This window comes from Triticum urartu, chromosome 7A, assembly GCF_056163025.1.
Source record: "Triticum urartu cultivar PI428250 chromosome 7A, HENAU_Tu73, whole genome shotgun sequence".
NCBI lineage: Eukaryota > Viridiplantae > Streptophyta > Magnoliopsida > Poales > Poaceae > Triticum > Triticum urartu.
The window spans coordinates 517,748,989-517,821,077 of record NC_141879.1 but is presented as its reverse complement, the minus strand read 5'-3'; positions in this window follow the sequence as shown (position 1 = coordinate 517,821,077).

Sequence of the window (72,089 nt, the reverse complement as noted above, 5' to 3'; positions counted from 1 at the left end):
AACAGGAAGCAAGGGACATGAAGCTTTACCCAGGTTCGGGCCCTCTCGATGGAGGTAAAACCCTACGTCCTGCTTGATTAATATTGATGATATGGGTAGTACAAGAGTAGATCTACCACGAGATAGAGGAGGCTAAACCCTAGAAGCTAGCCCACGGTATGATTGTTGATGTGTATGTTGTATCGACTAGCCTGGCCCTGGTTTATATAATGCACCAGAGGCCTAGGTTAACAAGAGTCCTAGCCGAATACGCTGGTGGGGAGAAGTCCTTGTCTTGATCGCCAAGTCTTTGTGGAATCTTCCTTGTATGCGGTAGCTGTCCGAACTGACCCATGAGTATACGGTCATGGGGGGCCTCGGCCCAATCTAATAGATCGGGAGACGACGTGGTGAGTACCCCCTAGTCCAGGACACCGTCATCGGGCCTTACCCAGCTGGGAGGGTTATACATAGAGTAACTGAGGGAGTCCTGGATTAGGGGGTCTCCGGATAGCCGGACTATATCTTTTGTCCGGACTGTTGGACTATGAAGATACAAGATTGAAGACTTCGTCCCGTGTCCGGATGGGACTCTCCTTGGCGTGGAAGGCAAGGTTGGCAATACGGATATGTAGATCTCCTTCCTTGTAACCGACTCTGTGTAACCCTAGCTCCCTCCGGTGTCTATATAAACTGGAGCATTTTAGTCCATAGGACAACAATCATACCATAGGCTAGCTTCTAGTGTTTAGCCTCTACGATCTCGTGGTAGATCAACTCTTGTAATACTCATATCATCAAGATCAATCAAGAAGGAAGTAGGGTATTACCTCCATCGAGAGGGCCCGAACCTGGGTAAACATCGTGTCCCCCGCCTCCTGTTACCATCCGCCTTAGACGCATAGTTCGGGACCCCCTACCCGAGATCCGCCGGTTTTGACACCGACATTGGTGCTTTCATTGAGAGTTCCACTATGCCGTCATCGTAAGGCTTGATGGATCCTTTGATCATCGGTAACGATGCGGTCCAGGGTGAGGTTTTCCTCCCCGGACGGATCTTCATATTCGGTGACTTCGCACTGCGGGCCAACTCGCTTGGCCATCTGGAGCAGATCAAGAGCTACGCCCCTGGCAATCAGGTCAGGTTCAAAAACTTAAACTACACCGCCGACATCCGCGGAGACTTGATCTTCGACGGATTCGAGCCCATGTCAGGTGCGCCTCACGATCACGACGAGCATGATTTAGCTCTGCCGTCGGAGAGTGTTCGGGAGATCACACCTGCAACTACTCCGGCCTTCAATCCGGAGCAAATTGCACCATCCAAGGACGGGTGGATAGACCCCGCCATGGAGGCCGCACTCTCAGTGGCGATAGAGCCGGATACTGACTTCACCCCTTACGAGAGCCGTGTTGCCGAACCACTGGATTCGTCTCCGGCCACAGACTCCGAGCCGCCTACGTCCATGCCTATCGAATCCGATTGGGCGCCGATTGATACGTCTCCAACGTATCTATAATTTTTGATTGCTGCATGCTATATTATCTACTGTTTTGAATGTTTATGGTCTTTATTATACACTTTTATACCATTTTTGGGACTAACCTATTAACCTAGAGCCCAGTGCCAGTTTCTATTTTTACCCTGTTTTAGGGTTTCGAAGAAAAGGAAAATCAAACGGAGTCTAATTGACCTGAAACTTCACGGAACTCATTTATGGAAGGAAAGAAGCCCAGAAGACTTGGAGTGCACGCCAGGGGACTTACGATGAGGTCACGAGGCAGGGGGCCCACCCCCTGGGCGCGCCCTCCACCCTCGTGGGCCCCTCGTGGCCCCCTAACGTACTTCTTCCGCATATATATCTCCATATACCCTAAAAACATTCGGGAGCACAATAGATCGGGAGTTCCGCTGCCAGAAGCCTCCGTAGCCACCGAAAGCCAATCTAGACCCGTTCCGGCACCCTGCCAGAGGGGGCAATCCTTCTTCGGTGGCCATCTTCATCATCCCGGTGTTCTCCATGACGAGGAGGGAGTAGTTCTCCCTCGGGGCTGAGGGTATGTACCAGTAGCTATGTGTTTGATCTCTCTCTCTCTCGTGTTCTTGAGATGATACGATCTTGATGTATCGCGAGCTTTGCTATTATATTTGGATCCTATGATGTTTCTTCCCCCCTCTACTCTCTTGTAATGAATTGAGTTTCCCCTTTGGAGTTATCTTATCGGATTGAGTCTTTAAAGATTTGAGAACACTTGATGTATGTCTTGCGTGGGATACCTGTGGTGACAATGGGGTATCCTATGATCCACTTGATGTATGTTTTGGTGATCAACTTGCGGGTTCCGTGACCTTGGGAACCTATGCATAGGGGTTGTCACACGTTTTCGTCGTGATTCTCCGGTAGAAACTTTGGGGCACTCTTTGAGGTCCTTTGTGTTGGTTGAATAGATGAATCTGAGATTGTGTGATGCATATCGTATAATCATACCCACGGATACTTGAGGTGACATTGGAGTATCTAGGTGACATTAGGGTTTTGGTTGATTTGTGTCTTAAGGTGTTATTCTAGTACGGACTCTAGGGCTGTTTGTGACACTTATAGGAATAGCCCAACAGATTGATTGGAAAGAATAACTTTGAGGTGGTTTCGTACCCTACCATAATCTCTTCGTTCGTTCTCCGCTATTAGTGACTTTGGAGTGACTCTTTGTTGCATGTTGAGGGATAGTTATGTGATCCAATTATGTTAGTGTTGTTGAGAGGACTTACACTAGTGAAAGTATGAACCCTAGGCCTTATTTCCTATCATTGCAATACTGTTTACGCTCACTTTTATCATTATTTACCTTGCTGTTTTTATATTTTCAGATTACAAAAACTATTATCTACTATCCATATTGCACTTGTATCACCATCTCTTCGCCGAACTAGTGCACCTATACCATTTACCATTGTATTGGGTGTGTTGGGGACACAAGAGACTCTTTGTTATTTGGTTGCAGGGTTGCTTGAGAGAGACCATCTTCATCCTACGCCTCCTACGGATTGATAAACCTTAGGTCATCTACTTGAGGGAAATTTCCTACTGTCCTACAAACCTCTGCACTTGGAGGCCCAACAACGTCTACAAGAAGAAGGTTGTGTAGTAGACATCAAGCTCATTTCTAGCGCCGTTGCCGGGGAGTCTGCGCAAAAGTCAACATACCAAGTACCCATCACAATCCCTATCTCCCGCATTACATTATTTTCCATTTGCCTCTCGTTTTCCTCTCCCCCACTTCACCCTTGCCGTTTTATTCGCCCTCTCTCTTCCTCCCTCTCTCTCTCTATTTGCCTCTTTTGCCGTTTGCTTTTTGTTTGCTCGTGTGTTGGATTGCTTGTTTGTCGCGATGGCTCAAGATAATACTAAATTGTGTGACTTCACCAATACCAATAATAATGATTTCCTTAGCACTCCGATTGCTCCTCTTACTGATGCTGAATCTTGTGAAATTAATACTGCTTTGTTGAATCTTGTCATGAAAGATCCATTCTCCGGCCTTCCTAGTGAAGATGCCGCTACCTATCTTAATAGCTTCGTTGATTTGTGTGACATGCAAAAGAAGAAAGATGTCGATAATGATATTGTTAAATTGAAGCTATTTCCTTTTTCGCTTAGAGATCGTGCTAAAGCTTGGTTTTCGTCTTTGCCTAAAAATAGTATTGATTCATGGAACAAGTGCAAAGATGCTTTTATCTCTAAATATTTTCCTCCCGCTAAGATCATCTCTCTTAGAAACGAAATTATGAATTTTAAACAACTTGATCATGAACATGTTGCACAAGCTTGGGAGAATGAAATTAATGATACATAATTGCCCTACTCATGGTTTAAATTTGTGGATGATTGTTCAGAATTTTTATGCCGGATTGAATTTTGCTTCTAGAAATCTTTTAGATTCGGCCACGGGAGGCACTTTTATGGAAATCACTTTAGGAGAAGCTACTAAACTCCTAGATAATATTATGGTTAATTATTCTCAATGGCATACTGAAAGATCTACTAAAAAGGTGCATGCGATAGAAGAAATTAATGTTTTGAGTGGAAAGATGGATGAACTTATGAAATTATTTGCTAATAAGAGTGTTTCTTCTGATCCTAATGATGTGCCCTTGTCTATTTGATTGAGATTAATAGTGAATCTATGGATGTGAATTTTGTTGGTAGGAACAATTTTGGTAACAACGCTTATAGAGGAAATTTCAATCCTAGGCCTTATCCTAGTAATCCCTATAATAATTATGGTAATTCCTACAACAATTCTTATGGAAATTATAATAAGATGCCCTCTGATTTTGAATCTAATATTAAAGAATTTATTTCTTCGCAAAAGAATTTTAATGCTATGATTGAAGAAAATTTTCTTAAGATTGATGATTTGGCTAGGAACGTTGATAGAATTGCTCTTGATGTTGATTCCTTGAAACTTAGATCTATTCCACCTAAGCATGATATCAATGAGTCTCTCAAATCCATGAGAATTTCCCTTGACGAGTGCAAAGAAAGAACCGCTAGGATGCGTGCTAAGAAAGATGCCTTTATAAAAGCGTGTTCTTCTAGTTCCTATGAAAATAATGATGAAGATCTAAAAGTTATTGATGTGTCCCCTATTAAATATTTGTTTTGCAATATGAATATTGATAATGATGGGACTGAATATGATCCACCTTTACCTAGAAGGCATTCTAAGAATTCGGAATTTTTTGATCTTGATGCTAAATTTGATAAATGTGGGATTGAAGAAATTAAAACCCTAGATGTTGCTAAACCCACTATTATGGATTTCAAGGAATTTAATTATGAAAATTGCTCTTTAATTGATTGTATTTCCTTGTTGCAATCCGTGCTAAAATCTTCTCACGCTTATAGTCAAAATAAAGCGTTTACTAAACATATCGTTGATGCCTTGATGCAATCTTATGAAGAAAAACTTGAATTGGAAGTTTCTATACCTAGAAAACTTTATGATGAGTGGGAACCAACTATTAACATTAAAATTAAAAATTATGAGTTTTATGCTTTGTGTGATTTGGGTGCTAGTGTCTCTACTATTCCCAAAACTTTGTGTGATTTACTAGATTTTCGTGATTTTGATGATTGCTCTCTAAACTTGCATCTTGCGGATTCCACTATTAAGAAACCTATGGGAAGAATTAATGATGTTCTTATTGTTGCAAATAGGAATTATGTGCCCGTAGATTTTATCGTTCTTGATATAGATTGCAATCCTTCTTGCCCTATTATTCTTGGTAGACCTTTCCTTAGAACAGTTGGTGCAATTATTGATATGAAGGAAGGGAATATTAGATTTCAATTTACATTAAAAAAGGGCATGGAACACTTCCCTAGAAAGAAAATAAAATTACCATATGAATCTATCATGAGAGGCACTTATGGATTGCCTACCAAAGATGGCAATACCTAGATCTATTCTTGCTTGTTATGCCTAGCTAGGGGCGTTAAACGATAGCGCTTGTTGGGAGGCAACCCAATTTTATTTTTATTCCTTACTTTTTTCTCCTGTTTAGTAATAAATAAATTATTTAGCCTCTGTTTTGGTTGTGTTTTTTGTGTTTAATTAGTGTTTGTTCCAAGTAGAACCGTTGGGAAGACTTGGGGAAAGTCTTGTTGAACTTGCTGTAAAAAACAGAAACTTTAGCGCTCACGAGAACTGATGTCATTTTTATTTGGAAAGTTCTATTTAGTTAATTCGTTTTGAATATGATTAATATATAAATTCCTCAGGCCCAGCAATTTATTTGAGAATTTTATGAGTTCCAGAAGTATACGTTTGATCCAGATTACTACAGACTGTTCTGTTTTTGACAGATTCTGTTTTTCGTGTGTTGTTTGCTTATTTTGATGAATCTATGGCTAGTAAAATAGTTTATAAACCATAGAGAAGTTGGAATACAGTAGGTTTAACATCAATATAAATAAAGAATGAGTTCATTACAGTACCTTGAGTGGTGATTTATTTTCTTATACTAACGGAGGTCACGAGTTTTCTACTTTAAGTTTTGTGTTGTGAAGTTTTCAAGTTTTGGGTAAAGATTTGATGGATTATGGAATAAGGAGTGGAAAGAGCCTAAGCTTGGGGATGCCCAAGGCACCCCAAGGTAATATTCAAGGACAACCAAGAGCCTAAGCTTGGGGATGCCCCGGAAGGCATCCCCTCTTTCGTCTTCGTTCATCGGTAACTTTACTTGGAGCTATATTTTTATTCACCACATGATATGTGTTTTGCTTGGAGCATCAATTTATTTTGTTAGTATTTTCTTTCTGTTATTTATAACAATGTTTTCCATCTTTTATTCCAATAAAAGTGGCATTGATAGTCTTTACTATGCCTATGTTACAAGTCTTCATGTTGCTGTTTGAAAACAGAAAGTTTACCGCTGTTGCAATAATTCCATAGAAAAGTCAGAATGTGATAAAATGTTGAAACCTTTTGCATATTAAGATATGATAAATTTACTACAGTGGGAATTTTCTTTCATAATTTTTGGAGCTAGGTAAATATGGATGTTGCAGCATTCTTTACAGACTATCCTGTTTAGGCAGATTGCTGTTATGTTTGCATTGTTTGCATATGTTTGCTTATTTAATGATTCTATTTGAGGATAGGACTATTAAATATGCATAGGAATTTAGTATGCAATGTTGAATAATAATTTTAGTGATTTGCTACAGTAGAGTATGATAAGGTTTTTGCAATGGTTTATACTAACTTATCTCATGAGTCCTTGTTGAGTTTTGTGTGGATGAAGCTTTTGAGATTTAGGGAGACCGTGATATGAGAGGAATTAAGGAGACACAAAATCTCAAGCTTGGGGATGCCCAAGGCATCCCAAGATAATATTTCAAGAAGTCTCAAGCATCTAATCTTGGGGATGCCCCGGTTGGCATCCCACCTTTCTTCTTCAACAATTATCGGTTAGTTTCGGTTGATCCTAAGTTTTTGCTTCTTCACATGATGTTTGCGATTCTTAGATGTGATTTTATTTTTCTTTGCTTTCTGTTTGAATAGAATACCAAGATCTGAAATTATTAAATGTTAGAGAGTCTTCACATAGTTGCATAATTATTCGACTACTCATTAATCTTCACTTATATCTTTCAGAGTAGTTTGTTGTTTGCTCTAGTGCTTCACTTATATCTTTTTAGAGCATGGTGGTAGTTTTATTTTGAAGAAATAGATGAACTCTCATGCTTCACTTAGATTATTTTGAGAGTCTTAATAGCATGGTAATTTTCTTATAATCATAACATGCTAGGCATCCAAGAATAGTAAAAACTTTCATATAGAATATTGAATACTAAGAGGAGTTTGATGCTTGATGATTGTTTTGAGATATGTAGGTAATAATATCAAAGTCGTGCTAGTTGAGTAGTTGTGAAATTGAGAAATGCTTGTGGAAGTTTGCAAGTCCCGTATCATGCACGTATGGTAAACGTTGTGTAACAAATTTGAAACATGAGGAGTTATTTGATTGTCCTCTTTATGAGTGGCGGCCGGGGACGAGCGATGGTCTTTTCCTACCAATCTATCCCCCTAGGAGCATGCGCGTAGTGCCGAGGTTTTTGATGACTTGTAGATTTTTGCAATAAGTATGTGAGTTCTTTATGACTAATGTTGAGTCCATGGATTATACACACTCTCACCCTTCCATCCTTGCTAGCCTCTTCGGTACCGTGCATTGCCCTTTCTCACATTGAGAGTTGGTGCAGACTTCGCCGGTGCATCCAAACCTCGTGATATGATACACTCTTTCACACATAAACCTCCTTATATCTTCCTCAAAACAGCCACCATACCTACCTATTATGGCATTTCCATAGCCATTCCGAGATATATTGCCATGACACATTCATCATTGTCATATTGATTAGCATGATCATGTAGTTGACACAGTATTTGTGGCAAAGCCACATCTCATAATTCTTTCATATATGTCACTCATGCATCATCGCAATCCCGGTACACCGCCGGAGGCATTCATATAGAGTCATACTTTGTTCTAGTATCGAGTTGTAATCATTGAGTTGTAAATAAATAGAAGTGTGATGATCATCATTTTTTAGAGCATTGTCCCAAGTGAGGAATAAAAAAAAGAGAAAGGCCATAAAAAAAGAGAAGGTCCCCCCAAAAAGAGAAAGGCCATAAAAAAGGGAAGTCCCAAAAAAATGAGAGAAAAAGAGAGAAGGGACAATGCTACTATCCTTTTACCACACTTGTGCTTCAAAGTAGCACCATGATCTTCATAGTAGAGAGTCTCTTGTTGTGTCACTTTCATATACTAGTTGGAATTTTCATTATAGAACTTGGCTTGCATATTCCAACAATGGGCCTCCTCAAGTGCCCTAGGTCTTCGTGAGCAAGCAAGTTGGATGCACACCCACTAGTTTCTTTTGTTGAGCTTTCATACATTTATAGCTCTAGTGCATCCGTTGCATGGCAATCCCTACTCCTTGCATTAACATCAATCGGTGGGCATCTCCATAGCCCATTGATTAGCCTCGTTGATGTGAGAGTTTCTCCTTTTTTGTCTTCTCCACATAACCCCTTCATTATTCTATTCCACCCATAGTGCTATATCCATGGCTCGCGCTCATGTATTGCGTGAAAGTTTGTAGGTTTGAGATTAGTAAAGTATGAAACAATTGCTTGGCATGTCACCGGGGTTGTGCATGATGAGAGCATTCTTGTGTGACGAAAATGAAACATGACTAAACTATATGATTTTGTACGGATGAACTTTCTTTGGCCATGTTATTTTGAGAAGACATAATTGCTTAGTTAGTATGCTTGAAGTATTATTATTTTTATGTCAATATGAACTTTTGTCTTGAATCTTATGGATCTGAATATTCATGCCACAATTAAGAAGAATTACATTGAAATTATGCCAAGTAGCACTCCGCATCAAAAATTCCATTTTTATCATTTACCTACTCGAGGACGAGCATGAATTAAGCTTGGGGATGCTTGATACGTCTCCAACGTATCTATAATTTTTGATTGCTCCATGCTATATTATCTACTGTTTTGAATGTTTATGGGCTTTATTATACACTTTTATATCATTTTTGGGACTAACCTATTAACCCAGAGCCCAGTGCCAGTTTCTGTTTTTACCCTGTTTTAGGGTTTCGAAGAAAAGGAAAATCAAACGGAGTCCAATTGACCTGAAACTTCATGGAACTCATTTTTGGAAGGAAAGAAGCCCAGAAGACTTGGAGTGCACGCCAGGGGACTTACGAGGAGGTCACGAGGCAGGGGGTGCGCCCACCCCCCTGGGCGCGCCCTCCACCCTCGTGGGCCCCTCGTGGCCCCCTGACATACTTCTTCCGCCTATATATCTCCATATACCCTAAAAACATCCGGGAGCACAATATATCGGGAGTTCCGCCGCCAGAAACCTCGTAGCCACCGAAAGCCAATCTAGACCCGTTCCGGCACCCTGCCGGAGGGGGCAATCCTTCTCCGGTGGCCATCTTCATCATCCCAATGCTCTCCATGACGAGGAGGGAGTAGTTCTCCCTCGGGGCTGAGGGTATGTACCAGTAGCTATGTGTTTGATCTCTCTCTCTCTCTATCATGTTCTTGAGATGATACGATCTTGATGTATCGCGAGCTTTGCTATTATATTTGGACTTGTATCACCATCTCTTCGCCAAACTAGTGCACCTATACAATTTACCATTGTATTGGGTGTGTTGGGGACACACGAGACTCTTTGTTATTTGGTTGCAGGGTTGCTTGAGAGAGACCATCTTCATCCTATGCCTCCTACGGATTGATAAACCTTAGGTCATCCACTTGAGGGAGATTTGCTACTATCCTACAAACCTCTGCACTTGGAGGCCCAACAACGTCTACAAGAAGAAGGTTGTGTAGTAGACATCACGATCATGGAGTTCACCTCCGCGGATATCTTTCAGCACTCACCTTTTGGCGACGTGCTAAATTCATTAAGGTCTCTCTCCTTGTCAGGAGAACCTTGGCCGAACTATGTTCGGCTAGAATGGGATGCGGACGACGAAGAAATTCGCTCCCCACCCACCACCCACTTAGTAGCCACTGTCGATGATTTAACCGACATGCTCGACTTCGACTCCGAAGACATCGATGGTATGGACGGCGATGCAGGAGACGAACAGGAACCACCGCCCACAGGGTGCTGGACCGCCACCTCATCATATGATATATACATGGTGGACACCCCCAAAGAAGGTAATGGCGACGAGACAGCGGAGGATGACCCCTCCAAGAAGCAACCCAAGCGCCGACGTCAGCGGCGCTGCTCTAAGTCCCGCCATAGCAAAAGTAGTGATACTGGCACAAGAGACAATAACACTCCGGATAGTGCCAAAGACGACAACAATCCCCTGCATCACGATTTAGAGCGGGAGGGTGAACAAGCTAGCCCTCCAGAGCGGGCAACAGATGGAGAATCAGAGGAGGACAATTACATGCCTCTCTCCGAAGATGAGGTGAGCCTCGGCGACGAAGAATTTATCATGCATGAGGATCAAGTCGAGCAGGAGCGCTTCAAGCGCCGGCTTATGGCCACAACAAATATCTTGAAGAAAAAGCAACAACAACTTCAAGATGATCAAGATTTGCTAGCAGACAGATGGACCTAAGTGCTTGCGGCCGAGGAATACGAACTCGAGCGTCCCTCCAAGAGTTACCCAAAGCGCATGTTGCTACCTCACCTCAAGGAGGAAGCATTGAAACCTACATCACTAGCGTATGATGCGGCTGACGGGCCACCTCGTGGCCGAGACAGAGAGGCATTTCAGCCCGAAGTCCAGCCCGCACCCCACCGCCAATCAAACAAAAATGTCAAGGCCCGGAGCAACACCCGGGACCTGCGAGACGTATTGGAAAACAAGGCAAAACATGCAAGATCGATCTACGGATCACGGGGGCGTGCACCAACACGCGACGATGACCGTCACGCCGGATACACTAAGAGCAAATCCGCCCGAGCCGAACACGGCAGACAAGACTCATATGAACCGCGTAGTGATATAGCCTGGCATAGAGGCGCCGCACACCCCTTATGCTTCACTGATGAAGTAATGGATCACGAATTCCTAGAAGGGTTTAAACCCGTAAACATTGAACCATACGATGGTACTACAGACCCCGCGATATGGATAGGAGACTTCTTCCTCCACATTCACATGGCCCGCGGGGATGACCTACATGCCATCAAGTATCTCCCGCTAAAACTCAAAGGGCCGGCTCGACATTGTCTCAATAGCTTGCCAGCAAACTCCATTGGAAGTTGGGAGAACCTGGCAGAGGCATTCCTGGATAATTTCCAGGGCACTTATGTGCGACCGCCGGACGTTGACGATTTAAGTCATATAACTCAGCAGCCAGGGGAATCGGCCAGGAAATTCTGGACCCGGTTCCTAACCAAGAAGAACCAAATTGTTGACTATCCGGATGCAAAGGCCTTAGCGGAATTTAAGCATAATATCCGTGACGAATGGCTCGCCCGGCACCTCGGCCAAGAGAAGCCAAAATCCATGGCAGACCTCACGACACTTATGACCCACTTTTGTGCGGGCGAAGATAGTTGGTTGGCTCGTTGTACCAATACAACAAGCAAACCTGGCATATCAGAAGCCAGGGATAGCAACGGCAAACCACGACGCAACAAACACAAGCGCCGCAAATATGGTGAAAACGCCGAAAATACGAGAGTTAATGCCGGGTTCAGGGGCTCAAAGCCCGGTCAGCGGAAAGGGCCACCCAAAAATAAAAATCCAGGTCCATCCAGTCTGGACCGCATACTCGATCGCCAATGCCAAATTCATGGCACCCCAGAAACGCCAGCCACCCATACCAACAGAGAATGTTGGGTCTTCAAACAAGCCGGCAAGGCAGGCGCCAAAGACGAAGAGGGGTCTCAAAGCGACGATAGCGACGAAGATCCCAGATCACCGAACACGGGAGGGCAAAAGAAATCCCCCCATATTAAATCGGTGAATGTGGTAAATACCACCCAAATTGCCAACTCGGACCAGATATGCACCCTTAGTGATGGCGACTCAACGGAACTAGCCGTCCCACAATATAAACTAGGGCCGGTCACCTTCAACCGCACTGATCGTCCGGTTAACGCCAATCAGGCCAATCCAGCCACACTAATCCTCGACCCAATAGTAGACGGGTTCCACCTCACTCGAGTCCTTATGGACGGAGGTAGCATTTTAAATCTGCTTTACCTGGACACAGTGCGCAAGACAAGCATCGATCATTCGGCGACCAAACCCACTAAAGCCACTTTTAGAGGCATCATACCAGATATGGAGGTTAGCTGTACAGGCTCCATTGCCCTTGAGGTAATCTTCGGATCACCAGAAAATTACCGTATAGAAGAGTTAATCTTCGAAATCGCCCCTTTCCGCAGTGATTATCAAGCACTGGTCTAACGAACCACGTTCGCTCGATTCAACGCGGTGCCACATTATGCCTATCGTAAGCTCAAGATTCCCGGTCCACGCGGCGTCATCACGGTTCATGGCAAGGCCGAACCTTCCTTCGGCACCAACAAATACACCACTGCCTTAGCAGCAGAAACAACGAGCAGCACCTTGCAGCCAAACCTTGAGTCAACTCCAGACTCCTGGACACCGTCAAGGGGCTCTGAACTACTTCACGGAAGGATACCCCGGCTCGTCCAGAGCTCAAATAAACACTCCGGCAAAGGCCATGACAGGCCAAACTCAGCAGTTCAACCGCCCTCCGGCACATAAACATTTCTTATATTTTCTTCGCAGGTTCACCTTTGCACCGACCAGGACGAACTACACGGAGGCAGCTTGAACGCGTTAGGCAATCCTTAGACATTCCCCGCAGTGACCGTCCGGTTATATTACGGATCCGCACTCAGCCTCTTCCCCCTGGTCACAACAGGTTCGGCTATCACAACCCCTTTTTATCACATTACTTGTACCCATACGCATAGACGTATTATTCAAATACAACATGTGGATTTATATGACGTTTACCTGCTGATTATTTCATATCAAAATCATTTTGTCAAGTGGCATCCATACACAGCGATATGCCTTAAATATGCCAGGGGCTTCGTTTTTCCCGTAACACGGCAATAAAAGTCCGAACACCTTCATGGAAGTTCGGCATCCCGAACCTATAGCATTATATGCATCAGCTCCAAATCATGTCTTGGGTCAATAGTTTGGTTTGCCCGGCTCCCATGTTTTGGTACCTTACGTTCCGCTATATCGGCTAAGGTAGCACTGGGAGAACTACTGCGATTGTGTCCCGGTTCTTCCGGATGAGCACCTCAGTAGAGAAACCCGAAAACTGACTGTCATGATACGGCGAGAGCTGGTCAGCTGTTCGAGCGGTTACAAAATCTTTAAGGATTTCTCCCGCATAATGCCATAACCAATGCAGCGTGCGATGGATCGGTTTTTTCTCCGATCAGGTGCTTATAGAGCCCCTAGTACAGTCTTTCGAACACAAGGGGCTGCGCCGACCATACTAAAGCTCCTATGGCTAAGTGAGAGTGATAAAGCCCTATAGTCCGATTGCCTGGTTTGTTGTTGCTGAGCACCTCCTTCGAAGGACCCAAAACTAGGATAAAGAGTGCTCAGGTTTACCCCGAACACCCCCGTACTTATTACGGGGGCAGAAGCCGACGACTGGCCAACTCTCAGGTTTAATATAAAAACGGCCACACAGGAGGGTAAACTTTTATATAACAAGCGACAAATAAATGACCTTGTTCAAACATTACAAAGAACAACATGATTGGCATTCATGGAAATATAATGTCCTTGGTGCATAGCTCCGTTGCAAGGTAGGATCCTTTCAGGACACTCTCATAATATAATTCAGGCTTGCAGTGCTCCTTCCCCTTTGGCGGTCCTCCGGTCATCAGCTTTTCGGCATCCATCTTCCCCCAGTGCACCTTTGCGCGGGCGAAGGCCATTCACGCTCCTTCTATACAGACCGACCGCTTGATGACGTCAAGTCGAGGGCAAGCGCTTACAAGCCGCCTCACGAGCCCGAAGTAGCTTCTTGGAATCGACTCGGCAGGCCATAGCCGGATAACCATATCTTTCATGGCTAGTTCCGCCGCCTTATGCAGTTCGATCAGCTATTTCAGTTGATCAGCAAAAGGCACCGGATAATTCGGCGCCAAATACTGTGACCAGAAGAGCTTATCTGCGATGTTCCTTTCTTCGGCTCGGTAGAATTGGGAGGCATTTGATATGCTGCAAGGTAGCTCAGCAAATACACCCGAGAAATCCAGATTCAAAATCAGAAACATAGTTTTCCCTTCAAATACTTGCTTTACATGGGAAAAGCCTTACCCGCCGCGATCTTTCTCGCCTCTCGGGTCCCCTGCAGGGCACTTTGGGTTTCCCCCCAGGCATCGCTCGTGGCTTGACGCGCCTTGGTGAGTTCGGACTCTTTCTCTGTTAAACTCTTCTCCAAGGTCTCACATTTACTTACGGTCTCTTGCAGCTCCTGCTCAGCTTTAATAACTCTGGCCTCGTGTTGCTCACGAAGAGTCCGCTCTGTGGCTGCCTTTTTCTCGGCCTCGGCAACATCCCTTTTGAGGGCCTCGACTTCGGTCATAACCCCTAGCACAAATTATGCGGTTTATTTCAGACTGGACATTTATTTCACAATAAATGCATGCAACGCTTGTGCATACCTTGTTTATCCCTCAACTGCATTTTCAATTGGCCAAGTTCTTCTATGGCCCGCTCCAGACTTTGATTCAGTCCGGAGATCTCTGCAGTACGAGAGGCAGCAGCCGCTACAGGTACCTGCTTGAAACAGAAGAGAAATCAATGTCATTCAATGAGTCTTCTTGCGATCATCAATTCGATCCCCTGTTCGGTTCTTTCTTTCACCGAACAGTGTATCATGGGCTACTATCTATACTATGACACTCTTCGACAACTCATAAAACATACCTCAAAGCCTCTTATAAGGCTAATGCAGGCTTCGTTCAGTCCACTCTCAGTTGACTGAATCTTCTCAATCACCGCACCCATAAGGGCACGGTGTTCATCAACGATGGAGGCGTCTTACAACGCCACCAACAAAGCATCTGACACTTCTGGATGGACAGAGGTCGCCGGTGGAATAGGCACGCCCCCTCCAGCCGAAGGAGGCTGCCTTCTTGATTCTGGAGCCGTATAGGTCTCTGGAATCACATCCGATGGGGAGCCGAACTCAAGATCACCCCCGCTGTCAGACCCCATGGGAATCTTTTCACCCACGTGTCTGTCCCCTGCGGTTTGACCTCCAGGCGCCGCCTTCACGGTTTCTTCCTTTCATCCTTGGCCGGAGTCCTTCTGGGACGAAGCCTCGGTGTTATGCACCTGTTTGGAGGAAGGGGCCTTTGGGCGCGTCCCGCTCTCCATAGCATTTGAGCTCAACAGGTCCTCTGATGAGGATTGTTTGGTACGGGACCTCGCCGGACTACAAAAAAATATATGCTCAGGTTAAAATACCAAGCCACGATGAGTCCGGACGCTTAAACGTACTCGGATTTTATATACTTACGAGTTCACCAAGGGCTGGGACGTGGGATCCCATGCCGGGCCGCTGTCGGCGGCGGCAGTGGACTCCTCCAGAAGAGGAGCCTTTCCCCTTTTGGGCAGTTCGGCCTCCAAGGGTGCGGAGGCCGTCCTCTTCCTTCTTCCCCCCGCAGGGGATTCATCTTCCTCCTCCTCTTCGTCCTCTTCGGAGGCAGAATGGGCACCAGAACCTTCGGATATTGTGTCCGAAGTGCCGCGGCGACGAAGGCCGCCCCGGGTCTTTTCGGCCTCCTTCTCGGCTGTCTTTTTCGGCACCTTGTAAGGCGCCGTGACCAGCATCTTCGTCAGAAGTGGGATGGCCGGGTCTTCGGGCAGCGGGGCCGAACAATGGATCCGCTCCGCCTTCTTCATCTAGCCCTGGGAGAGTTGAATAACACGCGTTAAGTGCTTCTTTTGGGTCATGCGGATAGAAAAGTTGGATAAACTCACCGAACTTGCAGGGCGGGACAGTTGGTACCCGCGGTCCTCGGTGGAGTCCGGCCATGATTTGCTGGACTTGAAAAGCACCTTCCAAATGTCCTTGTGCGAGGAGACGAAGAACCCCCACAAGGTTTGGTGCCTGGCCGGATCGAATTCCCATAGATTGCAAGTCCGGTGTTGACAAGGCAGTACCCGACAGACTAACATCACCTGGACTACGTTGACAAATTCAATGTTCTTATCTCCCATATCTTTAACGCGCGTCCGGAGCACCGACAGTTCATCGGATGAGGACTAGCCCAGGCCTTTCTTAACCCATGATGTAAGCCGTAGAGGGGCACTAGATCAAAACTCGGGAGAGGCGGCCCATTCCTTGCCGCACGGCTCAGTGATGTAAAACCACTGCTGTTGCCACTCCTTGACAGAAGCATTAAAGATTCCCATTGGCCATATGACGTTGGGCATCTTGCTCACCATAGCGCCCCCACACTCGGCGTGCTCTCCGCCCACCACCTTGGGCTTCACATTAAAAACCTTCAGCCATAAACCGAGGTGCGGCGAAATGCGGAGAAAAGCCCCGCACACGACAATGAATGTCGAGATGTTGAGGAAGGAATTAGGGGACAGATCGTGAAGATCGATCCCACAATAATACATGATGCCACAAACGAACGGGTGGAGGGGAAACCCTAGCCCGCGGACAAAGTGAGGGAGGAATACAACCCTCTCGTGGGGTTCCGGAGTGGGGACGATCTGTCCCGCCGTCGGGAGACGGTGGCTGATTTTCTTGGCCAGATACCCGGCCTCCCGAAGCTTTTTGATATCCTTCTCTCGGATGGTAGAGGCCATCCTTTTGCCTCTTGCTCTGGATCCGGACATCTTTGGAAGACCTTTTGTGGGCAGAGAAGGTGAACGCTTGGGCGCTAGAGCCTGAGCAGAAGGGAATGAATCGGGAAGAAGGCGTGGGTGAAAAGAGTGAATCCTTGTCCCTTTATAAGGGCGGAAGAGGCGATGTGCCTCCCCACTCACCCGGTAAAACCTCTCATTCCCCAAGCACCATAATTGATGGCGCGGTTGGTTTACCCACATCCGTATTGATGAGAATCCCATGATAAGGGGACACGATCTCTGCTTCGACAAGACGTGCCAAGGAAACCACCTCGTGATATGTGCAGTAGCTGGTTGAGAAAAACGGTTCGAATAATGACCGGGCCGTGGTATGATGTCATGCTGTCAAACGTGTTAGCAGATTAGATTTGTGGAAATATTATTCTCTCTACGGTGGTATGTGGAACTTGTTTTGCAGAGCCGGACACTATCCTTGTGTTCAAAATCTGCTATGGAGTATTCGGAGGAAGAACCCGCCTTGCAATGCCAAAGACAAAACTGCGCGCTGGACTCATCATCATTGAAGCCTGGTTCAGGGGCTACTTAGGGAGTCTTGGATTAGGGGGTCTCCGGACAGCCGGACTATATCCTTTGGCCGGACTATTCGACTATGAAGATACAAGATTGAAGACTTCGTCCCGTGTCCGGATGGGACTCTCCTTGGCGTGGAAGGCAAGGTTGGCAATATGGATATGTAGATCTCCTTCCTTGTAACCGACTCTGTGTAACCCTAGCCCCCTCTGGTGTCTATATAAACTGGAGGGTTTTAGTCCGTAGGACAACAATCATACCATAGGCTAGCTTCTAGGGTTTAGCCTCTACGATCTCGTGGTAGATCAACTCTTGTAATACTCATATCATCAAGATCAATCAAGCAGGAAGTAGGGTATTACCTCCATCGAGAGGGCCCGAACCTGGGTAAACATCGTGTCCCCCGCCTCCTGTTACCATCCGCCTTAGACGCACAGTTCGGGACCCCCTACCCGAGATCCGCCGGTTTTGACACCGACAGTACCCGTCTCTAAATTTGATGCGGATAAATTCCTTTTCCTCCCCTATAGTTTGGCTAATATCTTAGCCAAAGCGGCAGGGGTATTCGGACCTTTCCCGCCGCAACAAGAGGCGTCGTCCTCCCCATGGTAGTGCCACATTGGAAGCCCTCTGTATTGGAGCGACTGATCCCCTCACACTATGGAAATCGCCATAACCTCGATTACTGTGAGTCTGGACTGGGTGAGCTCTTTTATCCTGCTCATCAGCTGACGAACCTCTGCGCCATCTTCCTCTTTAAGACTCCGGGGACGCCAACTATGGCGTTTCTTCAGCGGGATGCGTGCAAATTCAGGAAGACCCTTTCGAATCGGGTCGGGAAGCGCAACGTCCTCTATATAAAACCATTCGAAGGGCCATTCATCGGGTGCCTTCCTTGGTATGCCGGATGGATATCCGGTATCGGCGAGGCGCCATACTTTGGCTCCGCCTACTTCAAATATTGACCCTTCGTGATTGCATGGGACGAGGCAGAACAACTTCCTCCACAACTCGAAATGAGCCTCGATGCCCAAGAAAAGTTTGCATAAAGCGACGTAACCCGCAATGTGCAGAATAGAGGCCGGAGTGAAGTTGTGCACCTGGAGGCCGTAGTATTCCAGAAGCCCTCAGAGGAACGAATGGATTGGAAATCCAACGCCTCTTAGCAGGTAGGGGACAAAACACACTCGCTCTCCCCCGGACGGATTAGGGAAGTCCTCTGCTTGAGTCCCCTTATTGAAGAAAGCTAGCCCCGTTCGAACAGGGACTAGATCTGCATGGGGAGGGAATCCTTGCGTTTGCAACTTCGTCAATCAGCTATGAGACATGGAACACGTCTCCTACTCGCCTTTCTCTGGGCTGGGACAAGCGGAGGAGCTGGGAACACTAGCCATGCTGGAATAGTTTCTCCTAAGCAGTCTCTGGGGATTTCTTCTGCGTAGCGCTGCATGGATCTGGGATCCAATCTCTTTAAATAGGTGCTCTTCCTCGCATGGATGGGGTGTTATTCGCAAAAATACCCTGACTTTCCACATTCACTCGACACGTGGAGGACAAAGATTATTCAACGCGCAGAAGCAAAGGAGGCGACATTGGATCAATGGCCGAATACATTACTTGGAGATCATTGAAGGGGGAACCCACCTTGCAATGCCAAAGACAATATGTGTGCCGAGCACCTCGCTATTGAAGACTGGTTCGGGGGCTACTAAGGGAGTCCTAGACTAAGGGGTCCTCGGGCGTCCGGCCTGTTATCCATGGGCCGGACTGATGGGCTATGAAGACATGAAGGCCGAAAGACTGCACCATGTCCGGATTGGACTCTACTTGGCGTGGAAGGCAAGCTTGGTGACCGAAGATTCCTTCTTATGTAACCGACTCCATGTAAACCCTAGATCCCCTCGGTGTCTATATAAACCAAAGGGGATAGTTCAGAAAGGACAACACATATACTCATTACCATACCCATATAGGCTAGACTTCTAGGGTTTAGCCATTACGATTTCGTGGTAGATCAACTCTTGTAATACTCATATTCATCAAGATCAATCAAGCAGGAAGTAGGGTATTAACTCCATAGAGAGGGCCCGAACCTGGTTAAACATTGTGTCCCCCGTCTCCTGTTACCATCGATCCTAGATGCACAGTTCGGGACCCCCTACCCGAGATCCGCCGGTTTTGACACCGACACCTGCCTCCGTCGCCGAGCACCTCCCCGCCACCGTCTCTCCCCTCTCTGTAAGTCCCCCACCCCTTCCCCACTCCTCTCTCTCTGCATTTTAGAGCAAAAGTTAGTTTATAGCAAAAAAATTGTTTAGAACAAAAGATGTTAAGTAGTAGATGTTAGAGCAAAAATTATTTTAGAGCAAAAAATTTGGTTTACAGCAAAAGTTATTTAGGGCAGTGGGGTTTAATTAGGGTAGATGCTGCTTGTAGTATATAGTGATACTAGTAGATGTTAATTAGGTTAGGGCAGTAGTGGTACTAGTAGATGTTAATTAGATGTTTTTTAGTTAGGTCAGTAGAGTTTTGCTAGGTTAATTAGGTTAGTAGTGCTGCTAGTAGTAGTGGTACAGTAGGTTAATTAGGTGAAGTTAAATGAATAACCTAAATGAATAAAATTAGTAGTTAACTGATTTTTTTCCTTTCATCATTATAGAGCACTAAAGTTAACTGAATTTTGTTCTATTAGTAGTTAAATGAATTTTCTTCTACACTTTGTTTTTGAATTACCTTGTGAAATTTGGACATGTATATTTGGACATGTGGTTGCTCGTGTATATTTGGACATGTGTTGCGTGTCGAAGATGGATATTTGAACACTGTTTCCAGGGAATGAAGTTGAGTGGCCTATGTTTTGCCGGAATGCTGATTCATTTCCGTTCCAGCAAATTTCAGGTTCTCGATTTGTTCACTTTTTAGCAAAGGTCATGCCGAAATTTTCCATGAATTTCGGCATGACTTGTGCTACAAACTAGGACGTATCAAGTGCCCGGGATTTGCCGCACCGGTAAGGAGTCAACGTTCCTGCAAAACATATGCCTTTTTATGTCATTATTCATTTTATTAGGTCTAGAATTAATTGACTATATTTAATCGTAGGAAACATGGCTAGCAACAATGAAGGACAAGGTTCTGGTGATTGTGATGACGTCTACCTGGCGGCAGACGAATTTTTGAGCCTTGCCGACGATCAACCGATGTTGTTGCTGGGCCCACCGGTCGCGTCGGGGGACTGAGACTGACACGCAGACCGGTGCTGAGACTGAGGCGGGTGTTGAGACTGAGATCGGTGTTGAGATTCAGACCGGCATCGAGACCTGTGCTGAGACTGAGGCCGGCGCTGCCTCGGGGAGCGGAGCTGGTGTAGAATCGAAAGCAAAGAGGCAACTGTTGGGTTTCGTAGTAATTTCAAAAAATTTCCTACGCACACGCAAGATCATGGTGATGCATAGAAACGAGAGGGGAGAGTGTTGTCTACGTACCCACGCAGACCGACTGCGGAAGCGATGACACAACATAGAGGAAGTAGTCGTACGTCTTCACGATCCAACCGATCAAGCACCGAAACTACGGCGCCTCCGAGTTCGAGCACACGTTCAGCTCGATGACGATCCCCGGACTCCGATCCAGCAAAGTGTCGGGGAAGAGTTCCGTCAGCACGACGGCGTGGTGACGATCTTGATGCACTACAGCAGCAGGGCTTCGCCTAAACTCCGCTACAGTATTATCGAGGAATACGGTGGCTGGGGGCACCGCACACGGCTAAGGAATAGATCACGTGGATCAACTTGTGTGTTTCTGGGGTGCCTCTGCCTCAGTATATAAAGGACTAGAGGGGGGGAGGCTGGCCGGCCATAGGAGGCGCGCCAGGAGAGTCCTACTCCCTCTGGGAGTAGGATTCCCCCCCCCCCCCCAATCCTAGTTGGAATAGGATTCCTTGAGGGGGGAAAGAGAGAGAGGGGGGCCGGCCACCTCTCCTAGTCCTAATAGGACTAGGGGAAGGGGGGAGGCGCGCAGCCACCTTGGGCTGCCCCTTTCTCCTTTCCACTAAGGCCCATGAAGGCCCATATGGTTCCCGGGGGGGGGGGGGGTTTCCGGTAACCTTCCCAGTACTCCGGTAAAATCCCGATTTCGCCCGGAACACTTCCGATATCCAAACATAGGCTTCCAATATATCAATATTTACGTCTCGACCATTTCGAGACTCCTCGTCATGTCCGTGATCACATCCGGGACTCCGAACAACCTTCGGTACATCAAAATGCATAAACTCATAATATATCTGTCATCGTAACCTTAAGCGTGCGGACCCTACGGGTTCGAGAACAATGTAGACATGACCGAGACACGTCTCCGGTCAATAACCAATAGCGGGACCTGGATGCCCATATTGGCTCATACATATTCTACGAAGATCTTTATCGGTCAGACCGCATAACAACATACGTTGTTCCCTTTGTCATCGGTATGTTACTTGCCCGAGATACGATCGTCGGTATCCAATACCTAGTTCAATCTCGTTACCGGCAAGTCTCTTTACTCGTTCTGTAATACATCATCTCGCAACTAACTCATTAGTTGCAATGCTTGCCAGGCTTATGTGATGTGCATTACCGAGAGGGCCCAGAGATACCTCTCCGACAATCGGAGTGACAAAACCTAATCTCGAAATACGCCAACCCAACATGTACCTTTGGAGACACCTGTAGTACTCCTTTATAATCACCCAGTTATGTTGTGACGTTTGGTAGTACCCAAAGTGTTCCTCCGGTAAACGGGAGTTGCATAATCTCATAGTTATAGGAACATGTATAAGTCATGAAGAAAGCAATAGCAACATACTAAACGATCGGGTGCTAAGCTAATGGAATGGGTCATGTCAATCAGATCATTCTCTTAATGATGTGATCCCGTTAATCAAATAACAACTCATTGCTCATGGTTAGGAAACATAACCATCTTTGATTAACGAGCTAGTCAAGTAGAGGCATACTAGTGACACTCTGTTTGTCTATGTATTCACACATGTATTATGTTTCCGGTTAATACAATTCTAGCATGAATAATAAACATTTATCATGATTATAAGGAAATAAATAATAACTTTATTATTGCCTCTAGGGCATATTTCCTTCAGTCTCCCACTTGCACTAGAGTCAATAATCTAGATTACACCGTAATGATTCTAACACCCATGGAGCCTTGGTGCTGATCATGTTTTGCTCGTGGAAGAGGCTTAGTCAATGGGTCTGCAACATTCAGATCCGTATGTATCTTGCAAATCTCTATGTCTCCCACCTGGACTAGATCCCGGATGGAATTGAAGCGTCTCTTGATGTGCTTGGTTCTCTTGTGAAATATGGATTCCTTTGCCAAGGCAATTGCACCAGTATTGTCACAAAATATTTTCATTAGACCCGATGCACTAGGTATGACACCTAGATCAGATATGAACTCCTTCATCCAGACTCCTTCGTTCGCTGCTTCCGAAGCAGCTATGTACTCCGCTTCACATGTAGATCCCGCTACGACGCTTTGTTTAGAACTGCACCAACTGACAGCTCCACCGTTTAATGTAAACACGTATCCGGTTTGCGATTTAGAATCGTCCGGATCAGTGTCAAAGCTTGCATCAACGTAACCTTTTACGATGAGCTCTTTGTCACCTCCATATATGAGAAACATATCCTTAGTCCTTTTCGGGTATTTCAGGATGTTCTTGACCGCTGTCCAGTGATCCACTCCTGGATTACTTTGGTACCTCCCTGCTAGACTTATAGCAAGGCACACATCGGGTCTGGTACACAGCATTGCATACATGATAGATCCTATGGCTGATGCATAGGGAACATCTTTCATATTCTCTCTATCTTCTGCAGTGGTCGGGCATTGAGTCTTACTCAACTTCACACCTTGTAACACAGGCAAGAATCCTTTCTTTGCTTGATCCATTTTGAACTTCTTCAAAATTTTGTCAAGGTATGTTGTTTGTGAAAGTCCAATTAAGCGTTTTGATCTATCTCTATAGATCTTTATGCCTAATATGTAAGCAGCTTCTCCGAGGTCTTTCATTGAAAAACTCTTATTCAAGTATCCCTTTATGCTATCCAGAAATTCTATATCATTTCCAATTAGTAATATGTCATCCACATATAATATCAGAAATGCTACAGAGCTCCCACTCACTTTCTTGTAAATACATGCTTCTCCGAAAGTCTGTATAAAACCAAATGCTTTGATCACACTATCAAAGCGTTTATTCCAACTCCAGAGGCTTGCACCAGTCCATAAATGGACCGCTGGAGCTTGCACACTTTATTAGCTCCTTTTGGATCGACAAAACCTTCTGGTTGCATCATATACAACTCTTCTTCCAGAAATCCATTCAGGAATGCAGTTTTGACATCCATTTGCCGAATTTCATAATCATAAAATGCGGCAATTGCTAACATGATTCGGACGGACTTAAGCATCGCTACGGGTGAGAAGGTCTCATCGTAGTCAATCCCTTGAACTTGCCGAAAACCTTTCGCGACAAGTCGAGCTTTGTAGACAGTAACATTACCATCAGCGTCAGTCTTCTTCTTAAAGATCCATTTATTCTCAATTGCTTGCCGATCATCGGGCAAGTCAACCAAAGTCCATACTTTGTTCTCATACATGGATCCCATCTCAGATTTCATGGCTTCAAGCCACTTTGCGGAATCTGGGCTCACCATCGCTTCTTCATAGTTCGTAGGTTCATCATGATCTAGTAGCATGATTTCCAGAACAGGATTACCGTACCACTCTGGCGCGGATCTTACTCTGGTTGATCTACGAGGTTCAGTAGTATCTTGATCTGAAGTTTCATGACTATCATCATTAGCTTCCTCACTTATTGGTGTAGGTGTCGCAGAAACAATTTTCTGTGATGTACTACTTTCCAATAAAGGAGCAGGTACAGTTACCTCTTCAAGTTCTACTTTCCTCCCACTCACTTCTTTCGAGAGAAACTCCTTCTCTAGAAAGGATCCATTCTTAGCAACGAATGTCTTGCCTTCGGATCTGTGATAGAAGGTGTACCCAACAGTTTCCTTTGGGTATCCTATGAAGACACATTTCTCCGATTTGGGTTTGAGCTTATCAGGTTGAAGCTTTTTCACATAAGCATCGCAGCCCCAAACTTTAAGAAACGACAACTTTGGTTTCTTGCCAAACCACAGTTCATAAGGCGTCGTCTCAACGAATTTTGATGGTGCCCTATTTAACGTGAATGCGGCCGTCTCTAAAGCATAACCCCAAAACGATAGTGGTAAATCAGTAAGAGACATCATAGATCGCACCATATCTAGTAAAGTACGATTACGACGTTCGGACACACCATTACGCTGTGGTGTTCCGGGTGGCGTGAGTTGCGAAACTATACCACAATTTTTCAAATGTACACCAAACTCGTAACTCAAATATTCTCCTCCACGATCAGATCGTAGAAACTTTATTTTCTTGTTACGACGATTTTCAACTTCACTTTGAAATTCTTTGAACTTTTCAAATGTTTCAGACTTATGTTTCATTAAGTAGATATATCCATATCTGCTTAAGTCATCTGTGAAGGTGAGAAAATAACAATATCCACCACGAGCCTCAATATTCATCGGACCACATACATCGGTATGTATGATTTCCAACAAATCTGTTGCTCTCTCCATAGTACCGGAGAACGGTGTTTTAGTCATCTTGCCCAAGAGGCACGGTTCGCAAGTACCAAGTGATTCATAATCAAGTGGTTCCAAAAGTCCATCAGAATGGAGTTTCTTCATGCGCTTTACACCGATATGACCTAAACGGCAGTGCCACAAATAAGTTGCACTTTCATTATCAACTCTGCATCTTTTGGCTTCAACATTATGAATATGTGTATCACTACTATCGAGTTTCATCAAAAATAGACCACTCTTTAAAGGTGCATGACCATAAAAGATATTACTCATATAAATAGAACAACCATTATTCTCTGATTTAAATGAATAACCGTCTCACATCAAACAAGATCCAGATATAATGTTCATGCTCAACGCTGGCACCAAATAACAATTATTTAGGTCTAATATTAATCCCGAAGGTAGATGTAGAGGTAGCGTGCCGACCGCGATCACATCGACTTTGGAACCGTTTCCCACGCGCATCGTCACCTCGTCCTTTGCCAGTGCCCGCTTATTCCGTAGTCCCTGTTTCGAGTTGCAAATATTAGCAACAGAACCAGTATCAAATACCCAGGTGCTACTGCGAGCATTAGTAAGGTACACATCAATAACATGTATATCACATATACCTTTGTTCACCTTGCCATCCTTCTTATCCGCCAAATACTTGGGGCAGTTCCGCTTCCAGTGACCAGTCTGCTTGCAATAGAAGCACTCAGTTTCAGGCTTAGGTCCAGGTTTGGGTTTCTTCTCTTGAGCAGCAACTTGCTTGCCATTCTTTTTGAAGTTCCCCTTCTTCTTCCCTTTGCCCTTTTTCTTGAAACTAGTGGTCTTGTTGACCATCAACACTTGATGCTCCTTCTTGATTTCTACCTCCGCAGCTTTCAGCATCGCGAAGAGCTCGGGAATAGTCTTGTTCATCCCTTGCATATTATAGTTCATCACGAAGCTCTTGTAGCTTGGTAGCAGTGATTGAAGAATTCTGTCGACGACACTATCATCTGGAAGATTAACTCCCAATTGAATCAAGTGATTATTATACCCAGACATTTTGAGTATATGCTCACTGACAGAACTGTTCTCCTCCATCTTGCAGCTATAGAACTTATTGGAGACTTCATATCTCTCAATCCGGGCATTTGCTTGAAATATTAACTTCAACTCCTGAAACATCTCATATGCTCCATGACATTCAAAACGTCGTTGAAGTCCCGATTCTAAGCCGTAAAGCATGGCACACTGAACTATCGAGTAGTCATCAGCTTTGCTCTGCCAGACGTTCATAACATCCGGCGTTGCTCCTGCAGCAGGCCTGGCACCCAGCGGTGCTTCCAGGACATAATTCTTCTATGCAGCAATGAGGATAATCCTCAAGTTACGGACCCAGTCCGTGTAATTGCTACCATCATCTTTCAACTTTGCTTTCTCAAGGAACGCATTAAAATTCAACGGAACAACAGCACGAGCCATCTATCTACATTCAAACATAAACAAGCAAGATACTAATCAGGGACTAAGTTCATGATAAATTTAAGTTCAATTAATCATATTACTTAAGAACTCCCACTTAGATAGACATCCCTCTAATCTTCTAAGTGATCACGTGATCCAAATCAACTAAACCATAACCGATCATCACGTGAGATGGAGTAGTTTTCAATGGTGAACATCGTTATGTTGATCATATCTACTATATGATTCACGCTCGACCTTTCGGTCTCCGTGTTCCAAGGCCATATCTGCATATGCTAGGCTCGTCAAGTTTAACCTGAGTATTCTGCGTGTGCAAAACTGTCTTGCACCCGTTGTAGATGGACGTAGAGCTTATCACACCCGATCATCACGTGGTGTCTGGGCACGACGAACTTTGGCAACGGTGCATACTCAGGGAGAACACTTCTTGATAATTTAGTGAGAGATCATCTTATAATGCTACCGTCAATCAAAGCAAGATAAGATGCATAAAAGGATAAACATCACATGCAATCAATATAAGTGATATGATATGGCCATCATCATCTTGTGCTTGTGATCTCCATCTCCGAAGCACCGTCGTGATCACCATCGTCACCGGCGCGACACCTTGATCTCCATCGTAGCATCGTTGTCGTCTCGCCAATCTTATGCTTCCACGACTATCACTACCGTTTAGTAATAAAGTAAAGCATTACATCGCGATTGCATTGCATACAATAAAGCGACAACCATATGGCTCCTGCCAGTTGCCGATAACTCGGTTACAAAACATGATCATCTCATACAATAAAATTCATCATCATGCCTTGACCATATCACATCACAACATGCCCTGCAAAACACATGTTAGACGTCCTCTACTTTGTTGTTGCAAGTTTTACGTGGCTGCTACGGGCTTAAGCAAGAACCAATCTCACCTACGCATCAAAACCACAATGATAGTTTGTCAAATAGACTCCGTTTTAACCTTCGCAAGGACCGGGCGTAGCCATACTTGGTTCAACTAAAGTTGGAGAGACAGTCGCCCGCAAGCCACCTATGTGCAAAGCACGTCGGGGGAATCGGTCTCGCGTAAGCGTACGCGTAATGTTGGTCCGGGTCGTCTCGTCCAACAATGCCGCCGAACCAAAGTATGACATGTTGGTAGGCAGTATGACTTATATCGCCCACAACTCACTTGTGTTCTACTCGTGCATATAACATCAACATAAATAACCTAGGCTCGAATGCCACTGTTGGGTTTCGTAGTAATTTCAAAATTTTCCTACGCACACGCAAGATCATGGTGATGCATAGCAACGAGAGGGGAGAGTGCTGTCTACGTACCCACGCAGACCGACTGCGGAAGCGTTGACACAACGTAGAGGAAGTAGTCGTACGTCTTCACGATCCAACCGATCAAGCACTGAAACTACGGCACCTCCGAGTTCGAGCACACGTTCAGCTCGATGACGATCCCCGGACTCCGATCCAGCAAAGTGTCGAGGAAGAGTTCCGTCAGCATGACGGTGTGGTAACGATCTTGATGTACTACAGCAGCAGGGCTTCGCCTAAACTCCGCTACAGTATTATCGAGGAATATGGTGGCTGGGGGCACCGCACACGGCTAAGGAATAGATCACGTGGATCAACTTGTGTGTTCTAGGGTGCCTCTGCCTCAGTATATAAAGGACTAGAGGGGGGGAGGCTGGCCGGCCAAGGTGTGGCGCGCCAGGAGAGTCCTACTCCCTCTGGCAGTAGGATTCCCCCCCAATCCTAGTTGGAATAGGATTCGCGGAGGGGGAAAAGAGAGAGAGGGGGCCGGCCACCTCTCCTAGTCCTAATAGGACTAGGGGAAGGGGGAGGCGCGCAGCCCATGTAGGGCTGCCTCTTCTCTTTTCCACTAAGGCCCATCATGGCCCATTTAGCTCCCGGGGGGTTCCGGTAACCTTCCCGGTACTCCGGTAAAATCCCGATTTCACCCAGAACACTTCCGATATCCAAACGTAGGCTTCCAATATATCAATCTTTACGTCTCAACCATTTCGAGAATCCTCGTCATGTCCGTGATCACATCCGGGACTCCGAACAACCTTCGGTACATCAAAATGCATAAACTCATAATATAACTGTCATCGTAACCTTAAGCGTGCGGACCCTACGGGTTCGAGAACAATGTAGACATGACCGAGACATGTCTCCGGTCAATAACCAATAGCGGGACCTGAATGCCCATATTGGCTCCTACATATTCTATGAAGATCTTTATCGGTCAGACCGCATAACAACATACGTTGTTCCCTTTGTCATCGGTATGTTACTTGCCCGAGATTCGATCGTCGGTATCCAATACCTAGTTCAATCTCGTTACCGGCAAGTCTCTTTACTCGTTCTGTAATACATCATCTCGCAACTAACTCATTAGTTGCAATGCTTGCAAGGCTTATGTGATGTGCATTACCGAGAGGGCCCAGAGATACCTATCCGACAATCGGAGTGACAAAACCTAATCTCGAAATACGCCAACCCAACATGTACCTTTGGAGACACCTGTAGTACTCCTTTATAATCACCCAGTTACGTTGTGACGTTTGGTAGTACCCAAAGTGTTCCTCCGGTAAACGGGAGTTGCATAATCTCATAGTTATAGGAACATGTATAAGTCATGAAGAAAGCAATAGCAACATACTAAACGATCGGGTGCTAAGCTAATGGAATGGGTCATGTCAATCATATCATTCTCTTAATGATGTGATCCCGTTAATCAAATAACAACTCATTGCTCATGGTTAGGAAACATAACCATCTTTGATTAATGAGCTAGTCAAGTAGAGGCATACTAGTGACACTTTGTTTGTCTATGTATTCACACATGTATTATGTTTTCGGTTAATACAATTCTAGCATGAATAATAAACATTTATCATGATTATAAGGAAATAAATAATAAATTTATTATTGCCTCTAGGGCATATTTCCTTCAGCAATGGCTTCCTTACAAACTCAGGACTACTAGACTGGTGGTCACGGAGGTGGATGACGACAATTTTGAGCCATACGTGCCCGAGGAAGCATGCGCGTGCTACGACAATCAAATAGGCTACATCGTACGGACAACCGCCACCATCAATGATGAGAAACTACAGAAGATAGATAATATGAGGCCCTCCCTCCTAAAGAAGTTGCACCAGATATTCTTGTTCCCGGGCCGGAATGAAAAAGATTATAAAGATCCAGATAAGTACCCGGCAATAAAGAAGATAAACAAACACACCATGACCAAGTTTAGCGACGCATTGGCCGCCTAGAAAACAAGGGTGAAAGCAAGGATCATCGACAAAAAGGAACCCTACTACGAGATTGTAAAGGATAATCCGACAATCACAGCAGAGCACTTTGAAATATTCAAGGCGGCCTGAGAGAAAAAAGTCAAAGTACATAAAGGGGCTTCAACAGAGGAACATTGGGTGCCACCACCTCGAAAGCCACGGTTACGGTGGGAAGAGGCTCCATATGGGCCAAGGAGGACGCGGAAGTCGCGAGTATGGGCATCCCAGACCCCTTGACCGAGTTCACCGTCCCGCAGGAGCGTGACGTCCTCAGGGCCCGGTACCGTTGGGACCCAGTGAAGAAGGTTTTAGAGACGAACGCGGTCACGACGGAGTTCATGAGACTGCTGGTAATTTTAGTTTTTGATCAATTCGACTGCATGTTAGTCATATTTGTAAATGATCTTTGTGCCTTTTGCAGAGAGAGCAACACAGGATTGTGGCCAAGAGCGACTCGCCGTCTGAGGCATTGGTGAGGCCCAAGTGGGACACTCCATTCAACCGGGTGTTGAACATATTGAAACGACTCCCGATGGAGACTCGGCCGTCGTATGGACGCGTGCACGGTGTCGGAGACGGCACCACGTGGAATAAGTACTACCATGAGACCACGGAGGAGAGAAAGGAAAGACGGAGGTTAACTGAAGAAAACATCGACAAGAAGGTTGAGATTGCGGTTGAGAAGAAATCATCTCAGACAGTCGCAACAACGGTAGCTGCCGCAAAACAGGTGGTTGTAGATATGTCTACTTCCTTGGTTCCGTCCATTTTCAATTGGACTAGGCAAAATCCATAAAAAATACAGCGAACTTTCCCCTTGCCGACTTCTTGGGGAGCAGCTCGACTAGCGTTGCACCAGCACCTGCAGCTGCACCTACTCCCGCACCGGCTCCCGCATCTGCTCCGGCGTCGGCTCCAGCACCGGACGTGCTCGGCGGTGCTTCGTCTTTAGCTGAGCTCAACGCCCTCACGGTATCTATCACACCGGCCCCCTTCAATAAATGTATAATTTTCAGTTTTCATTGCCTTTCGGATGTCTCACTCGCAGACTTTTCTTTGCAGGCCGACGAAACCCCGTGCACCATGTTGTACACCATCGGCGACCAGAAGGTGGACGTGGGTAAGGCGACGATAATGAAGCTGAAGGAACCATTGTTCCATAACCGGCCGATCCCCCGGAACGTCTTCAAGGTTTCCATGGCCAGTGTCAAACCGGGCCACGAGAATTTGGCTCCTCTGGTACTAGTGGGGGATGACGACGAGACCCCGCGGCGGCTTGGTGATTGTTGCAATGGGTGGGTCCTGTTATGGCCAAAGAGTGCTTCGTCTGGAGGCGGCCGGGAGCACACCCACGAGCACGTAGTTAGGTATGAACATCAACACCTCACCTACCCAATTAGCATTAGTTGTCGTGCTGGGTGATAGCGGAAAGGGTGAGGAAAAGGCTCCATTAGTCGCTGGTGACGTCGCCATAGATGAGGATGACGATGACACTCAACAGTGTGTTAATACTGGCGCCTACTTAGGGTTTGAGCGTCATGAGTCGGTGCCTGAATTGTCATCTCCGGAGGCTGAACGTATTATGGACGACCTTCCGGTAGTAAAGAAGTCTAGGAAGAGACCGAGGAAAGGCAAAAAAGCTGATTCTATGATCTAGCCGCCTCAGCAGCCTCGGGTTCAAGACCGTATAGATATCCCTGGTGCGGATAAATGGCATATCCCCGGTCAACCAATCCTACCTACATCAGTGCTAGGGGCCAGATTTGGCGATCTAAGGAGACTTCATGATGATGTGCTGCGGATAGAGAAAGGCCTCATAGCCTCGAAAGATCCAGGATACCCACTCTACGTGGTTAACGTTCCGCGGCAATTGTCGTACGTCGACCCATTCCCCGTGGAGAAGTTCTTCCTTCGATTTGATTACATATTCGACATGTTTCACATGAAGAAGCTGGATTTTATGTTTGTCCGCCTTTATGCCTTGCACATGAACTACATCATCGGGGTTGAGTAGATACCTCATATCTGTGTCGCTGACCCGTACTTCATGCACGAGGGCTTCTTGGGAGTTGGCGCAAAGCACGGTGAATACACGAGGGAATACATCGTCAATTTCATGCTTGCCAATAAGGATAAGCAGGCAATTCTCATGCCTTATCATCCCCTGTAAGTCATCCGCGCGGATATCCTTCCTTCGATTTCAATCATTCATTTGCACGATGGAGGCTAATTAATTTGAGGTGTACTTATTTTGCGCAGCGGCGGGCGCGCTGTCCTCATCATCCTCTACCCTCGATACTCCCACGCTCTTTACTTGGACTCGTCGAAGAACATTAACAAAAAGGATTACACCCACATCAAGGATGTTCTCGACAGTGCTATGTTTTACTACAACGCATGGGGTGGAGAGGTCAAGGACGAGAAGAGAAGGGACGGCAGGCCCGCCTTCGGCCATAAGACCGACTTCTGCTGCATCCAGCAACCGAGTGATTCTCTTAATGATGGATTCTACGTCCTACACACTACAAAAAAATACACTTCCGTGAAGATACATGTTTGTCACAGTAGGTCACTTTTTTTGTCATGCATGTACATCCATGACAAATTTATGACAGAATCAAGATAGTCATACTTGTGCTGTCGTAGAAGTGTTCCATGACATTACCAAAATTATCATCATGGAAGTGTCCACTTCCATGACGATAAATCGCGCGTCACAGAAGTGCTTTCGTCAAGGGTGACCGACACGTGGCATCCACCATAACGGAACACCGTTAAGCTATCGGATCGGGTTTTGGATCCGATAACCCGTTAACAGCCCCGACCAATGGGGATTTTCCACGTGTAAAATCATCATTGCCTATAGGAAACACGTGTCGGCTCATCGTCGGGACAGATGTCATCCACTCACTGGACAGAAGGCGCCTATGATACGTCGACACGTGGCACAGCCCAACAAGTTTAAATGGGCCGGCCCAACTAGAGGCCCACAAGATTTTGCGGACCATAATGGGCTGGCCCAGATAAAGGCCCACGAAATTTTGCGGACCATAATGGGCTGGCCTAGCTAAAGGCCCACAAGATTTTGCGGGCCATAATGGGCCGGCCCAGGTAAAGGCCCACAAGATTTTTTTGTGTCATAATGACCCACAAGAATCTTGTGGGCCTTTACCTGGGCCGGCCCAGCTAAAGGCCCACGAGATTTCGCCGACATTAATGGGCCAGCCCAGCTATAGGCCCACAAGATTTTGAGGACCCTAGTAGGCCGGCCCATTAACTGGCTGCCATGTTTTGGGCCAAATGCCGGCCCATATTTGATCCGGTCCATTTATGGCCTGCCACGCTCCAGGCCTAATAGTGGCCCATATGAGATTCGTCCTGTTAAAAGCCTACCACGTTCTAGGCCAAATTACGGCCCAACTCAGGTCCGGCCCTTTAAGAGTCTTTGGGCTCAATTATGGCCCATATCAGATTCGGCCCGTCAACTGGACACTATGCTTTTGGGCCCAGTTGCTAAACGCCCACTTAGTAATTTGGCATGATATTAGTTTTGGCCTGTTAAGGGCCCGTTTAACATTTCGGCCCTATATTAATTTCGGCCTGTTAAAAGCCCGTCATATAGTTGGGCCTAACTACAGCCCGGTTTGCATCCGGCCTGCTCGCAGCCGATATCTGATTGGGCCAAACAAGGACCCAGACAATTTTAGCCTGTTGAAAGCCCGTGATTTGATTCGCACAATCATGGCCGGGGTTCATTTCGGGCTGCTGCCGGACCGTGAGCTGATCGGCACGTTTTAGGCCCAACCTACATCGTGATTGCATGACGACCCGATTATGTACCGTAATTTTATGGTTTGGCCGGTTTACTGCGAAGACAGGATATATATACAGTAAAATAACTGCGACATCGTGAATAAGGAAAAACCTATACTATACAATAAAGAAATTACGGCATATTACATCCACTGGGCATTAAAGTTCGCCACTATGATAATAAAGCACAAGCAGACAGCAGATTACATACACTGGGCATCAAAGATCGCCACCAATGCAAATAAACACGCCGACAAAATAATATACAAAACCGACATCACTTCAATAGAGTTCAAGAAAGGTTAGCCCTGCTGGGGAGCTACAGCGCAAACAACTGAGCAAGATGATGAGACTGTGCTTGTTCAACACTTATATCTTCCTCACTCTGAAAGATAAACAAGCAGACAGATGACAGGTTTTGCACATAAAAGTATCAGTGCTGACAATTCATCACATTTCTTACTGACGAATAAAGTGACACAGTTTAAATTTGCATTAACACAATATGGTATTGTTCAGGTCAAGACATGGCATGAAATGACATTATGAAGGAGTTGGCAGCTTCACGACACCACTGGATTACAGATCAAGAACTCATAAGTATCAATGGTTAGTGTGCTGTCAATTTATACCATTTCAGATTGGCAAATAAAGAGACTGTTTAAATAATAGTAAAATGATATGACATTTTTCATAGTTAAGACATTGCAGAATATGACATTGTGCTGTAGTGGGTAGGTTCACCACACCATTGGATTACAGATGAAGAACAGAAGCATACATGCAGTGCAAAAGAAGATCACTTGCTCTGTATAGTTTAATTTACATGGTATGAAGAAGGAACTTGGTTGTACAACTGAAAACTTAAATTGAGAAAGGACGAACTTTTGTTTATGAACTACATATAATAAACTTTAAACAAGCAATTTAATGCAAACACCAAAAATAAACAGTTGTTGCAGTCATGCCTAACCAAATATATACAACAAAGTTTGAAGGCTTGAGATGGACAAACTTACATTATTGGTGAAGACAGGCTCTATAAAGGCCTTGTCCATGCTGATGGGGGGGGGGGCAATTCAAGAAGTTTACCACAGAATCTTCTTTAAAAGCATTGCCTTTATTCTACAGTTTGTTAAGAGTAAATATAGATGTGATAATATACGAAAAAATGGAGAATATTTAAGATAAGATGAAGAGTGATGCTACATAACCAAGTAGCTATAAATGTAAGTGCAGCAATACATGCAAAAGGTACAGCCAAGAGCAATGAACAGCTAAACTTCTTCAGTACCAACCTTATGGTAAGAGTAAATATAGATCTGATGTGTAGAAAATGGAGGGCAAAGGAAAATAAGCTGTAGAGTGATGGTACATGAACAACTACCTGTCATTATAAGTACACTGATAAAGGACAACATGTACTTACAAGAACAATGCAGAGCTAAAAAAACATTGGCATTGGATATATTCTACACTAATGTAACCATTCATACAGATCAGATAATTTGGAGCGAACAATTGATAAGCAAGCTATCATGCATACTGCTGTCACATAATGAACCAGGTATGTATGCAAGTACAGTGATACAGGACAACATGTACTAACAAGAGCAAAGCAGCGGGCAACATATTTGAGATATCCTGTCGTTCTTGTTGTAAGTGCATCTAGTGCCCCTTAGTGATTTTGGTGTATTGAAGACTTATAGGTTAATGGACTAATGCGTTTGTGAGTGTACACAGGTCTATAAGTCTATGAGGAGTTTGATATTTACAGAGAAAGTCGACCCCTAAAAATCAAGTTCTTCGACTGAAGACTTTGGATCACTGAAGACTTTCTGAAGACTTTGAAAGTGAAGAAATTGGTGTGACCTTAAAGACTTGGTATTCGTTCGAGGAACATGAAGCGTGAAGACTTTTGTTTTCGTAGTTTCATTTTCTCTTTCTTGAGTCATAGGAAACACCGTACTGATAAAGGGGGTCGAGGAAATACTAAGGAAAAATTTCCATGTGATGCTCAACTCAAAATCCTACACCTACCAATCCCTTCGAGTGAAGCCATTGGAAATCTCATACAGTTTAGTCAATTTCTTCAGTGACAGAGACGAAGTTCTTCTGGTCTCTGAGGAATTTGTACTGACTGAGGAGTTAGGAATTCGCCAGTGTGGATTGCCTACACAGTGAAGAACATGATAGCCCTGAGGATTTTGCTACTCAAAATTCTGACCGTTGCTGTGCTATGTGCCAGCTGTCCCAAAATATCTATCCACCTAACGGTCATATCATTGAAGGGCATTTATGTCTTATCATGTTGGGCTGCTCCCTAGGCTATAAATAGCCGCCCCCTACAACCACTAGCTAGTTGGCTGCTCCGAGAGAAACTGACACTTGTCATTTGAGAGCAACCCATCCTCTGAGGACTTTGAGCGAAAATCATCAAGTGAGGAAAAACCCAAAACCCAAACACCTACAAACCCCAAGTGATTGAGCATCATTGAAGAGATTGATCCTGCGTGGATCCAATGCTTGTTACCTTTGAAGACTGTGCTTCTTCCAGACGGTTAGGCGTCATGGTCTAGATCATCCAAGAGGAATTGTGGATCGCCGAGTGACCAAGTTTGTGAAGGTTCGGAAGTCACCTGAAGACTTACCATGAGTGATTGGGCGAGGTCTGTGTGACCTTAGCTCAAGGAGAATACGGTGAGGACTGGGTGTCCTGAGCAGCGTGTTCAGGACTGGGTGTCCGGGACTGTGTGTCCTCGAGTTTAAATACTCAGCCGCTCTAACCAGACGTACAACTGAGATAGCAGTTGGAACTGGTCTACCAAATCATTGTCTTCACCAAGCTTACTAGTTCTATTCGCTCAACTCTTTCATTTCCTCATAACTGTGTTGTGTGCTTGTTCATATCTGTGTTTGAAGACTTTGATTGAAGACTTTCTCAATTTCCTCAGTTCAATTTCTTCAGTCTGTTTGTCTTCATCCTGTGTTATCCTGTGCTTACGCTTTCTGTACTCTGTGCCTGTCTTCATTTCATCATGATGACTATGCTTGTATTCTGTTATGTTTACTGTTGAGTACTTATTCCACTGCTAGTAGTTCTTCGCTAAGGAATTTCCTCACCGGCAAATTCCTCAGTGAAGAATTTCATAAAAATCGCCTATTCACCCCCCTCTAGTCAATATAACGCACTTTCAATTGGTATCAGAGCAAGGTACTCCCTTGTTCTGTGTGATTTTGGTTTAACCACATGGAGTTTTAGTTATGTCGACCGCAGGTATGAGGAAAGTGACATACCCCATCTTTGACGGTCATGAGTATCTCAAGTGGAAGGCCATGATGAAGAAATGCCTCATGGCGATGAATAGCGAACTGTGGACCGTCACTGAGATTGGTCTGACCGATCTGTTCAAGATGGCGGAAGCTGATGACATTCGCAAGTACACTCTTCTCAACCTCACGGCGAGGGATGTCATCTGCTCCTGTCTGTCTCAAAATCAGTTCAGGAATATCATGCATCTCGATCATGCGAAGCTCATCTGGGTCTGTCTCTCTGAGGTCTATGAAGGTCATCGAACCTGTCATGATCCTTGGTTTGAGGACTTCAAGGAATCTCTCAAAGCGATGACATTCAAACCAGAATCATCATCTTCTGCATCATGCCTTATGGCAAAAGATGCTGAGGTAACTGAATGCTACCTATCCGAGTCTAGTGATGATGAATCTGGTGATGAATTTGGACCCAGCTATGTCAAACTTGCTTCCCTTGCCACTAAACAACAAAGAGCTTTGGAAAAAGTTTACTACATGCTAAATAAGAGCGATGATATGTTGGGTGAAGAAATGGATCAGTCAAAAGCTTTGGCTGAAAGTCTTCATAGACTTCATACTAAGTATGACACCCTTCAAGATCAACATAACACTCTCTTATCCGATCATGAGAAGCTTTCTTATGAATTTCTTCAAAGAAAGCAAGACCTTGAGAAGCTAAGAGTGAGTTATGAAGATCTTCAGAAGGAGCGTGATTCATTACTTGATCAACAAATCAGCGCATCTCAGGAAGAATTTGTTCCTCCATGTTTGAAATGCATTGAACGTGAATCTGCTAATTCTTCACCTGAATGTTCAAATGCTGCTAATGTTTCAAATTCACATGCCTCTGCTATCACTAATTCCTCATCCGAGGACATTGCTAGTATCACTGACGATGCAGGGCTGAAGGAATTGTACATGACAGGCATGTACAAAAGCCTCAAAGGGCATCAGACTCTTTGTGATGTGCTTAAAAAACAGATCCTCAACAGGAACCCTAGGAAAGAGGGTATTGCTTTTGAGAGGAAACTCAATGCTGATGATACATATTGGAAGCCTGAGCAGTACCCCAAAACTACATGGGTTGCTGCAAAGGGACCTCCAGTTGATCCATCTAACCTATCTGGATATGCATGTGAATCTCCTCATTCTGATGATGAGTCATTTGAGTCCAACTACAAACTGTTCAAAAATTAGAATGGTGAAGTATTTGCTAGATATGTTGGCACTAACTGCAAGAACTGTCCCCCTATGAAGAAAATCTGGGTTCCCAAAAGATGCCTTGAAAATCTTCAGGTGAATGTCATCATGATGCCACCTGTGAAGAATAGGAACCCCAGATCAAATTCTTCATATGGACCAAATTCTTCATATGGATCCAAGTCCTCATACAGACCAAACTCCTCACATGGATGAAATTCCTCAAAAGGATCAAAGTCCTCATATGAACATCATTGTACTAACCCGTCTATTTCGCAGGGAAGATCTAAGGATTATGGATATGTGCATTATTCTTCAAATTATTATGTCCATAAGTCCTCGTAGAATTTCTCTGCTTACTCTTATGCTTATTCTAACCCCTCTTATGTGAAACGAAATGGACTGGCTTCTATGCCATCCTTCTCTTATGGAGCTCGCGGAATGATGAACTCTTTGCCACCCCTTCAGATGTGGGTGGTGAAGAAAAAGAACTAATCTCTTCTGCAGGGTCAGGTCTCCAGACGTACGTAATCGTCTGAAAAATTTGCTGGAGACCCGAGTATGCCTGATAGGACATAGGCTAATCATGAAGAAATGAACTTTCATTTCTCACGTCCTCATATTGCTTTATCTGTTCTTTTGCTTGATGAAATTGATCTGATGAATTGATGTCATATTCTTCACTGATGAAGTATATGAGTTTGTAAGCTGCACTAATTCATCTGCAGGATGATCAACCCAAAGCCACTGAGTGGGTCCTCGATAGTGGATGTACAAATCACATGACTGGTGACAAGAATCTATTGATGGATGCTCCATTATCTCCGTCGCATCTGAAGCATATCATCTTTGCTGACAAAGGAAAAAGTCAGGTATTGGGTCTAGGTAAGGTTGCAATCACAAAGGATCGACACATGGACAAAGTCATGCTTGTTGAGTCCTTAGGATACAACCTTATGTCTGTCTCAATGCTTTGTGATCTTGATATGGTTGTTGTCTTTGGCAAGTACCATTGTGTTGTGGTTATGGAAGCTGACAATTCCAAAGTCTTCGAAGGCTTTAGGAGAGGAGACCTGTATATTGTTGATTTCTCTACAGGACCACAACCAGCTGTGTGCTTACTTGCAAGAGCTTCAGAAGGCTGGCTCTGGCATCGACGACTTGGTCATGCAGGCATGAGGAATTTGCACACGCTTGCGAAGAAGAAGCATGTCATTGGCATCGAGAATGTCAAATTCCTCAAGGATCACCTATGCAGAGCCTGTGAAGCTGGGAAGAAGACGAAGGCCAAGCATCCAGCGAAGACTATCATGACCACCACTCGCCCATTTGATTTGCTTCACATGGATCTCTTTGGTCCTAATCATTATTCTGCTATTTCAAATGAAGCATCTCAATATGGCTTTGTTATTGTTGATGATTATTCCCGTTACACATGGGTACACCTTATTACTTAAAAACATGAAGTGCAGGAAGTCCTCAAACGATTTTCCTCGAGGGTTTCAACCAACTTTGGTGTGAAGATCAAGCACATCAGAAGTGACAATGGCACTGAGTTCAAGAATTCTGGTCTCGATGACTATCTTGATGAACTTGGTATTACTCATGAGTTATCTGCTCCTTATACTCCTCAGCAGAACGACGCCGTGGAGCGTAAGAACATGACTCTTCCTGAGATGGCTCGCACTATGCTTGATGAATACAAAACGCCTCGTCGGTTCTGGACTGAGGCAATTGGTACTGCGTGCCACATCATCAACAGAGTATATCTTCACAAATTCTTCAAGAAGACTGCCTATGAACTCCTCACTGATAAGAAACCCAATGTAAGTTATTTCAAAGTCTTCGGTGCTAAATGTTGGATTAGAGATCCTCATCACAACTCAAAATTTGCACCGAAAGCACATGAAGGTCTTATTCTTGGTTACGGAAAGGACTCGCACACCTACAGAGTCTTCAACGACATTCTTCACAAGGTTGTTGAAACTGTAGATGTGCGGTTTGATGAAACTAATGGCTCACAAAGAGAGCACCTACCTACTGTGATAGATGAACCAGCTCCTGAGGAAACTATCAAGTTCAAGGCTACTGAGGATGTCATTCCTACTGAAGAATCCGCTGAAGAATTCATTCCAGAACATGAAGAATGTCGAGCTAATGCACCTGAAGAAAATGCTGAAGAAAATGGTGCTGAAGAAAATGCTGATCAAATTCTTCAATGACAACCAGCTCATCCTCGCATTGAAAAAGAAGTGCAAGTTGAAAATATCATCAATGACATCAAAGCGCCAGGTCCTCTCACACGCTCAAAAGCTTCACATTTGTCTAACTTTTGTGGGCACTATGCTTTTGTCTCTATTACAGAGCCCACTAAGGTAGATGAAGCATTTCGGGAGCCTGAGTGGATTCAGGCCATGCAAGAAGAATTACATCAGTTCGAGCTCAACAATGTCTGGGAACTGGTCAAACGTCCAGATCCTCGCAAGCACAATATCATCAGCACAAAGTGGATCTACCACAACAAGCAAGATGAAAATGGCCTTGTGGGGAGCGTATGAGTTTCATTGCATCCAGAATGACACTCAATGCCTTGGTGCCAATTTTGTAAGTCATTGCAGTGTTTAGCTTCAAGAGTGGACTGCTGCTAGTGCGACACAAAGCAGCTACACAGATCATAGTGTAGATATAACGGGAAAACCTTAAGCATCATCGTAAAATAAGCAAAGTGGAACTTGCTGGAATATATGTGCTAGTATTGCCGGTACGGCTAGAAAGGCTTCGGATACCAGCTCTCTTCAAGTGAAGGTGTGGTACTGTTAATATCAATGTAACTCTCAAAGGCGACACAGCTCCCCGCATTTCCTTGCTATTCTTATAGGATTCAAGTGGGCAGGCCACTACAAATCCTATTCCTATGTTTACAAGATCCTACGAATCAAAGAGGCTCAAAGTGTCCATCACAACCGACCGTATAGACCTCTACACTGCAAATGTCCCTGCTCATCTTCAGTACAAGGAACATACTGTACTACTACCATACTCCCTCCGTTCCAAAATATAAGTCTTGGTAGAGATTTCCACTATGGATCACATACAGATGTATCCAGGTACATTTTAGAGTGTAGATTCACTCATTTTGCTCCATATGTAGTCCATGGTGGAATCTATACAAAGACTTGTATTTAGGAACAGAGAGAGTACATATTAAAGAAGAACGGAAGAGGAACATGGTAAACAAGAGCAAGCAGATTTTGGATAATAAAATGTTGGTTGCGCAGTGCCCACACATGATGAACCAGAGCGCATTAAGAATGCAACTCCTAGCTGTCTCTCGACCATTTCAGGCGGTTGGATGAAGATCCTACGTCTCCTAACCCTTCTTCTTCCTCGTCTCTGATTCTTCCCATACAGAACACCGCACGGGCCGCCGGCCGGATCACCGGCCCCCACCGCCTGTGTTCCTCCGCCACCCCCACCCCCACCCCAACCCCCACCCGCGTCGAGTTTTCTTCGTTCGGCGAGGCCCCACAACCACCCGAGCCCCTTCGATCGCACCGGCGAACTCCGGCGAGCTCTAAAAAATCGACTTACCCAATTTTGAAATTTAGTCTATTGTGATTTAACTAGTGTGGAATATAAAAGGGGAAAACCATAAGCATTGCGAGTATGGTGTTGAGCGTGCCATGGCGGATCTGAAGGTGCAAACCGGACAAAGGCAACTTCGCAACCAAGTTAAGAAATCAGAGTAGAGCAGTGGCGATCTATTTTCTTGCTGCGATAAATAAGTTGAGAAAATACGAACGAGTACCGCCTCTGGTGCGGCGCCGTGTAGGCATATGTTGAGAATTTGACGGTGCTGCGGTAGCGATGGTTGTCGGCGGCGTGGAAGAAGATCTAGGAGGGTAGACAGTGGTGGCGGGGCGCGATGGACGAGACAGTCATAGGAGCGGCGCCGGCAAGGTGGACGACGGCGGGGATGAAGCGAGAGGACGAGATGCAAGGATCCCGGTCCGAAGCCATGGATGAGAGAGGTCGATCTCTTGTAATGGACGGCGGTGTTGGGGTATCAGCTCCGGCATGGTGGAGGAGGACGGCGGTGGATGGGGTGGCGGACGGCGGCGGACGGAGGAGGGTGGGGTGGAGACGGTGTTTTGGCGCCCATGGAGTACGAATGGGGAAAAGGGAGGTAGAGAGGAAGGGGGAACCATGTATTCAGGGCGCGCTTGTCTCAAATGCGAGGAAATTTACAAACTTAGCCCCCGTTTCAAATTTCTACTACATCACAGCAACACTAGTCGGCCGGGGATAGGACGGTTATCTCGCATACACCGAATATTTGCCGACGAGAGTTTGTTTTTGGCACCCACCGTGTATGATTATGAATCGGGGAGGGAGTCGATTTCGGCCGAGGACACACGGTGTTTTGGCGCCACCGTGTATGAATCTGGGTGAGAGGCGGTTACGTCACGTTTGGGTGAAATTACAAACCTACCCCTATCGAAACCTATAGAAATCCAGCATATAGGCTTTGCGTGGCAGGGATAGGCAGCAGTGATTTCCATCTCGCAGATTTTGGTTCCGGGTGGTTACTGTGACTTTCCCCACTTCGTTCAAATTTTGCAGAGTGCACGTTTACCGTGCCAACTCAATTTGAATCCCGTTTGTATTCTATTTTTTTTGGGCGGGATCCATTTTCAATTGGAATTACATTCTATATACATCATTTTTTTATATATACTTTCAAAAGCACAACACCATTTATACATAAATATGGTTTACAAATGGCATGATCTTAGATTCATAAGGTTGCATCCATCAATTTGGATTTTCAAGTATTTGAAACCACTTTATGTTGAAATCCAATGTATGCATTCCTCGCTAACTATCTCCAATTAATGTGTGTTTCATGCGGTTTTTTTACTTCTCAAACATGTATAATGTGTTTCACACACGCAACATATAGTGTAATCCCGTTTAGACATTAATTGCATATAAACCATGCATTGTTTGTAATTGAAGAATCTATGGATCGCCAATATTGATAAACTATATAACATTACACGTGTGCCCAAATTCAAATGAATATGCATGTTTGATACACCAATTTGCGTTATGATATTATCGATGTCGTGATCTCCAGTTTAAATATTTGAATCCCCTTTAATCCAGATATTCGTCTCATATAGCTATCACTCATGCTTATATAGGACTATCTCTCTAGACCTATACGCGTTCATCGTCTCTCAGGTATCTCTCGTGCTACCTGTATGTCGACAATGATCTTTTATCTTCGTAACACACTGACGGTACTCTCTCCCTCGACCTTCATCACTCTATCTCTCTCTAAGTATATCTCGCTCCCTGCTATGTGTCTCTAACTATGATTCTCCATGTGGAATCTCTTTCTCTCACACAAACACAAAACTTTGTCTCCCGGGGTCTCATTTCTTTCTACTATTCCCATGTGTGCCACTCGCACACCCCTCATACAGAGATGTCTTTCACTCCTTAGATATGAGAACCTACGACTCTTCCTCATCAATATCTCTTTCTCACACACAAACACAAACTCTGTCTCCAAGGGTCTCATATTTCTCCATTGTTTTCTTGTATGTCGCTCACACACACCCTCTCTCCCTAGAGATATCTTGCGTTCCCTCGTATGTCTCTCTAGCTATCACTCTCGTTGTGAAATATCTTTCTCTCTCGCAGACACAAAACTCCATCTCTCTGGATCTCATTTCTCTCTGATATCTGTTTGTATGTGACTCACACGCACCCTCTCTCTATATCTCTCACACCCACACACATAACCCAACCTTCTGATCCACTCGACTCCTATCTCTAACGCACATTAGCTAGCATCTTTATCTTTCTATTTATCTGTTTCTCCATCAACCTTCTTTCTCGCCCTCACTCTTGATTCCTATCACGCACACTACATATGTTTCTCTCTACATGCAGTCAAGTGCCCTCACACACACATATATAACTTCACCCTTTGAACCACCCGACGGTCATCTCCAACACCCAAACTAGCGGATGTCCCTCTAGCTAGCATCTCCATCTCTGTATCTATCTGTAGTTTCTCCGTCAACATTTCTTTCTCGCACGGAGTCTTGCTTCCTATCACCCACACTATATATGTCTCTCCATACATATGCATTTATAGGTTGTTCTCTTTTGCACAATCATTGCGCCTCACTCCCTCTGCTCGCCATAGATGCATGCTCCAACCCAGGCCACTATCTCTTAAAGACAAAAACACATGCTCAATTGTCGGGACTTCTTCCATGCATTCCGACATGCATGCATGCTGTCATACCGATCCGTCTCTCCCATGTCATTGATCTTATGACTTATGTCTTCTTTCTTTTATCACGATCATGCGCGCGCGCACACACATCCCACGTATACATGTATACCTCTCACACATGCACGTTCAAGGTCTCTATATCTCCATACATAGTTAATTACCCTCAATCCTAACGCCACATCGAATCGTTCTCCTCTTTTGTGCACATAACTTCCACCTGGATGGGTAAAACACACACGCACACTTAACAATCTCCTTCTAGCTAACACCCCCCCGCCTCTCACTCTTCCCCTATATCCCTGAAACCAATAAGACCATCCCTTAGTTTAATTCCCACCTACATGCACCATCGATATATAGTAGTCTTCCTCGGTGTCTCTCGAACAAACACGTTCTCTCGAAGTCGACTCCTCTCACGCGCACACACCTTCTCTCCCCTCTCTACGGGCATTTTCTCTCTCACACCCCATCGTTGGTGGCCTCTGCCATACACATCACCTCTCTATGATGGAAGCCATGCACACTTAAATTATATCCGCCACAGAGGACCCCGCGACACACACACACACACACACACGCACGCACCCTCCCAACACACACACACACACTAAGACTCCATCTCTCTCTCACACACACACAAACACACACACACGCAAGCACGCACGCCCCCCCCCACACACTAAGACTCCATCTCTCTCCCTCTCTCTCACACACACACAAACTAAGACTCCATCTCTCTCTCTCTCCTCTCTCTCTCTCTCTCACACACACACACGCACACACACACTAAGACTCCATCTCACACACACATGCTCTAGGCGGAGCATTTGTTCCTACCACCCTTCATCCAACCTTACCCGCATGATAAACAAACACCTTTATTTACTTGCATAACATGGACAAATTCCACTTTACTTTAGTAGTCAGCAAACTTATCATCTGTACCCTTATAAAAAATGAGTTGGTGATGATGGTGTGCCTGCCATCTTGTAATACAGACCGTATGATCTATATCTGAGGATAGAAAGCAAACTATGATAATTTTACAAAAGATACCGGCACCTCTCTTTAGTGGACGTACGAACCTGAGTAATGTAGCGCAGTAAGTGAAGTAGAAAGGCACAAATGGTATGAACATGTGTGGCATATAGGGTGTGTTTGGTTGCGTTCTCGTCTCAGCATAGTTGTTCCCTCTTCATGCATGCTCAACTCAACACCCCTCTTCATGCATGCTTCTAGTGTATTTGTGCTAAACTAGTGTGGACTCATGCACCCTCCATACACTCTACCAAAGACCCAAAAGTAGGTCGAGAAGGGAACTCTTGGGCGACATTTGTCTCTTACTACGTACTACCACTAAATGTTGTACGTGCAATGCACGGTGATGTTATGGAGTACGTGCTTAAGTACTCTACTACTACTATATTAGTTGGAGGAACATATTAACTTTTATATTTGTTTACGTGTATGCCCCGAGACCTTCCAACTAGATGTGTCTTTGTCTCCAGGTCGCACTTTGTATCGTTCATACCACTAAGTACTACTACGTGTGGTCTCCGACCCAGAAGTGGAAGAAGTGGAGACGCTCTACCACGCTGTTTTTTTACGCTGGGCTCTACCACGCTGTTCATGTCCCACTCCTTTCGCTGACGTGTGGGACATTCAGCACGTGCCGTGTTTGGCACCCTTCGTCGTAAGAGTTGAAACGCTAACATTCATCGGAAATAAAAAATAATTATAAATCGGTAGTGATACTATTTTTTTGCGAACCAATCAGCAGTGATACTATACCACGCGGTTTCCTTGCTCCTCGATATCGGAAAGAATACTTCCGTTCGCCAACATGTGGGACGTCGACCATCCTGGTCCACTTGCCATGCACGCAGAACTCCAAGGGTGTAGCGACCCGACCCAAATGGATCAAGTCTCTGTGCTTAAGTGTCATCCCTGGATCGGTATGCTGACACACACAGTACACGAGGATTTATAACAGAGGTAAGTCACATGTAAAAGTAACGTAAATACTATTACCTCAATCCAAAATAGCGGAAGTAACAAGGTTGTGGATTCCCATCAACACCAACGGCAAAGTTGAGTGTAGAAATCATAACCCTAACGTATCACTTACTCGTCGTAAGATAATCCTACAACATGAGACGTTGCAGCCACAAAGGGTCAGTACATTGAATGTACTGGCAAATTCACACCATAGAGAATGATGAATAAAGGCTATCACTACATGCATATTTGGCTGGTGGAAAAGCTCTATGGTTATAGTTTTGCGTAAAGCCAATTTTTCCCTACTGCAAAGGAATAAATTTTATTTAACTATCATGGTGGTTGTTGAACATTGAGAATGGTTGACAGCATTCTCAATCCCAATTAAATAACATCATTAAACCCAACAAACTTAATTTAAAGTAACATGATGAGATTCACATGATAATCCAAGTACTAGATACTCAAGATGTCCATAACCGGGGACACAGCTAACCATGATTAGTTTATACACTCTGCAGAGGTTTGCGCACTTTTCCCCACAAGACTCGATCGCCTCCGTTTGGTTTCTCGCACTACACAGTGTTTGAGAAACAGATGACCGAGACATAGTCTTTCAGAAGCGTTTGCACCTTACGATGGGTAGACCGTTACACCTACTTTCCCCTACATCTGCTAGTCTACCCTGTAAGAGTTCGCACGACTTAATCAACTACGCTAGAGCCCATAATAGCTTGTGGCTGCACACGGAAGTTTCTAGTATGAATAATCTCATGATCCCTTTGAGCCTAGGTGGCGGTCCATAAAAAACAGGCAATCCTGGTCTACCTAGGTGCCTAGACAGGCAATCCTGGAATACCCAGGTGCCTCAATCCACCCAGATGTGTGTTTATGTTGCCACCTTAAGTAAACCATTAATTAACAATCTCACATCTATCATGAATACTCTCAAAACCCAATCCACGTCTACGAGCATAGCATGGCAATCTAAGCATAACGTAATAGTAACTCCCAAGGGTTTGATAATAAACAGGTAATAGGTACTACCTCAACTACTTCCCATCCCACAATTTAATTAGATCCTAATCATGCAATGTTGGAGGTTTGATCTAATGCAATAAAAACTGGGTATGAAAGAGGTATGATCAAAGTGTGAACTTGCCTGCAATGTTGATGAAGATGATTCGCACTCAAAACTCTTGATAGTTCTACTCGTCACACTCTGGTCAATCTATCGTAAGCAAACAATAGTAACCACACATAAGCAATCACTCAAAAGATCAGAAAGAACGAAGAAGACAATTCGGAAAAACTTCAAAACCAAGCAAATAACTCTTGCAACATAAAACAATTTCTAACAGTACCAAAATTATGTGAATTTGGCCTTATCAGAAGGTTTAGGTCAAGAGCTTCGATTTGCAAAAAGAATCAACTCAAACGGAGCTACGAAACTCAAGTTATGATCAAACGAAGTTTGAATTCAAATTTGATATAATTCAAATTTTAAACTTTTCAAAAACATGTTTGAGTTGGATTACTGGATAGAGGGGATCATAACGAAGACGTGAGCGTTGGTTTCGTTGGATTTGTACTAACGAGTAAAAAGTAGTGATCGTTTGAAGTTCAGGTACTAAATTGTAGGGAAACTAATTACGAATAGGTCCCTGACTAAAATTAACAGAAAAAGAAAAGACTAAATAACGAACGTTCATTTTATAAACCTAACCAGAAAACGTTCTCTAAATAAATAAACCTAAACAAAACCGGCTTTAAAAGAAAACCAGAGAAAACCTATAAGAATATAAAATAAACCGGGCCGGGGGCGGTTTATACCGGTTCGGGGCGGATCGGATCCGGCGGCGGCGGACCGGTCAACTCCGGCGGTTTTCGTCGGTTTTTTTTCTTCGTCGACGGCTGCGTGGTTAACGACGAGGTGGGGCGGCGGCTCCGGCGAGCAAGGCAGCACCGGCGACGGCAGTAGGCGGCGTGGGCGTCGGCAGACGGCGTGGCGGCGGCGCAAACGGCAGCGGCGTGCAGCTGCAGGAGGCGACGGCGGCGAGGCGGCGGTGCGGCGCGGTGGCGGATCTTGCCGGGGCGGCGGTGGGTGCTGCGAGGTGCGGCGCGGCAGCGCGGGAGGAGGAAAGGAGAGGCGGCGGCGGCGGGATTTATAGGGGGAGGGCGAGGCGATGGCGTGGGAGAGGGGCAAGGAGGAGGCCGGGGCGACCACAGCGGCGCCGACATGCTTGCTCGGGAGATCCTCCCGAGCTCGGAGATGAGCGGGCGGGCTGGCTGGGCGCGGCCCAGTTCGGTCAGCCCGAGAAGTTTTTTTTGTTTTTCCAGACAAAAAAAAGAGGTAAAAACAAAATGAAAGAAAATATTATATAGGCATATAATACACCAAAATTTTCAGAAAATTATTTTCTACAACATGGACATTTCTATAATGCCAAATAAAATCCAGATTAATTCAAAGAGTGCTACTGGTCTAATAAAAACTCAATAAAATCATTTTAAAAATACCAAAATGATTTCAAATTAATTTTTCTCCAATTTTCTATTGTAGGGAATCATTTTACCCTATTTTCCATACATTTTATTTTTGGAGAAAAATGATTTTAATGAAACTCAAATAACTCCAAATTGAAAATAAATTCAAAAGAACTTTGAATTTTAATTTTTTTTAAACTTCCAACTCATATTTCATACATTTTGAAGAAGTCATTTTATCTTCTCTCATGAAAATCATTGAGTTGCTTAAAGTTTCTGAATTGGAAATATTCTCAAATGAAATTCAAATATTTTCAACACCCCTTGTCATTTAAATAAATGGAAGAAGTCATGTCATCTTCTCTCCAGGGTTTGTGATGAAGAGAATTTGAATTCTCGGGGATCAAAAGAAAAAGGTGAAAGTTTGGGAAAGTCCTTTTATTCCCTCTCATTTAACTTTCAAAAAGGCTTCGAATTTCACTCAGTTTCACACAATCAATCAAATCTATCTATTTATTATAACATTCCAAAATTTAGAATTTTGGGATGTTACAAACCTACCACCCTTAAAATGAATATCGTCCTCGAGATTCGGAGAGGCTAGAAAGAAATAGGTTAGGGTTGGGGTCTTCTCAAAACCCATAGATCATCACAGGGGTCTGGGGTGCTACCACCCTTAGAAGCATGGTTACTGTTCCATCAAAACTCATATACTCCATCCTTATTCTTGACAGTGTTGGTCTTCTCAGATCCTCGAGAAAATTCCTTCTCTGAGCTCTTCCTGTAGTGGCATAACATTTTCCTCAATTCTTCTGTCTTTCCTCTTGGTAAGGTTATTCCGAGATTGGGTCTTCTTAGCTGACGAGTCTGGCGCCAAAACTAAACAACTATCGATATCTCATGGTGGTCAACAATTTATGGTTTCTCCTGCAGGAAATGGGTCTGGGTTGAACCTCGCCGTATAACCTACGGTTGGCAACAACTGTCGTGTACAAGGGAAAAATACTTATACCATTCTAAGTTTAAACAGGGTTTTGATCGTCGTCTCTTTACTATAGGTAAGTCACTCAGATTTACCGTCCCATATAGCAAGGCGAATAATAAGAGTAAGTCGGTATGGTGATCAATCCGTCCCGCACCCAAATCATTACCTTGTATATGGTTTAGCGAATCTCGCATTCTAACACTCGGTCATCCTCACAAGCATTGCAAAATTTCTCTTGTCGACGAACCAAGTTCGGATATATCCATAGATTCTGCAAGCCAGACAAACATCTATCGTTCCTTCACAACTCTCAGGTTTTGCGTAAACTCCTATAAAATCGTCTCGACAAAGGTATATCCTCTTCCAGGGTTCTTCCTTCAACGAGAATGTGCTTGCTTCTTGGCAGGTCCTGGGGCCTGTGGGTTATGGCCCATCTCATCACTTGTAGTCCTTGAACTTATCATTGGGCAACTTATCATTATTCCAACTTCAAACTTCCTAGTATTCTTAAATCCATCCAATTGTATTGTCTTCCTTCCTTCTATTGGCACCAAACTAGGGCATGTTTACTCAGACTCATCATGGAATTTCCATTGATCCATATTTCTGACATCATACCTCCTTTATATCCAATAGTAATTCATCTCTTCATCCTCATGGGATATCCCACATACCGAGATAAAAACTTATACTTATGGAGTCCATATTCCACTTCATGGAACATCATTATCCTTTCCAGGGTCAAGCGTCCTTACAGGGGAATATTGGCCATCTCTGCATGGCACTTTTTCAACTGGGAAACATGAAACACATCATGAACTCCTGACAGTCCTTCGGGTGACTCCAACTTGTTGGCCACTTCTCCCATACGCTCCAAAACTCGGTATGGTCCTACAAATCTCGGGGCTAACTGTCCCTTAACTCCAATCCGTTTAACTCCTCGCAGATGAAGACATGCTCTGTCTCCAATTTCATAGACTACCTCCTTGAGTTTTTGAGTCTACATAACTCTTCTGCCTGGACTGAGCTACCTTCAGTCTATCTCGAATAAACTTAACATTCTCTTCTGACTCCTTGATCACATTTGGTCAAAACAGCTGACGGTCTCCAACTTCATCCCACATACTCTTGGGGCATCACACATATCGAGACACAACTCGTATTCATTTTATCCGAAATCCACTCAGTGGAGTATCCTTATCTTTTCCAGGGGTCAAGGGTTCTTACAGGGTACTACCACCCTTAAAATGCACAAATCTTCCATAGACCATATTTCTCATATCCTCAGAATGGACAAAATTCTTCTTCATAGAGTAACAACTCATAAAATCCATATCAGTACCAACGATGCTAACTTTATTCATTCTCAAGTGATTACAATCTCTCGCTTTTCCATTACATGTCTCAACTCAACACCTCAATATAAAAGAAAATGTTCTCACTTCTACTACTCCATTTCTTTTGTTGCAAACTGAACTATCTAGCACAAGTTTCCTTCTCCTTGGGGCATTCTCTGGCAAAATGCCCTGCTCCATTACAACTAAAACATATTACTTCTGACAAGTATCGTGGTTTCCTTTTTGGGCAACTGTTGAGGTAGTGCCCTGACTCCTTGCACCTGTAACAGGTGATATGACTCAGGTTCCTCCTGGGCTCCAATCGGTTTCTCTTCCTGGACCTTTCCGTGCCAATCATGGCTTCTATTTCTTGTGGGTCATATTCTACTTCCTCTGTCGGGAATGCTACTAGATCCCCATTCAAACAATTTTGGGAGATGTGTCCTTCTTCTCCACATGAATAGCAAGACTTAGTGTAGGGTTTTCTCGGGTCTTCTTTAGGTGTGTCCTCCATCATAGTTTCTTCTAAAATTTCCATGAGGGCTCCTTTCATTTCTTCTTTCTTCTGCTGGATGGTTCGTTGTACCATGGGATAAATGTGACACTGAGCAGGATGGTGGGTTGTCCCTTCACACAAGAAACAAGTAATCTGCGTAGTTGGGCATTCTTCAACTGGGTGACTTCCTTCACAATTAGGGCATTCATCCTTGTGTTCTTTATGGGTGTGTCCTATTTCTCCACAAATCTTGCATGCACAAGGTTTCTTCATATCCTTTCCATAAGGTTTCAACTTCTGGGACACAAGGTGAGATCTTTGCAGAGTCAACTTAAATTCTTTCCAAGTGGTTACTCCTTGCCATCCATTAATGGTTTGGTACATCCTCCACCAAGTAGCAGCACTTCTTTCAAAGCACTGAAGAGCATGCTGGGTCATATCCTTTCTGACTATAGGGTTATTCTCCATGTGATCCTCCATGTTCTGAATCCATCGGTCTGTCTCCAACTGACTCATCAGTACAGAAAATACAAGCTCATCTCCAGTCATCCTCTATTGGGTCCATGTGGGTTTGGGGTAAGATAAGAGAGATAGAGAGGGATACACACAATACAAACAACAGTTTTTTTTGTGGCCGTCGGGAAAAACATCAAACAAATGACAGCTCACAAATGTCGCATCTAACGTACGTATATAACAGGGGTTTGGTCTTCTAAAGGTCAATAAATCTTCAACGTCGTATAACTCTTCAAGCCTTGTTCATGCCTCCAATGGCTTCTTCCGGCCATACTTGTCTTTCTCAAGTTCTTTTGCCAGATCAACTTTGTTGACGCGAAGTCTCTCGTGACGTCCTTTAATATTCTGGAGTTGCGTTCCAAACTTCTGGTTTCAACATCCTTCACATGAACCATGGTCATATTGTCCTTCAGTTCCTGACAAATCTCCGGTATCTCGAGGTTTTGCTCCTCCAGCTTGGCTACTTCAGCTTCTTGGACCTAAGTTCTTCACGAAATGCTTCCTTGTCATATACAACTTCCTACAAATCCACCTTAAACTTCTTGATGTATTACACCAGATTCTGGCGATACACCAGCTAAGGTTAAAACTTCCATCTTACTTATAGGTGCTCCTTCAACCTTCTTCCATCCAATCCATTCTGAAGAAATGCATCCTTAACTCAGCACGGTGACAATAGCATCAGCGGGTGATGACATCACGGATAACCATGTTTCTGCTTTTGTCATTCCCATGAGCTATCATTCCATAGTTGATATCTCCTGCCTTAGGGTTTTCTTTTTCAAAACTTTAAGTTTTTAACTCTCCATGCTCCGGTCTTTCTCCGATACACCCTGATCTCGGGCATTGACAACTTCCATAATCTGTCAAGTTCCATAAGGGTAGCCTTCCTAGGTCATGAAATCTGGGAATTCTTCAGAGCCTTCAAATTCTACTTGTCTTCGGAGTCTTCAACCGTTGTAGTTTCCATTATTCGGATGCACAATAAAATCCTCTTCATTCCGAAGCGGTCTTAGTTGTCCAATATCTTGTACTTCTTAGAGTGGTCTCATCAGTCGAATCTTCGTGTGGTTAAAAGGGGAAAGGCGTATGGTCTCACTAAAGGGAATTTTTGAATAAGCTCAGAAGAGAAGAGAGGTAAAAGATCTTTTTGAAAGGGAAAGTTGTAGAGAAAAATCTTTGCTATGGGCTTGCCAGTTTCTAGGGTCACGTCCTACAGTCAACATGTGCTCTAATACCATCTTGTAGCGACCCGACCCGAATGGATCAAGTCTCTATGCTTAAGTGTCATCCTTGGATTGGTATGCTGACACACACAGTACACGAGGATTTATAACAGAGGTAAATCACATGTAAAAGTAACGTAAATACTATTACCTCAATCCAAAATAGCGGAATTAACAAGGTTGTGGATTCCCATCAACACGAACGGCAAAGTTGAGTGTAGAAATCATAACCCTAATGTATCACTTACTCATCGTAAGATAATCCTGCAACATGAGACATTGCAGCCACAAAGGGTCAGTACATTGAATGTACTGGCAAATTCACACCGTAGAGAATGATGAATAAAGGCTATCACTACATGCATATTTGGCTGGTGGAAAAGCTCTATGGTTATAGTTTTGCGTAAAGCCAAATTTTCCCTACTGCAAAGGAATAAATTTTATTTAACTATGATGGTGGTTGTTGAACATTGAGAATGCTTTCAACCATTCTCAATGTTCAACAACCACCATGATAGTTAAATAAAATTTATTCCTTTGCAGTAGGGAAAAATTGGCTTTACGCAAAACTATAACCATAGAGCTTTTCCACCAGCCAAACATGCATGTAGTGATAGCCTTTATTCATCATTCTCTATGGTGTGAATTTGCCAGTACATTCAATGTACTGACCCTTTGTGGCTGCAACGTCTCATGTTGCAGGATTATCTTACGACGAGTAAGTGATACGTTAGGGTTATGATTTCTACACTCAACTTTGCCGTTGGTGTTGATGGGAATCCACAACCTTGTTACTTCCGCTATTTTGGATTGAGGTAATAGTATTTACGTTACTTTTACATGTGATTTACCTCTGTTATAAATCCTCGTGTACTGTGTGTGTCAGCATACCGATCCAGGGATGACACTTAAGCACAGAGACTTGATCCATTCGGGTCGGGTCGCTACAAAGGGAGTCACCCAGGTTGTCGCGCCGCAGTAACAATGACTAATGAGCCGTCAAATCACAGGCCCATTTCCCACTTTGAAGTTGCTTGGACGAAGGAACCATCATGACTTCGTTGAATTCTGCTTCTTGAAGAAAACTACTGTACCAGCAGTACTGCTAGCTACAGTAGTTACTCCAACAGAGGCCTCCTTTTGTTCATAGGATAGGAATATGAAAATCATAGGAAGTGAGATGACATGCATCTCAATTCCTATAGAGAAAGAGATGCCATTTGATGCTTAGGATAGGAATTTTTTCTATTTAGTCTAGGCCAATGTACTGGTAATTTGCTCTAAAAACTACAGTAGTAACTAGTAGTGCTGGTACATGCTCGTACTCACACACACACACACACACACTAACTACTAGTACTACTACTTCTCACATGCTGGCCAGACGCCGTCGTTCTCCTTTCCGGCTTTGTCGGTGACACCCCACCGTGCTTGGATCCCCTCCGACCTCTCTGCAGCGGCGCATGCGTCCTTTTCTTTCTTGCGGCGGCGGGCCTCTCTTTTCTTGAGTGCTTTCTGACTTTTACGCTCCCTCTGTGCGGCTTTGGCCGCCTCTTGCTCTACCGCCCATTCGGCCTTGGCATCTTCAAATTCCTCCCACATAGTTGTGAGGTCGCGAGCGGCGATGAACTCGGCACGGCGGGATGCCATCGCTTCCCTACCATTTTGTGTGCGGTCGTGGGCGGCGAGGAACTCGGCGCGGCAGGATGCCATTGCTGCCTTACCGGTTAGTGTGCGGCGCGGTGGCATGAACGACGCTTGGTGAGAGCTCTGGGGTGGAGTGCCCGGACAACCGTATAGTGCATTCGTTTGTCAAGAGCTCAAGGACAGAAGACGAATCAAATTTGGATTCCCCTTCAATCCTGGTCATTTATTACCGAGTAAAATGCATTGGCGGTCATCGAACTTGTCTTGATAACTCACTTTGATCATTGTATACGAGATATGGTGATTCTACGGTCACTGGCTCAGCGTATAGCTCCGTATTTGTCTGGTTAACCAGTCAAACAGTCTGCATGCGCCTCATCAGCTCGTGTTCTTTATCTATCTACGCGGGCTTACCTGTCAATGGAGAAAGAAATACTGTAAAAACCAAAATTATGCTAGAGTCCGGACCGCTTCCGGAGCCCGCTCTCACCGCCCTGGCCCCTCAAGACGCCAGCTGCCCGCCGCATGCATGCATAGCAAGTAGTACTCCTTATGTGGAGGAGGGAGAGGCATTGACAAAGTCAAGGAGTGGGCTCTGCAAGAGCCCGTCTCTACACGTGCTCCTAGGTATAAAAATAATAATTCTAAAAAAGGCATAAAAAACAATTGTGTCTTAAAAAAGAAAGGTAAAAAACATTTGAGAGGAAATAGATAGAGAGAAAGTGAGAAAAAGTTGTAACATGTGCATTACATGAGGAAGGAGGGAGTGGTGCACATGCCAAGTTCACTGGGCTGCCGTGTTTCACACTCCTCCGTCGTAACAGTGGAGACAATAGCTTTCATCAAAAATAAACAATGAATACTCGTTGCTCGTCCTCTATATCGGAAAGAATACTTTCATTCGCCGACATGTGGGACGTCGACCATCCTGGTCCACCTGCTTTGCACAAAATTATCCTGGTCTACCTCGGTCGTATCGCAGGCCCAACCTTTCCCACTATAAGTTTTTCGGACGAAGGAACCATCATGACTTCATTGAATTCCGCTTCTTCAAGAAAACTTACTGTACCCGCAGTACTGCTACCACACGCGAAGACTGGACGGCACTGTACCACGTCATATCACTGAAACCCACTAGGGCAAACTAGCCTACCTAGGTCATCTATTTTGGAACGGAGGGAGTACGTTTATGCACTTCTATGATTTTGTGTTTCACGTCATATCACTGAAACCCACTAGGCAAAACTAGCCCGCCTAGGTCATCGATCGCTAAGCCTACAATTTTAGGAGCTAGGGCTATTGGTCGATCGACGAGGGATAAGTATAAGCATACCACGAGCTCATCAGCCCCAACGTTTCTCTTTGGTGAGTGTTTTGCAAGTACTATAGCTCGCACAGTAGCTAGCCTACTAACACCAAGAATCATCAAACAAGCCCTACTGATATGATAAACAGTTCAAACTTACATCTAACATGCCATATATTACATCAAAAGCTGGTGAGGATACATCTGTTTCCATAACTCGGAGAGGGTTCGCATGATTCATCGCATGATTCACGATCAAACAAAAGTAGCAAGATCCGCCCACACAAGACAGTGCACTAGCCCTAAGATGGTTTGATAACACGCATCGTTCTGGTAATTAAACACAGGGCAATGCAAACTACCCTGAAGGATTAGCCCGACCAACTATTTCTTGTCATCGATCTCTCGGGCAATGGCCACAGCACGGATAACGGCATGGGAATCGATTTCTGGGGTGATGTCCGCAGGACTGACCGCGACATCGAAATCGATCTCTGGGGCGATGTCCACAGGATGGACAGCGGCATCGGAATCGATCTCCGGGGCGATGCCAACAGGACGGGCCACGACATCGGAATCATCAAGGACGTCCACCGGCACCTGCACAACCCTAACATATTAGCAAGCACATTGCAAATAATCAAAAACCACAACTATGGTAATAAGCCATTATTTTTTACCTTGTGCAGCTCACCGGGGGATCTCATCCCTCCGAGGGCATCTCCTCGTCCTCGAAGGGGGCCATCACCTTGCCAGGGGAATACTGCTTCTCAACGGCGACTATCTCCTCAAACTCGATCTTGAGCCTCACATAGGTGGCAATCAGAGTTCCTGGGGTAGGCACGGTGGGGCCCTTGCCGTTCTTCCAACTTCCTTTGAGGAGTTCGTCCGCCAACGTCCTCAACTCTTTGGCCAATGCTTGTTTCTTGGAGTTCTTCATCTCCACGGGTTGGCCCGCCAACATGGTCAACTCATTGGTTGGTGCTCGCTTCCTGGAGATCGCTGTCTCCAGTGGGTTGTCCGCCGACAACTCTTTGCCTAGTGCTCCAGGATCCATCAATGAACTGACAAACAAAAAGCAATCGAAAGGAAACCACAATCGCAATGAAAACGGGAAAAGAATAGGATGTGAGAATCGGTCGGTGCTTCACAACAAGAAGATTCTTGGAATGAAAATATAGTAGCATAACTGATTTGCCCACCTTTCCTTCGTCGGTACAGAAGAAAAATGGCAGAAGTGAGTAGCCTGGAGTGAGGTTTTCTTCAAGAAAGGGAAGAAAGGGCTTGAACGAGCGTTCCAGTGAAATGATGGTTGCTTCGTCCAGTCCAACTTGGACGACACCTTACCACTGTTGGTAAAGGTGTCGGTTCTGTGATATGACGGGTCATGACGGCCACACCAGGGTTACAGGTGAGTCTCGACTGTAGCACCTCACTGTGATTTGGTGGATGGCACGCGGGCCCGGATGCTTTGAAATGTCCCGCATGTAGATAGAGCGGCTAGTCATATAGGAGTGCTCAATATTGTGCACCGTGACCAAGGCGGAGAGGAAAACGAGAGAACTACATAATTAATGCATGAGTTTAATTAGGGTAGTTTTGTAAAGTACGAGATACATTCCTCCAATCGCAAAATGCCTTGGTTCATGAGATTCGAGATTTGAGCCCTATAAACCGGAAGGGAGGGAGTACTGCACACGGTGTAGTCTAGTCACTTGTTGAAATCTCTAGAAAGGCAAATACTCCTTTCCGTTTTACAGGGCTATACTACTCCCTCCGTCTAGGTGTTTAAGTCATCTTAGGCTAGCCATAGTGGGAGTAACTTAGCTAGTAACATAGCGCACTCCAAGAATTTTTTGCTTATGTGGCAAGTAATTAATGAGAGGTGGTAACATAATATGTTACTGTAACATAGCGCTTTTCAAGATAAGATGAGTCTACAAGATAATAAATGAAGCCATCTAAAATACTACTATTATGTTACTTTGCATTATGAAGGTAGTAATTTAGGCTAGTGTCATATGCATGACACTAGTCTAAGTTACTCCCCACTATGACCAGCCTTACGAAAACCAAATAGTCCCAAAACACTTAGGCGTGGTGCATTAACTTCTACCTTGTTTCTGGTTTCTTGACATATCAACCAATAAGAGATGAGAGGTGTGCATGCTTTTAATGACTTGCAATGGCTAGTTCATTGCATGTAACGCTATTAATTAGCAAATAAACATTGGTGACCCCAGGAGGAAACGGTGCTAAGCACGTGGACCTATGCATAATGAGTATCAACCAATGGATAATGGAGTTTAATTGTTAAACAATAGCAATTTTGTCTCATGCAAGAGCCTGGCTAGTACTCCAAGGAACCGCACCACGCGAGCGTTCGCAATTGCCACGTTCGGGTTGCGCTTGGCTCTTCGCCTCTTCGAGAAGACGAACAATAATGATTACTCCTACTTCTACAGTATCGAATGCACTGCTGCATGTCCGTCCACCTCGTGCGGGAGGGATAGCGTAAGCTTCAACTTTTTGCTCCTGCCTTTGCTTCCATGACAGGTGAGCCCAACAGGTGGTTGGCCCTCCTGTCATGCAGCCAAAGGCAGGTGCAGTTAAGGCACCGGAGCTCAGTCCGCGAGGGAGAGGGCGTTGTCGTAATGAAATTTCTCGATCTTGTACAAGTTGACGAAGATAGGGGTTGCTTGCTTGCTAGGGTTGCTCACTATGTATATATAGGCCGGAGCCTCCGCGCTTGCTTGCTAGGGTTGCTCTATTCACACACTCTCATCCTCTCCAGATTTAAACAAGATAGGGGTAGTAACACTGTCTTTCTCCCTTCAAAAAATACTGGCTTTCTATCCTCACCGCTGGTTACAGATCCGAACGTATCCCCCTCCGCCGATGAAGGGGAGGAGGGGCAGCGTTTAGGCCGTCGTCGACAGCGAGGGAGGAGACCCACTGCCGGCCGCACCGTTATCTCTGGCCGAGCGCCGGCGCGGGAGGTCCTCCGATCCCTTCGTCGTTGCCTGTGGGCGGATCCGGCCTCCCGCCGCCCACCTATCCACATCCCGACGACCTTCAGGTATATCTTCGTTCGAAACCGCCTTAGCTCTACTTCCCCAGCTCACTACGTCGCTGCATGTCCATCATTTTCTACCTCTCAGCCCCTCTCGATCGGATGGTCCAACGTCACATATTTTCTTCTTCTATTGTTAGAGGTAAAGCTACTTCATGGAGTCGAATCTTGTACTCCCTCCGTCCGAAAATACTTGTCATTGAAATGGATGTATCTAGATGTATTTTAGTTCTAGACACATCCATTTTGATGACAAGTAATTCCGGACGGAGGGAGTACTTGGTTCAAACAAGAAATAAAGTGGGGGTGGGGGAATTTAGTATGTACATCCAGTGGCGGAGCTAGCACAGGATCATTGGGAGGGGCAATGGCAAAATATGGCTTTATGAAGGGGTAAAAGTCCCTATTTTTCTCAATCTATGCCATCTTAAAAAATTCTTCACAAAAGCTACCAGGTTTGGGGGGGCCACAGCCCCCTCAGCCATACACATAGCTCCGCCTGTGTGTACATCGGACTTGCTACAAACAGGAAGGAAAGGGGGTGAAAGTAGTACAGACTAGTCATCCAACCGGTCTCTTGGTCGAAAAGGGAAATATAGGGGTAACGCCGTACACAGTGGTATGACCAGGACTAGATTTGCTATCCACACATAGGAGTAGGTGGCTAGAGTGAACAAAAATGGGACCAACCCAGATATGTTTCTTGGATGTTTGTTTCTCGGGGCAACAAACTATGAATCACCACTTTATGCCCCTGTTTATGTACATGGTGCTGGAATGCTGGTGCACCCACTGTTATAAGCCATGACAAGTTTAGCCAAATGTTTTTGCCTGTAATTGTTTGAGACTCTGACTGTTTCCTCTGTGCCTTTTGTGCCAACAGGGATATCCAATTCACCTGGTTGCTGTTGTGACCTTTTGGTGCACTGCACAAAACTCTTCTTAAAAGAAGTGACTTTTGTGTTGTTTAACTGGAATGTTAGAATGGAACAGTTGGTTCATTTTGGTGGAACTGCACAAAGGGAGATCTGTGTTCCAATCCTCATCATCCATATTTGCGCCATAACCTTCCTTTAGGTAAGAATGATATTTAATGCATGTGTTCATCTCTATTTTCCGACTGCCATGAGAAAATAATGCTGTTTTTTACTAGTACACTTGTACTCCCTCACTGACAAAACCAATTCTGAATTAGAAGGCCAATCATGTACTTGGTTTCACCAACTGGTGACGAGAAAGAGAAACAAAGCATGAAGAGGAGGAAGAAGAAGAATAAATAGTGCCAAGGCGATCTTGCTGAAGCCAGAGGCCTCAGTCGAGGCCATTCAAGGGCTCCGACAACGACTACCTTACATGTGAGACGATCCTCCAGGGAGCCCTTCCACTTCTGCTGTCTCACTTAATTAATTAGGAGTACTTAAGTACCACTAATTTATTACTACCTAATTTTCCTGTTGGAGTTAAACAAATCTTTAGTAGGACCCTATGCTGAATCATGTACGTGTGTATGTTTGTCTATGGAGGTGAATCATGTGGTGGAGTAGGGAGGGAATATTATTAGTGTCATGACATAATAGTGCTATTGTTTTGCATGTCAATTTATTGCCATTAGCATCCACAGCCGCATCTTCCCCAGCTCCGCGTCGTCCCCTTCCTAGGCCTCGCCGTCGTCCACCGCCTTGGTGCTCTCGGCGCGGCGTGGTCAACGTGGTCAACGACATTCCATCGGAAGAATACTGTACATGGAGAGGCTGACAGCTGGGTCCACGGCCACAACCCAGTTTTTTTGTGATTTTCCAAGTAAGTCGCTTTGTCAGGCCTGTTGGGCTGCAAATCTTTCAAGACGAGGACAGCTTTCACTCGGCTGGCCGAGAAAATGGCCCATCAGTAATGAGAAATGGGTTGTACATTTTTAAAACACATTAAATCGGCAATTAGTTTCAAATATCTTTTCTTCATTTCGAGATTTGAAATTACATTAATTTTTATGCGTGGAGAATTTGTTGGATTTTATATTGATATACATTTATTTTAAAAATCAGTTTGAATGTGAGTCGAAATTTCAGGATTAAAAACAGTTCGGACCGCATCGAAATATGCAAAATTTCGTATAATTTTTTAACCGTGGACACAATATGGGATGTAATGCTAACAAAAAGAATATGGGCTCCAAAAAAACCTTAATAATTAGCAAATGGGCTATAAATTATTAGAAATAATGGCAGATGGGCTGTATGCTATTTTCCACAGATTTGAGGCTTTCCTAAAAATAGGTTGACGCACAAGCAGTGACTGTTGGATGGCCATCCAACGGCTGTCGTGCTTCTTCAATCTCTGCTCTTCCTGCTCCAGCCGCTCAAACAGGCACCGGCGGGACTGCCTGCTCCCTCCTCCCCGCGGCCGGCTCTGCTGCCGCGTAGGCCTAGCCATCCCTCTACTCACCCACACCTGCTGTTATTCTCCGGCGACGGCAGACGAACCAGTAAACCCTCGTACAGTCGTCCTCTCCTCCGCGTGGGAAACAACTGCCGAGTCTTCCCTGCCTCCGTGTCGTTCCCTTCCTAGGCCTCACCGTCGTCCACCGCCCTGGTGCTCTCAGCGCGGCCTGGTCAACGACCGACATGCATCTGAAGTGGACTATACGTGGAGAGGCCGACAGCTGGGTCCACAGCCACACGCAAGGAAATGCCTCCTTATTACGTGCAAAATAATGATTCCTCCACCTGACATCAGGGACCCACCGAGAGGGCCTCTGTATTTCGTGAAAAAAACATTACCGCCGCTGACAGCTCGGACCCACCAGCTATATCTTCGCACGCAAGGAAGTGCCTCCTTAGTACGCTCAAAAAAATGAATACGCCCCTGCTAGCTGGGACCCACCTTCGTGGGAGGCTGACTTGTGGGCCTACTAAGTTGACGGGGATGGGGGGCTTTGTCAACTTAGTCAATATGCACGATTCTATCTCCAGGGACCGTACGATGTCCATCCAACGGCCGTAGTGCTTCTTCAACCTCTGGTCTTCTTGCTCCAGCCGCCCAAACCAGCGCCGGTCGTGCCTCATGCTCCTGCCTCCCGTGGCCGGCTGCGATGCGGCGGAGGCCTCACCGCCCCCTACTACTCCCACCGCTGGCCAGGCGATCCCTCTAGTCACACACACCCCTTGTTATTCCGCGGTGACGACAGCCTCGCACCGCAGCGAACCAGTGAACCCTCGTACTCCTCTACGCGTGGGCATCCACTGCCGCATCTTCCCCGGCTCCGCGTCGTCCGCCCTGGTGCTCTCGGCGCGGCGTGGTCAACGTGGTCAAGGAATGGCTTCCATCGGACGTGGACTGTACGTGGAGAGGCTGACAGCTGGGTCCACGGCCGCAGCAAGGAAGTGCCTCCTTATTACATGCAAAATAATTATTCCTCCACCTGACAGCGGGACCCACCGGACGGGCCACCGTATTTCGTGAAAAAAAAACGTTTCCCCCTGACTGCTGGGACCCACCAGCTACATCTTCGCACGCAAGGAAGTGCGTCCGGGCAAAAAAAGGATTCGCCCCCCGACTGCTGGGACCGACCAGCTACATCTTCACAGGCAAGGAAGTGCATGACAGTCGGGACCCACCTGGTCGAAGCGTACGTAGCATTGTCATTCTGGTCGCGAACGTGTATGTACATACTGGTCGATGTAGAGGCGCGCACGTGTCGTAGTAGAGGTGCGCACGTAGCATTTACACGTACGTACAGCGGCCAGGGTGCAAGAAACAAAATACGGCCACGTATGTGTACATACGGGCGGGGTCTCGAACGCCTACTCGCGCATACGTACGGCCAGGGCTCGTGTACATGGCTGGGTCGGAATGGAGAAACAACGTCGTTGTCGTGTTCATGGGGAGGCAACGGAATGCGTTGTCTTCATGGGGAGGCAACGGAATGCGTCGTGTTCATCGGGAGGGCTTGGACGGAACAGGCGATGGAAACGAGGCCTGGCGTACCGCAGAACGGAGGAAACAGCCTTGTGTTCGACCGGCCACGTTCGAAACAGGATCCTGTTCATCGGGAGGGGTCTGGCGTACCGCAAAACGGAGGAAACGGACCTCCTACGGTCGAAACGGGGGTCCTGTTGATCGGGAGGGGTGTGGCGTACCGCAAAATGGAGGAAACAGACTTGTGTTGGAGCGCTACGGTCGAAACGGGGGTCCAGTTCATCGGGAGGGGTGTGGAGTACCGCAAAACGGGACTCCACGGGATACTGTTCATCTCCACCGTCGACCTCCTCCAGCCTCCACGGGCTCCTGTTCATCCAGCCTCCACGGGCTCCTGTTCATCCAGCCTCCACCGCACGCTACTCCACCAGCTACTGTTCAACCACCGCTCCACCGTCTACTGTTCATCCAGCCCTCCACACCACGGGGTCCTGTTCAACCACCCCTCCACGGGCACCCCTCCACCATCTACTGTTCATCCAGCCCTCCACACCACGGGGTCCTATTCAACCACCCCTCCACCGTCTACTGTTCATCCAGCCCTCCACACCACGGGGTCTTGTTCATCCATCCCTCCACGGGCACCCCTCCATCATCTATTGTTCATCCAGCCCTCCACCACACCACGGGGTCCTGTTCATCCAGAGGCAACGCCACCGCTCACTGTTCATCCAAACCCCCCCCCCCACCGCAACGCTCACTGTTCATCCCATCGATCGGCTTCAGTTAGCAGAAGTAGCGAAGGAATCGCTCGATCGGGTTCAGTTAACAGCCATCGATCGATCGCTCGGGTTCAGTAACGCGTAGCCTGCAGTGCAATCGCTCGGATTCAGTTAGAGCCCAACGCCTCGCTCGGGTTCAGTTAGAGCCAACGCCTCGCATGCATGCGCGTACGTGTACGAGAGAAACGCGCATCGCTCGGCCCCCGACCTCCCACCGTAACCAGGAACTCCTCGAAATTTTCCTCCCCCTCGCTTCTACCATGATTTTTTCCGTCATGGACGGCCCAAAGAATGTCATGCAGCTGAGTCTCTGGCCCGCCCAGGACGAAAAGCCCATTTTATGTCATGATTTTTTGTCATAGAAGTAGGAGCCCACCACATCTACGATGATACCGGGTTTTGTCACAATTATCGTCATAGAAGTGTCATATGTATGACAGAAAAAAATTTCGTTCGGCCCAAAATGTCACGGATGTGTCTTTTTTTATAGTGACACCACATGTTGGAGTACAGACGGGATCACCAGAACCTTCGCATGTCACCTACATCCGGCGATGCCCATATTCTACGATGGGCAAAGAACGTAGGAGATATCGAGGATCATCGACTTCGAGCTGAGTTCTATCACATCCAGCGCGAACTTGCCCAAATCATCATGAAGGAGGTCGATGGAAAAACAGGGATGTTCTACGAAGAAGGACAAATGTCGCGGGAAGACGTCCGAACACGGGTAGCCGCTCAGCGTCTCGACCCGAAGCCTTTCACTAGGCTCGGGGACTATCTCCCTGACTTGGATGGATGGCACTACATGTTGGAGTGATTGTCGATATATGACAATGTGTCTGTTTAGTCCATACTTTCTGTATGATGAAACTTTGAGTTATGCACGACGAAACTTTATTTGTTATGTAAGTAAACCTTCCTCCTCGACTAGCAACGATCACTCTAGTTAGGGCATTTTGGTACAATCAACTTTGTTATTTATCCTTACGATATGTTGCTTCTATTTTTGCCAAGTCTGTCTCTTTCTGTTGCTCAACTATATATGTTGCATATCATCGACTCATGTGATGATGTAGGTGCATAGATCATCGATGGCGAAGAAGTGCTACGCCAGGAGTATATATACGATGAGTGGCCGGAGTGTCAGGCCTAGGTGTACCGGTTTCCGGTTTCCGAGCGACAGGCAGTAGTTAGTTTAGGTTCATGCTAATGCGAGAGAGGGATATGAACTCATGTACTGCATAGTTCCGCTCTCACTCAAAGTGATTGCTCTTCTCGTGTATATCATTGTTTAGATGGATGACGATGTAGTTGCAAGTAATCAAGACTTGTATCCCTATTTTCGAGATGATGATGAGAGACCACTTCGTGTTGGATGATGATTATGATGATGACATGATTTGATGAGACTATTTGTATGTATATGCTATGATTACATTTGTATGTGTATGATATGCTAAAGATTATTGTATAAAGCCTATTCAAATACAAAACAAATATGCAGAAAAAAACTAATAAAACTAGCAGTACCGAGGGGAACAAAGTTAGCAGTAGTGCTTCCTACTAAAAAGCGTTGCAGATATTAGCAGCATCGCTCTTCACTAAAGCGCGCTACTGCTAGCCATGTATAGCAGTAGCGTGGGACGATAGGCGCTACTGCTACACGTTAGCTGTAGCGCCTTATCAGTAGCGCGTCATCCCGCGCTACTGATAGGCAAAATACCGCGCTACTGCTAGGGTTTTCCATAGTAGTGCAAGTTGGTATCAGAGCCGACTGCCTGTAGGAATCCCCCTTTCAAACTCCTTGGCCAAAGTTGAGTCTAGTCATTGGAAAAGTTTTTACTAACATGGTTGTGCGGCTAACGAGCCCACGTCGCCATTGGGTGGTATTAGGATCTTTTATTCCTCGATCTTTACTCTGGGAGTCTGATCTCTCTTCTATTCGGGTTAAATGATTTTGCTAACTCTAACTTTAGGTTCTCACAACTACTTCCCTCGGAGAGCCCTTCATTCTAGATGATTGCCAGCTTCATCAGAAGATTCCGAGGATACTCTTTGGTGTTTCCCCAATACCCTTGTGCCCATTGCCTTTGCAATTCCCTATCATCGATAAATCCTCATGGATAACTACCTACATTTGTCATTCTTACATTCATCCCAGTTGCTCTTGTTATTACAAGATGCCCTGAAATACTCTCCGATGTTCTGAAAATCCTTTATGCTTAATGCCTTGCAGTTCTTGTCTCACGAATACCCCTATGGATAATTCTGTACACTTTCGAGGATTTTTCATTCCTAATTGTTAGTGTGATTCACAAAATACTTCGAAATACTATCTGATCTTTTGATAATCCTCTGCCGACTTGCTCTGCAAATACTTGTATGCTTGCATTATGGTTACTTCCATATGTCTAGCAATATTCACTAGCATCCTTGGTCATTGTCAATTTGAGCCTTTGATTCGATATGTTTCTGAATGGTCGCAATCATCAGTTAAAACTAGAATTCTTCTTTTCGGATCAGACGTCACTCCGGACATGAGCTGGTTCTCGGCAAATCAAACCTTGATTGATTGTCGATCTATGTCTGTTCAACATATTTATCTTTTGATCAGAGCCTCTGCTTCTGATCCCCCATTTTGGAAATCATAATTCCTTTGCATTTAAGCTTTGAAATTATCCATATATTTCTACAATCCGATGCATTTGTATTATTTCTTCTTCCGGTTGAACATCGACACTCACATCAGATTGTTTGCGGTCCGCCGAATCCTTTGGTGGATTATTATCCGACCGTTCCTAAATATTCTAAAAATCTTGAGTTCATACCCTGATACATAATGCCTTTGGTAAATTACATCCCCTGTTTTTTCAACCATGCTCTGCTTCCGATCTTGTGTCATTTACTCTTGGAGCTTGTGGTATATGTTTCTAAGATGCCTCGATGGGTTGAACATATGCCTTTTTTCTAATCTGTGTGAACCCGGAAACTTCTACGGCTCATACTCTACTTGTGTTATGCCAGATTAAATTTCAACACTACAACTTCATCGAAAGTGATAAGTGAATGAAAGATTATGCATTGGAGAAGTGGGAGTCGACCTTGAACTTTGTGTTCATGCCCATGGACACGATGTAGATCCTATCATGCATCACTACTATGGAAAACCCTAGTACTAGCACTTGTTTTATAGCTAGTAGTAGCATTGGTACCAGCGCTACCACTAAGGCGCTACAGCTAAATAGTAGCAGTAGCGCTGGAAAGGGAGCGCTACTGCTATACCCAGTTAGTAGTAGCGCTTTCCTTTGGACAACGCTACTGCTACTAGTAAGTAGCAGTAGCGCGTAGCAGTAGCGCTTGTTCTAAAAAGCGCTGCTGCTAACTTTTCCTGTATTTTTAAAAATACAGCTTATTTTCATTGTGTGGTTTTATATACAGTACTTTTATCATATGATTTTATGACCATGATTACTTATTATATATAACAGTGGGTGAAATGAACGTGGAGTAGATTCAAGTGGAGGCAACATGTGGTGCATGTCGAAAGTACTACTCTAATCCAAACTTGATCTAGTTTGGATTAGTAGTACTTTCGATGTGCACCACATGTTGGCTTCACTTGAATCTATTCCATGTTCATTTCACCTACTGATATATATAATAACCCATCATGCTCATATAACAACTTAGCATCATGCATCATCGATCATAATAATAAATAACTCATCATTGGTATCATAATAACAAGTCATGCTCATCATCATCGATCATACAACTTCTACTCGATACCACATCATCATCATAGTCATCCAACCAATCCTACTTAGTTGTTCTTAGCACATGATCATGGGTATTATTAACTAGGACCTACTACCTTCTGTTAGGTAAAATAGCATAAAACAAGATAGGACCTGACTCTCCATTATGAAGAATGGAGATTATCCTGTGTCCAATTCTTGACTTTCGCACAATGTTTCTTCCAAGTACCTCCTTACGAGTGTCCATACATTTTTCCATTTTTTGATTTTCATGTCTTCACTTGTCTTAGAAATCCAATATAGATAGGTGTGACTCGTAGGATGATCTGGTTGTATGTTCAAAACATCAAGGCGACCATTCTAATACATCAAATGAGGCACACAATCCGACGGGATTTTCTATTGAAAAACATAGTAATAACTTCGTAGTTATCAATGTACTTAAGTTTTAAAAGAATTTATGCAAAAGATGCACGGATGTCGTAATAGTAAAAAAAATCTTACCATGGCATCTCCATGGATGTTACCGTGGTTCAACATGTGCACAAGTGGCACGTATTCACCATAATGTGGAGGAGTTTGATAATAGATATTGTAATTCTCAAGGTTAGTACAAAATGCGATTAGATGATTTTTCTCCTAAGAAGTTAACTCAGAGCCATCAGTGTAGTAGGTTCTGTCTACCATCTTCCACACATTGTTTGAAGAATGAAAATAAGATGTCAATGGAAATAAGTTGTCAACTATTTTGAAATGAACAATATAAATTAGTTAATAACTATGTTTGAGAAACTCACATAGCGGTAGAATTGGAAGCGTATCAACAAGGACCCAAATGTCCATATTGTCTTGGTCGATGTCAGGATCACCAAGGTCCATGGTGACAATCATACCCTCATAAAAACCATACATCTTGCAAAGTGCTTCCCAATTTTTGCAACCAAAATGGGTTACGCTCTCAGAATTATACAGATTTACTTCAAAATCCATACCATGATGGGTCCTTAGGTGAATTTTCTGTGTTTCGAAATTTTCATGGTCTTCAATATCCATCCTCTCTAAGACATAGCGTCTTGCATGGCATGGGATAAGCTACTCCAATTGTAAAAGATGAAAATTACACGTCGAAATAGTTGAAGTCATGCTTAATTACGAAGAAAACACTTGTCATCATTGCGTACCGTTTCAACATCGAAGGTCTCCTGGAGCTTAATGTTGAAGCGCCGATCTTCGTCCAGGTGAGGCCTGTCGCACAGACCTCGGTCTTCGTTGCACCAGCTGCACTCCCCCGGGAGACTTTCGTCGTCTGATGACAACATTTCCTACATTCATAATTCAAAGATTAAACTTGTACAATTCAATATATGTACTACAAAAATTAAATTAGATCATTATTAGTCATCACGGGTTGACTATCGGTCTGTCGAGTCTTTTTCTTGAAAACTCTCAGCTCGCGTGGTGTATACACTCGACCATTGGTGATGGTCGCTCCTCCTTTCGTTCCCGAGTGCATTACACCAAAATGTCTAGCACACGGGAACGAAGGAGAAGCGACCCCCACGACAACAGTCGGGATCTTTCGTCCTCTCATATGTGGTGGAGACTCTCACTCACTGATTTCTCTCTGACATTTGTGCCCGTCGGTGATGGTCGTTACTCCTCCTTCCCCTAGTGCATAACAAAGGTCTAGCACCCGTAGAATAAGGAGAAATGACCCCCACGACAATAGTCGGGCTTCTTCGCCTTCTCTCATATATGGTGGATACACTTCCTCACTGATTTTTCGACCTTCGGTGATGGAGCCTCGATAGACTTAAAGTCAACCTAAAATGTCGTTTAATTATTTTCCTAGAAAATCCAGGCCACTCGATATTTCCTACATATTCTAGCACAAGTCATGCCAGAATTCACGAAAAAATCCGGCATGACCTTTGATAAAAAAGGACATATAGAGCGCCTGAAATTTGCCGGAACAGAAATTAATCAACACTCCAGCAAAACATAGGCCACTATAGGAGGTGTAACCTGCAAACATGGTCGGCCACATGGGCAAGCACACATCCTATTTGAGAAACACAACATATACATGTTTATATCTACATCATATGAGCATTCAAACTTGATGGAGTAGTTTTACAATTTGAGTATTCAATAAGCAAAACCAAATCTTAAAATAAATTAGTATTCAAATTAGCATTCATTCAATAAGCAAAACTAAAACATCTCTTTCCACTGTACATTGTCGAATATTATCACTAATAGATCTTGAATAGTATCATACATATAACATCACTAATACAACTAAAAACGTAGCGAACGGCGGGTATCGGCGTGGGTGGTGGACACCCAAAGAGAAGGACCAATCACATGATCATAGATCCAGTGAGATCCCTGAAGAACCTCCCAGGTATTGGAGAACCTGCCCTCCAACGCAACCATGTAGCGACGGACGTGCTCGTCCTCCATGCTGACACGGTGACGTACCACCTCCGCGGGGTCCTCAAGCCTCCACACCGTCACTGCCCATGCGACCGCCACCAAAGAAGGTTTGGGTCAATGACGGGCTGGCTCCTCACCAAGCCACGCCCTCGGAAGGTAGCACCTCCCAGTACCAGCCCGGCGGAGCCCAGTCCCGGACATGGCTCCTCACCAAGCCCATGCCTCCTCCCCCGAATCGACAACGAGGATGCGGGATAGGCATCGTCGATGTCGATGCGGGAATAATTGCTTTAACTAAAAAAATAACAACAAATGTGACACCTAAAGCACCTAAATTCTATTAACTACACCTAATTAAAAACCTTCATTTTGAACATGATTCAATCATAACTAGGGTTCATACTACATTATTCTAAGATTGAACACCTAAAATACTTAAATTAAATTAACAACATGGGGTGGCTGCTCTCACCTTGATCGAGGTCCGAGGGGGTCGGTGACGGGGACGACAGCAGGGATGATGCAGGGGCTCCTTGATTTCTACAACAAGAAAATATAAACAAAAACATTATTATCGTCATCTTAGGACTTAGTAAAACTCCATAAGCTAAATTAAATTATTCTATTCAAATTTACTTATTCAAAATTTCTAAAAATTTCCTATTCTATTCAAAAGACCTACATTTACTTATTTTTTTCAATTTCATATTTTATTCTATTCAAATTTACTTATTCAAAATTTCTAAAAAAAAATCCTATTCTATTCAAAAGACCTACATTTACTTACTCTTTTCAAATTACTTATTCAAATTTTCTAAAAACAAAATATACTAAAAACCTACATTTACTAAAAACAAAAATCTACATTTAAAAAAAACTAAAACCTATTTACAGAAAGGGGGAGGAGGAGGTTGGAGGAGGCCAGGGGGAAGGAGGAGGAGGGGAAGGAGGAGGAGGAGAGAGCAGGAGAGGGAGGAGGGAGGAGGAGGAGGAGGGGGCCGCCGGAGAGGGAGGAGGAGGGGGCCGCTGGCGGAGAGGGAGGAGGAGGAGGGGGCCGCTGGCGCCGGAGAGGGAGGAGGAGGGGGAGGAGGGAGGGATCGACCTTGGGGTGGAGGAGGAGGACAGCGACGGCGGCGGCGCCGACGGTGGCGAGGGCGACGACGGCGGCGAGGGCGACGACAAAGGCAATAGAGACGATCAATGAGAGTGTGAGGGGGAGAGTGAGAGGATGCGTGTGGGCTGATTTGGATAAGGGCTTTTAGTGGTAGCGTTGGTCTGTAGCGTTGTTGCTAAAATAAGTAGTAGTAGTGCTTTCTTCCAATGAGCGCTACTAGTACCCCTAGCATACCTTGGAATGGTCTATCAGTTTTAGTAGTTGCGCGTTTTACAGCTTCAGTGCTACTGCTATGCTCATATTAGTAGCGCCTGTACAGCCCAAGCGCTACTGCTAAGTAGCAGCAGCGCTTCGTCTGTAAAAGCGCTACTGGTAAGCTCCTGTGTATAAGCATTTCCCTAGTAGTGATGGAAGCTTCTTGTG